The sequence below is a fragment of the Myotis myotis genome, unplaced genomic scaffold (assembly GCF_014108235.1).
Source record: "Myotis myotis isolate mMyoMyo1 unplaced genomic scaffold, mMyoMyo1.p scaffold_m19_p_18, whole genome shotgun sequence".
In the NCBI taxonomy this organism is placed as follows: Eukaryota; Metazoa; Chordata; class Mammalia; order Chiroptera; family Vespertilionidae; genus Myotis; species Myotis myotis.
The window spans coordinates 37,553,963-37,623,435 of record NW_023416322.1 but is presented as its reverse complement, the minus strand read 5'-3'; the positions used below and the strand labels follow the sequence as shown (position 1 = coordinate 37,623,435).

General features: G+C 56.8%; 1 protein-coding gene across 2 annotated transcripts; it reads left to right on the top strand.

The window, feature by feature from the left end:
• The first annotated feature begins 24,358 nt into the window (after positions 1-24,358).
• SLC6A17 (solute carrier family 6 member 17) lies at positions 24,359-61,038 on the top strand. 2 transcript variants are annotated; one of them, XM_036344130.1, is made up of 12 exons: positions 24,359-24,760; positions 38,710-39,080; positions 42,244-42,401; positions 44,001-44,127; positions 44,803-44,984; positions 46,312-46,422; positions 55,162-55,403; positions 55,664-55,856; positions 56,593-56,785; positions 57,004-57,163; positions 58,898-59,060; positions 59,500-61,038. In XM_036344130.1, the coding sequence occupies exons 2-12, from the start codon at positions 38,795-38,797 to the stop codon at positions 59,866-59,868; spliced, it is 2,184 nt and encodes a 727-aa protein (XP_036200023.1). In that variant the 5' UTR covers positions 24,359-24,760; positions 38,710-38,794; the 3' UTR covers positions 59,869-61,038. The 2 variants fall into 2 exon arrangements, with proteins under 2 accessions (XP_036200023.1, XP_036200024.1); XM_036344131.1 differs by lacking the exon at positions 24,359-24,760 and adding an exon at positions 24,994-25,313.
• Positions 61,039-69,473: the final 8,435 nt, after the last annotated feature.

Sequence of the window (69,473 nt, the reverse complement as noted above, 5' to 3'; positions counted from 1 at the left end):
CCCAAATCCTTACAAGTCTTTTGGGCTAAACCAGATGGTAAAGATCCATGTCAGTCCCAGTCTGGACAGCTCGCCTGCCTGGCCACCTCCCGAATGGGCGAGTCCCTCTCAGGGCAAGACCCTCGCTGCCCTTCAAGGCTGTTGGCTGGCCCCTTCCAGGACTGATCTGCAGTTACTGCGGCCACAAATCGGTCAACCTTACTGCCCGCCCTCGCTGAGCGGCAGAGGGCCAGCTGGGGACCCAGCAGCCTGCCTGGCCACAGGGGGTGGGTGTGAGGCTGGCCTGGCCTTGCCAAGGTTCAGGGGTCTCTTACCCACTTCCCTGCCCCATGGCACTGGGCTTGGGCTGTGACAACCCCCCACACCACAGCTAGAAGCCAAGCCCATCAGCGGGTCATGGGAAGGGGACTGGAAATGGCCCATAAACATCCCCGCTCCCGTAAATGCAGAGTGGGCCTTTGAAAGCCAGAGCACTTTTATGTGCCAGTTAAAGGGCCTTCCTGTTGTGTCCCGGGATTTACAGGGAGGCTGTGGGGGGACAGGGTGAGGTGAGGCCAAGTGCAGCCCCCACCTCCTCCCACCCCCCAGAGGAGGAGGCGGGGGTGGGGGTGGGGGCGCCTGGCAGCTTCTTGGCTGTGGCTGTCCCCTCTCCAGGCAGGGACTGGGAGGCTCCCGCTTGGTGCTTTGAGATGCTGAACCAGCGCCCTGGGGCAGGGGTGACCAAGGCAGTGACATAATCCAGGCCAGGCGTGCCCATAGCCAGGGGGCAGGAGCCCCTGGAGACAGAGGCAGAGACAGAGGCAGGCTACCGTGTACTTGTTTTTTGTTTTCTGTGTGTTTTTTTAAAAAATATTTTTATTGGTTTCAGAGAGGAAGGGAGAGGGAGAGAGAAAATCAATGGTGAGAATGATTGATCAGCTGCCTCTTGCACGCCCGCTACTGGGAATTGAGCCTGCAACCCAGGCACGTGCCCTGACCAGGAATTGAACCGTGACCTCTAGTTCATAGGTCGATGCTCAACCACTGAAGCCACAGTGGCTGGGCCACCGTTCCGTTTTTAAGAGAGTAGGGACTAGGACGATCCGAGTGGCTTCATCTGGAGAGGATGTCCCATGGCAGTCTGTCCACACCCGGGTCTAAGCCCAACACCATCTGCCCCATCTCCACCCCATGAGTTAGGAAGGCCCGCCCATGAGCCTGCCTCCACGGGGCACCCAGGAATGTGATGTCCGTGAATTTAAATGCAAAAACGTCCCCCCACGTTAGTGTGTTGTTGAGTTTACTTTTCTCTCTGGGAGAGCTGAGAAGGACACTCCCTGGCCCTTGCAGGGGGATAGTGGCCTTCCCTGACCTTCCACAGTATCCTGACCCCCACAGGGCCTGTCCTGTCTGTCTGGCTCCCAGGTGTGCGGCCCTGGGACCTGCACCCGGGCAGGGGGACTTCTGCATTGACCTCCCCATGACCCCTGTCCCCAGCCTGCTGGCCCAGGTGCCACCGTGGCCTCGGGCCTCTGGCATTCCTTCCTGACTCCGCAACTCCCTTCTGTTCCTCTGTGACCCTATTGAGTTTCCCCAGGTCTGGTCCACCAAATACTGCCGGACGGGAGTCACATTTCCCGTACGTGTGTCAAAATATCGGAGCGGATGTGAAATAGATCAGACATGAATAAAAATAAACTTTCACTGAGTGACTGACTGGCCTCCTCCAGGGGGAACCAGTGATTCGCTCTTCATCTGGGGCCCAGAAACTTGGCCGGGGCCTGGGGGACCACTCCCCACGCTCAGCCCCCATGCTGTCTTGCCTCGCCTCCTTGGGCTTGGCGCCAGCTCCTCTCCCAGAAGGCATGCTCCCCACGGACATGGATACCCCTCCGAAATAGGGCTGAAGTGAGCAAGTCACCTCTCGGGACCCCAGTTTCTTGGTGGGGTATCAGGACTTTCTTTTTCAGCCCCCTCCCCCTCTGATAAGCTATGATTTTACAACGCAGGGGCCTCCAGCTGGGCTACCGACCGCAGGGCCATCTGGTCACCTTGTCTGCTGGGCAGAACATGATTACATCTCAGTTGGCCTGTTCCCGTTGCGTTAGGGTGAGGCCTGGTGGACAAGAGTTCAGGGGTCTTTCTCTCTGGGCACCCCTGTCTGAGTTCACCATGAAGGCTTGTCAAGGTCATCTGCAGGTCAGGATCACCTTGCCCATCCCCCTGCTTCCGGCTAACGGGTTCAGTTAAACAGGGCTCGTTATCTTTATTGCTAAAAGTTTACGGGAAGCAGCATCCCAGCCTCACATCAGAAATGTCTCCCTAAATGTTATCCTGAATCCTTCTGCACTTGTATTCTCCTCTCACCCGTCTCCCCTGCCTCGCCCTTGCAGGGAGGTGGGAGGGTCAGGTATCCGTGAGAGCTTGAGAGGGTGCACTGTGGTTTTGGACAGCTCAGGGGGTTCCTGCACCAACCACCTTGTGACCCTGAAACAGCCGGGAGAGAAGAGCCTGTCTGCCAACCCAGGGAATTCTCGCCCGACCCCATGTGGGAGCCATTGGTTCCTGTCTGGCAAAGAACCCAGCCTGGTCTCATCCAAGGACTGGCCTTAGCACCCGAGGCCAACAGCCAGGCGGAAAGCTGGCACAGCTGCCCTGTTGAAGGACCAGCCCTGGCATCTCTCCGGGAGCAATGAGGAGCCCCTCTGGAATCAGTGTGGCAGCACCTTTCCAGGGGCCACAGGTTTCTCCATCAGACCTGGCTGTGGACGTGCAGGACCAGTGAGAGCAGGAGGAGTTCCGGGCGGGCTCTGCGGCACCTCCTCGGTCCTCACTGTTCATGCGTCATGGTGGATCTTCGCTGTGCGGTGGAGGTTCCTGCCACTCTGATTGATGACTCGAATCTTCAAAGGAGCAGCCACCCCTGGAGGGAGAAGAGCATTCATCAAAGCCATTCCTGGAGGTACCCGTCAATGTCAGGCCTCCAGGGCCCCCCCTGCCCTCAGCTGCGTCTCTGTAGCTGCCAGCATTCTGCGTGACCCAGGAGCCCCTTTGCTTCTCCACTTGATCTGGCCGAGGTGAGACTAAATCTATTTTTCTTATTGTTGCAACCAAGACAAGATGATAGGTTTTTCGGGAAGCACTTTATAAGGGGAAACAGTACTCAGGGACTGGAGGACAGGTGGTGAGGCAGGCCAGCCCTTGGCTCTGCCGGTCCATGGCCCCAAATGAGGCCCCACAGATCCCCCCTTACCCCTGCTCTCTGACACTGAGTGGGTGCTGCCCACAAGGGGGCTTTCTTCAGCTGGCCTGGAAGAAGGCTCTCCATAATCCGTCCCTCTGTCCTCCTGAGGGCCACTGATGCGCTGGCAAAGGCTGCTCCTGCCTCCGTGTCCCCCTAGAGCTTCTCAGGCCTGTCCCTCTTGCTAGGACTGAAGAAGCCTGTGTCATCCCCTCTCAGGGCCCCACCCGCCGTGTCAAGTTCAGTCTGAGCACCACCTATTGCTCCTGGTTGACTTGCAGAGCAGAGGTTACCCCTGCAGTTCAGTGCAAACGCCGGTACATACTCAGTGAGCGAAGCATGTCTGTGGGGCATAATCAGGGACGTGTGGGTGAGTAACCAGCCCTGTGCCGGGTGCATCCGAGCCTTCCCGGGCTCCCAGGGCTCGCTGGTGCTGGCGGCACCTTCTCCCAGTCCTTTTGCTGAGTGCCAGCCCCTGGGGGTTATAATACACTCCCCGAAGCTCAGAGTGCATTTAGTTAGTTTCAATGAATGTCCCAGCCCTGTGGCTACAGCCTGAAGCAAAGTCTTTTCTGTCAGCTGGGATCACAGCCCAGAGTGCAGACGGCCAAGGGGGTGCACTTGTGGGCCTTGGTGGGAGCACCCCTCGGAGATGATGGGCCAGGCGGCCTGAGGGCGGAGGGAATGGACCGTGGTAGCTTAGCGCTGGGCAGGGCTCCTGTGTCCCTACAGCCCTGCAGAGCTCAGAGGGAGTGCGGGGAGCAAGTCTCCTCACTGGCCCCGGCTTAGGTGGGCAGAGTGTGCACGTGCATGTGTACCTGTGTGTATGCATGTACGTGCGTGCCCGTGCATATGCCTTTGTATGTGCATGCGTGCACACGTGATCTATAACTGAGTGCCGGTGAGTGTGCGTGTGTCTGTGTGAGTGCGTGACTACGTCGTGCATGATTGTGTGCGTGCATGATTACGTGATGCGTGATTACGTCGTACGTGGTTACGTTGTGCGTCATGTGCGTGAGTGATTACGTTATGCGTGCGTGTGCCTAGCTGTGGGCTGCGCCGTGGGCACTCCCGTGGCACCCGGGGGTTTAGGGTGTGACGTGTTTGGCGCCAGAACAGACACTTCTCTGCAGGTGACTGGCCCTGCCTGTTCCTGCCCGGTCCCCGCCCATCCCGCCCCACGCGCTTCCTCACGGCCTTGCGTGCCCGGCCCCGCAGCGCTGCCCTTCGCGGGGACCGCTCCTCCTTGGCCACTCAGCGTCCCCCCTTGGTGAAGCCTCCCGTCCGGGCCCCACCTCCTCTTGGGTCAGGGGTCCCTCCCCCTCCGTGGGCAAGTGTCTGCACAGGCCCAGGGGCGGGGCGTATGTGCATGTGCCCCCCCACCCGACAGGGACCAGGGACGTGCCTCACGATTCTCTCCTCCTGCCTCAGCCCCCGGCACAGCGCCCGCTCAGAGTGGGCACTGCTGCCTATGCCCGGACCATGATCTGGGAAGGCCGGCAGGGCGACTGGCATCAGCTGCAGGAGGGGCTCTCTCTGAATGAGGCTCTGGGCCCATCCAGTCCGGGTGCCAGGCCCCACGGGGCAGGAGCCCCCGGCTGCGGGTGGGCCTCGGAGGCTGGAGCTGGCCTGGGAGGTCACCAGTGACATCTAGCGGTCGCAGCAGGACGCAGCCCCCCGGGTTTTCAGAAGGTGAGTGAGTCCCACGTGGTCCCTGGGCGGGCTTCGGAGCTGCCCCAGCCAGTGTCTGCCCTCTCCGGGCTGCAGGGCCCCAGTGCAGGGCAGGACCTGGGCTGGTCCGCCCCAGCCTCAGCTCCCCAAGACCGGGGGCAGGCTTTGGGGTCCTCACTGGAGCAGCCACAGACCCACCTGGGCCATCTGCTGAGGCTGCTGACAGCCAGTGCCAGCCAGTGGGCCTCATTTACCTACATAGCACCTACTGTGTGCCAGCACCGCAGAGGACGGCCTGGGGGGGACAGCCTGGGGCGGCGGCTGCCTGTCCTGTCCTGGCCAGGCCTGAATGGGCACAGAGCAGCCCTAGGATGTGCCTCAGAGGAGCAGGGGTCCCTGGTGACAGCCGCGGGAGGGGCACAGCTGAATGGGGTCTTGAGTGGCGCGGTGGTGGGCAGCCTTTGCCACCGGACATTTCCAGGCTCCAAAAATGATTTGGGGGGCGGGTGGGTGCCCCCACTGTCCCCTTGGGGAGAGGGAACCTGAGTTGTGCTTCTACGAGCCCAGTCCAGGGGCCCCAGGGTCCTGGGCAGACGCGCCTGCGGAGAGGCCGGCTCCCGGCTTCCTGCAGGCCCAGAGCTCTGGCTCCTGTCCCTTCCTCGGAAGTCCCAGAGCAGGGGAGAGACCAGGCCACCTTCCTTTCACCTTCCTTTCCTCTCCTTGAGATTAACAAACCTCCGTCCTCCAGGAAACCTTCCTGGATTTGCTCTGCTCCTGGCGTCCCCAATCCTGTCCCTCCCCCTGTTTGTCCACCACAGGGTCCCCCTCCCCCCAGAGTCTGGGAGCTCCCAGATGCTTGCGGGGAGCCTCGTTCGCCCTCTGCTCCCTCTGCCATCACGGAGGCCCAGGGTCCGGTATTCACATTTGCGAATTCTATCCTATTTCAGTGCACCAGGGGAGTTGTTGGCTGTTTAAAGAATACTATAGCGGATCCTTTGGTAAAGACTGGGATCACTTTGATTTGTTTTTAATGTAATTTTGGATTTTCATCTCTCAGAGAGAAGTGGGGGCGGGGGAGGGGGGAGGAGGGAGAGGCTGTGGGCAGGTTTGTATCTTCCTCAGCCTGCATCCTCCTGCATGGCTCAATTTTATTCTTCACTTAACAGACATGCCTGTGAGTCCTCTGTGAGCCAGGCTCTGGGTGCTGGAGGCGGGGATACAGAGACGGAGGACACCCCCTCCCTGCCTTCTAGAGTCAGTGAGGGAGACAGATGCGTGCTGGGTGCACCCACACAGGGATGTTCAAGGGGGCTTACGGTGGGAGGTGAATTACCTCCGTCCTGGACTGGGGAAAGCCAGGAAGGCTTTATGGAGGAAGCAGTTTTTAACCAGTGTTTAGCAGGAAGTTGGAAGAGTTCAAATGGACAAGCAGATAGAAGAAATGGCAGGTGGGTGTGGCTGGAGTGAAGGTTGGGGAAAGCAGGGCCAGGCCAGGATGCCTTTGGAGGCCAGACTGAGGAGCTGGTTTTGACTCCCAAAGCAGAGGATGAAAGCACACGGTGTTCACTCAGGGGAGTGACCGCCCTCACTGATGGAGGAAGCCCCCTTGGCTGTGGCAGGAATGGACCCACGGGGGTGGGACGGGACGGAGGAGCTGATCTGTAAGTTCCGAGCCACAGGTAGCAGGCTGTGGACTTGGGCTTTGGAGGAAGAAGGGAAATAAGAAGGGGGCTCGCTTGGCAGGGGAGAGAGGAGCAGGAGGTGGGAGGTGGGGCTGCATTGGGCGGCACACGGTAGGCGAGGAAGGGGGCAAGATGGCAGGGCATTCCTGATTTGAGAGCTTCGTTTCTCTGCACTGGGATTTGGGTCACCTGCCGAGAGTGAGACCATGGCGGTAGGGGAGACAGAGGGCCAGCTGAGTCTGTGGTGTCCATGGGGGTCTCAGGTTGCCAGGCCAGAAGAGAGGGCTGCAGGTTGAAGCGACTCTGGCTGTGGGGAGGGGACGTCAGGGCTGGGAGCTGTGGACGGCAAGGTCTGGAGAGCCTAGGGATGTTGGCAGCAGTCATTCAAGTGCAGTCCAAGCTGGAGGGAAAGAAAGAGCAGGGAGAGGAGGAGGGGAGAGAGGAGAGGGGGGTGCTGGCCCAGTACATCAGCAGAGCCAGAGAGTGGGGGAGAGAGGAGGGGATCCCTGGCAAAATCATGCCACCCACCCAGGATGCCCGCCAGGTCCTCTCCATGCTCGCTCCTTCCTAAAATGAGATTACACCTTCCTCAGGGGCGTACCTGTGCCAGACTATCTATGGAAGACTCGACCTGGGAGACAGTCAAGTTGAACTGGAAACTGCTGATGCAGCGGAGGTTGCTGACCCAGTGGGGTCCCCAGAAGTGTTCCCTTCTTCCCTCACCTTGGGCCCCGAGCGGGAGACACCCTCATGCAGCTGACGACCATCTCCTGTCCCCATCAGCCAAGAGGAGAGGACGGTCAGGCCTCTGAGGACATAAATGACCTCTCCCGGGGCACAGAGGACTCAGTGCTGGGCGGCTGCAGCCAGCACCTGCAGGTCGGGCTGTGGGAGCGCAGCCTGTCCCTGCTCCCGCTCCTCCCCCTCCCAATCCCGCTCCCGCTCCTCCCGCTCCCCCTCCTGCTCCTCCCGCTCCCGCTCCCGCTCCTCCCCCTCCCGCTTCTCCTCCCGCTCCCCCTCCCGCTCCTCCCCCTCCCGCTTCTCCTCCCGCTCCCCCTCCCCCTCCCGCTCCCGCTCCCGCTCCTCCCCCTCCCGCTTCTCCTCCCGCTCCCCCTCCCGCTCCTCCCCCTCCCGCTTCTCCTCCCGCTCCCCCTCCCCCTCCCGCTCCCGCTCCTCCCCCTCCCGCTTCTCCTCCCGCTCCCCCTCCCCCTCCCGCTCCCCTCCCGCTCCCCCTCCCGCTTCTCCTCCCGCTTCTCCTCCTGCTCCCGCTTCTCCTCCCGCTCCCCCTCCCCCTCCCGCTCCCCCTCCCGCTCCCCCTCCCGCTTCTCCTCCCGCTTCTCCTCCTGCTCCCGCTTCTCCTCCCGCTCCCGCTCCCGCTCCGGCTCCCGCTCCGGCTCCCAGGCCCTCACCCTCGGCAGGAGCCTCCTGCCGGCCCTGGGAGCCTAGGTGCTGGGCTGTGCCCTTTGCAGGGGGATGAGCCTGTTATCTTTACATTAAGGGAACTAATAGCTCATTTCCCAGGAAATCTGTGAGCGATAAAAAAAAGTGGGCCGTTTTATTTCTTTTGCTGAGAGAAGCTGGCAGGAAGGACCGGACCGCATGTGTGGGTGGTGGCCTTTCTTTTCTCTCCAGTTAGTGGGAGTGGCAGTGCTGGCTGAGAGCAGCCACCTCCCCTCAGTCCCCAGAGCTTCAGGGGAGGAGGACCCCAGGCCCAAGCGAGGAGGACGGAGAGCTGTCCTGTCGTCTGTGCCTTGGCTGCCTCCCACCACAGACCCAGCCCTTTCAGCTCCCCGCCCCCACCTCCTGTCCACAAAGCCAAGCACAGGAGAGGACGCACTGCACTTGGCACTTAATGAGAACGTGTCTGTCACCTCCCCCAAGGACAGTTTCATTCAGTGCTGCCCCTCCCCCTGGGGGGTGACAGGCTTTGTCCCCTAGCAGCTGAACTTGGAGGTCAGGCTCTATTGGGGGGCTGGAGGCAGAGCCACCCCTCATGCCCCAGCATGCCCCTATTGTGTGGAGAACCCCAGCTCATGGCTGCCTGCCCTGGAGACCCCTCTGTGGCCAACTCACCTGTTCCAAAGTGAATTTACACCTGCACCGGCAGAGCCGCTGAAGGCTCCCTGCTCCCTTTTCTGGTGTCACCACCTGAGGGACAGTGGGAGTGGGGATGACACTCTCTAGACTGCAGGCCACAGTGCCTCTCTCCTACAGGAAAGGACACACACCTCCCCACAGCAAACTTTGGCTCAAGCAGGAGGCACCTCAGGACAGCCACACCCCAGGTTTCCAGGTTTGTGCTCCTATCCGCAGAGGAATGGGCTTCTCCTAGCTCCGTCCTGTGTCACCTCAAGGCCAGCACCCTCTGTCCTCTGGTTCCTGGCAAAATAGTCCTTCTGGTTCGTGTGCTATTTCATCAGTCCTTTATTCTCCCATCAATGAACATGGGTGGTGGTCCTACTGTGTGCTAGGGACTCAGGTAGGTAGCTGAGCAGCCAGCTAGAGAGAAGTGCGCCCCCTGCTGTCCCTGGCTGCACGGTGCAGCGGAGGGGCTGGGAAAGCCCTTAGTGTCTGCCAGAGCCTAGGCTTGACATAGGTGATGTGTTACCTAGCAACGTCACTTTGGCCCACGGTCCTGAATGATGGACTGGGAATTGTTGGTTAGAATGACAGTTCTTGCAGATTTTGGAGAAGGAAGGGGCTCACAATGTCCCGGGAGCTCGGGAGAGCCATAGGTCCTTCCCACATTCAGAGTGAGGTCTGTCCATCATAGCAAGAAGCGTTTGTCACACGTATGTTGTACGTATGAATGACATCATTGATAATGAGCCAGCTAGAGCGTTGGGGTCAGTCCAGGAGCTGTGGGAACACAGATGGGGAGTGGTCTCTCCAGCTGAGTCCCAGGGAGGCTTCAAGGAGGTGGCATTCGAGCCAGTGAAGGATGGGAAAGGGACTTCCCTTGAGACTCAGAGGTTCCCCTGTCACAACTGCGGACTGTGGCTTGGCTCAGCACCCAGCCTCTGAACTTGCTGGGTGCCTCATGACACCCAGAGACACACCTGGTGCCCGGCCACTAACACACAGGCACCTGGCTTGCAGAAGGGAGCTTTAGGCTCTGCTCTTCTTGCAGCGTCTGGTCCAGGCCGGGCTTTGTGGGGTTCAGACTGTGTAGGTGAGCCCTGCCTGGTAGAAAGGAAGCTGCAGGGTGAGCCCAGGAACCTGGGGGCCCGGCCAGACCACTGCTGTGTGCAAGTGATGCCGCATGGCGTCAGGACCGGTGTCTGTGGGAGATGTAGGGGCAGGGAAGGCACACATCTGTGTACTGGTGGCGTTGGGCTTCGCGAGGTGCATGCGTGTGGAGCCAGCCCGCATCTATCTGAGGACAGAGTTCCCTCCCGTCTCTGTGTGAACTCTCCAAGGTGGCGTGCTGGCCTTGCCGGTCCCTGTCCCAGCCTGGGTCTCACCACCTGTGCCCTGCGCTGGGCCTGGGTGGCTGCCAGCCTGTGGCAGGGCAGTGACTGGAGGGCCAGCTGCCCTGGGGGAGCGTCCTGCACCACCAGCTGCTGCTCAGGGACGCGACTGAGGCTGGAACAGCTGCAGAACCCGCCTGGCACAGATGGTGGTCCCGCCGCTGCCTTGTCCCTCCTCCCCTCTAGGGTCACCTTCTCCTCTTCCTTCTTTTCTGCTTTGCTTCCTGTACCTCTTCTCTACCCTGTCCCTCCGGTCCTCTCTGGCCGCGTTTGGGGCCTAGTTGGTTGCGCTTTGGACATCCGGGTGCTTCCTTCCAGCTCTTTCTCTGTTCCTGTCCCTTTCCTTCCAGCCTGCGCCCTCCCTCCCCTCCCATCCCTTCAGCAGTAGCTGCCCTTGGATGACACGCCACCAGCTCTTCTCCTGTTTCTCTGTGCCCTTTTCTCTTGCTTTTACCCAGGCTCACTGCATGGACAGGAGGGACCCCGGTCCCACTACCTTTGGGTATGTCCCCACCTCTCCCCCCTGCCACATGTGCGATGCTGATCCTTAGGTGCCTCGTCCAGCCCCGGGCTCGGGTATGATGGGAAATGGCCTCACCGCACACATGCATTCCTGCTGACGTAACCCCGGAACCGCCCACACCCCGAGGAGGGCCCGCCCTCTGCACGCACAGGTGCCTCAGCGGCCTTGCTCACAGGTGGGCATGCTGCCGGGAAGGTAGACGGCCAGTCAGGGTCAGGGTGGCAGCCAGCTGCCTCTCACAGCGCTGGGTCCCTGTCACCTCCTGTCAGGGCTCTGTCCAGGCCGGGCCAGCTGGCTCCGGGTGCCCTCATTCTCTGGCTCAGCTCCCGCAGTCCTCCTGGCTCTCTGGGAAGGACTGTAACCCAGGAGCCTGCAGGAAGCCCCAGCCCCAGCCCCAGGATGGCTCCCATCTAGCGCCTGCGCCCCCAGCAGCAGCCTCTCCCATCCCGGTGATTTAAGGGCTCCCTGGAAGCCTTTAGCAGCTCCCTCTGCCCTCGCGGAAGGGTGATAAATCTGCAGGGACTACTGTCTGCTGGCCGCCGTTAAACTGTCAGGGCTGCTGCAGAGGGCCGGATCTGCCCCCTGAGCCTGCTGAGTCGGCCTTGGAGGAGTCCCAGGGCACCCGCGCCTGGGCCTTATTTATGAGCCAGAGACCCCAGGATCAAAGCCACTGTCCATCAGAGAGGGCAAGGGAGCCCTGGGAGATGCCCGTTGGTCCCTCCTCTAGTTCTGACGGCTCAGGTGCTGCTGCTTACGCTTGAATGATGGTGCCTCATCCTGCAGGCTCCCCAGCTCCCTCCCGCTTCTTTCCCTGACCAACTCCAAGTGCACTTCGCCCCTACACACACACACACGCACACACATACACACGCACACACACACGCACGCACACACACTAGAACAGGGGCTCTGTGGGGGGGGGCTTTGGTGACAGAGTTGGGGTACCAGAGAGGGCTCACAGCTGTGTGTCAGGTGCTTCCCCTGGGCCAGGGACCTGAGAGGGCAATCAGATCCTCCCGGGCCCTGGGAGTTCAAGTCCATGGTGGGGTGTAGGGCAGGGGGCGGGCTAATGCAGGACCTCCGGAAGCTATGCTGGAACGGGCTTTCCTGACCTGGGTGTCCTGAGCAATACTCAGCTCCCAGGCTCCCAGCTGCTGCTCCGGTAGGAAGAGGGGTGCTCTCGGCGCCAGCAGGCACCGTGGAGGTCCCCGGGAACCTTGTTCAGTTGGATGCCATGAACAGGAGCCAAGCCCCGCTTCGTGCTGAGTGGGGCCGAGCCTGATGGCTGCAGACGGGACCGAGGCCTCTCTGCCTGGAAATAGCGCTGGTAGGAGGCAGACAGTGGTGACACCCCAGGGGCAGCGTGAGGAGGCCGCCGATGGGGAAGCTCGGAGGAGAGAGCAGTTTATGGTGGTGAGGTCCCGGTGCTGGGGGTGGGGAGGGAAGTGGGGATTCGGACAGTGGACAGCTCGGAGTGGGAGGTTATAAAGGGGCCAATCGGAAACTGCACAGTGATGTGAGGAGTGGAGGATAAGAATCTCAGTCCAACTCAGGTGAGAATGATCACGTTTTCATTTTTTAGAACAGCTTAAATTCTCTTGTCTTTATTGCTACAGCCACTTTGAGGGAAACCCCATCACTTTCCCTGGGACTGTTTTCCTTCTTGGGAGTTTATGGAGCGCCCAGAAGTGGGGTGGGGGCTGGGGATAGGGGGTGGGGGGAAGGTTGGGTGGGGGGGGTGGTAAGGGCAGGAATGGGGGCGGGGCTATCTGGCCCTGCAGGTTGTCAGAAAGCCCTAATCCATGGCTGCCCTCACGGCCTGGGGTCCTCTGCCCCTTTCACACCAGTCCAAGGGGGACACTTAGACCTCTGAGAGTGGCAGGAAGTCTGGTCTCTGAGACCCACGTGCCCCAGGGGTGAGGAGGGAGGGGCGTGGGACCACCGCCAGAACAAACCCCTGTGCCCCTCAGGCCTCGGGGCGCTGGCTGCTCTCTGGAGTGGGGGTGTTGCAGGTGCCCAGGCCCATGAATGGGGGGGTGGCCCTGAGGCCTCTCAGCAGGCACTCTAGGGGCTCTCGGGGGCAGCTCTGATGGCCGGAGACTCCCAGGCAGAGCCAGATTATGTCTCTTCCCCACTCTCCACGCTGCTGGCAGAGAGCGGCTCATTTTTCACGGTGCCGCGTGACTTTCCAGACTGTATTTTCAGCCTCAGTTTGACGTCACATGCTCCCTTGGCCCCCAGGGATCAGCTCTGTACATTTCCAGGCCATCAGGGCTGAGCCTCCCATCCCCTTGGGCCTCTCCTGTCATCCCTACTGCCACCTCTGGTGGTTCCCGGGGCAACAGTGGGCAGGGCTCCCTGAGTGGGGATGTGGAGGGAGGTGACCCCATGAGTGGTCACCAGGAGAGGAGGCAGGCCAGCTCATCCTAGGTGGTGGCTGTCCTGTGTGCATGGGGGTGGGTCTGGGGATGGGAGGAGCCCGGCAGGTGGGACGGAGGCCACAGGCTGGCTCTAGGCTGCTGCTCTGCAGACACTCCTGGACCAGGCTCTGTCTGGCGCCTGCAAAGAGGGAGGGAGGATGAGGACATGGGCAGGTGGAGTTGGGGAGAGAGGAAGATGGAGGAGGATGGGAGGCTGCAGAGATTACCGAGGGGTGGCAGAGGCAGGAGAATGGAGTGATAGCACCATCACAAATTACATTCTCACGGGGGCATCGCTTTCCCATTTATTTCCGCCCTTTAAGCCTCATAATAATGTTTTTTTTTTTTTTTTTTTTTTTTTTCTCATAATAATGTTGCTGTGGCTATTGTTCCCTTTTTACAGATGGAGAGAAACTGTTGCAAAAAGACTGGCCTTGGCCACAGAGCCTAAAACTCAGCCCTGCCGGCCCCCCCGGCTTGCGCAGCGAGTGTCAGAGCTGAAGGGGTAAGATCTCTCAGAGTTGAGTGCGCAGGCGCATCTGAGCCTGCATCCCTCAGTGGCCCCCAAATGCTGACCACCACTGTGTTCTCCATTCTCTCCCATTTTCAAACCTAGATGAGGGCCCTGTTGGTGCCAGGCATCCCAGATAGAGTCAAGGGACTCCAGTGCCAGTGTCAGCCCTAACATCTACCCTCTGTGTGACTTCAGGGTAGTCGCTTAACCTCTCTGGGCCTCGGTGGCCTCATGGTCTTGGACCCTATAAATTTAGCATGTCCTGTACTGAGCTCATCTTCTCTCTACCCCCACCCCCACTTGGGGCCCAGACCCTCATGCTCATCATCGCAAATGCTGTCTGTGGTTGCTGTTACCTCAGCCCTCCCAAACCAAAACCCTGGATCCTCCTTCACGCCTCTCCCCCACCCCACGCTGACTGTGCCTCCTCCATACCTGGTGGATTGCTGCACCCCTGCCTGGGGTTTGGTAGGTGTACAGCAAAGGTTCTTTTTCTTACCCACCCCTCTTCCTGCTTGAAACATATCAAGTGATCTGAACATGTGATCTGAATACATCCACATTCCTGAGCCTCCCTTCTCTTTTCTCTGCTAGTCACAGTATCCTCACCCCCACCCCAGGGACTGGGGCTTCAAAACCCTTCTGTCACCCAGTCCCCACTGCATGGCCTGGGGTCAGGTTCTCATGGCCCCTAGGGGTGGCAATATCTCAGTGGTTAAGCATGTGGGCTTGGGACTTCCATCCCAGTTCTGCCTCCAACTAGCTGTGTGATCTGGGCAAGTTACTTAACCTCTCTGTGCTGCAGTCTCGTCACCCGTAAAATGGAAATGATACTAGAGTCTTCACCTTGTTATGAGAATTAAATGAATTTATACACACAAAATACTTAGCATTAGTGCCTGGCGAAAAGCAAGCATTCAACAAATATTAACTCTGTAACTATTGCCTGGCATATGATAATAACCCTCTAAATGGCCTCTCTGTTCCCAGTTTTATCCCCTCCAATACATTTTCCACTCAGTGGCCAGAAGGCTTTCTCTATTGGTACCATGCAGGTTTCCAAATAAAATACCGGATGCCCAGTTCAAATCTGGCTAGATGTCTGGCATTTTTTATTTGCTAAATCTGGCAACTCTGATCCCATGCTTAAAATGTTTCCCTGGTTCTCCGTTAGTTTTAAAATAAAACCTAAGCTTTTAAGCATGACATTCAAGTTCTCTGTGATTCAGACCCCTGCCCTCTGTTTAATCTCTCCCCTCCCTACTTCTTACCACCCCAGCCCCCTCATCTTATGCCAACTGTCTCCTACTGCCTTCTTAGAAACCCAGAAGATGAATCTTAGCATTTTGGACCTAGGAAGAACCATTGGCCACATTTTCAGATGAGGAAATCGGGGCCCAGAGAGGTTAAAGACCTTCCCAAAGTCACACAGCAGTATGTGAAGTGCATACCAGGGTCCTTGCTAGGACCTCAAACCTTGGTTCCGAAACACTGAACACCACAGGAAGACATTCTTGGAGCAACAAGGGTATTAGGTTTGAAATGTCTGGCCTCGGAGGACTAGTGTGTGCTTCACTGAGGGTTTGGGGGGTGAGGGAAGGCCGGGTCACTGGCTCAGAGCCGTTCCAGGGGTCAGCCTCAGCACGCTGCGATGCCAGAGAGGCTTGGGGGTGGCGGGGGAGCGGCAGGGTGAAGACCGTACGTGTTCAGGGTTCAGGGACGGAGCTCCCCAGGGTACAGGGGAAGTGCTTCTGAGACTCAGGGCCAGGAAACAAGGCCCTGTTTGCAGCTCTTTTCTCCAGGTTTGGCCTGGAATGGGAGCTCATTTCCCCAAACCCAGGCAGCTGAGAGTGAGGGCACGCTAGACTGGTGATTCTAACATGGGCAGACTAATCCTGCCTGGCCCAGTGGCCTCTGATGGCTCCAGGGGCAAACACGGAGTGGTAGCCATCATGATGGGACCGGGGCACACTTCCCTGTGGGGCTCCTGGGCAGGTCTCACCACTGTGCAGTCACCCGCTCCAAACTCCAAGTGGACTCGCTTCCCAGCTGGATCCCGGGGAAGCTCTGGCTCCGTTACAGCCACTCGATGAATACATCTCTGCTCAGTGCTGAGAGCCTGGTCCCAGTAATTGACTTGTAGCACATCCAGAGACTGTGCACATAACCAGCCCAGTGGATGCATCGTCGTTAGAAAAAGATTTATCACCAAGTCGTGGCAGCTTCCCATTTCTGGAGCAGAAATAAGGATGCTCCTTGCCAGGAGTCAGTCATCCTTTGTCTTCAAAGCAAATTCCTCCATGGTTGGAGGCTTCCTGGGTCCAGGCCGAGGCCTCTGGCCAACTTGCTGGCCCAGGTCCCAGAGTCTCGGTGTCTCCACCTTGAGAATCTCAGCAGGAGCAGCAGGGAGCAAGGGAGAAAGGGCAGCGCTGAGTGTAGGCACCCTGAGTTCAGACCTGACTCTGCCACCAGCTGGCTTGAGACCTTGGGCAAGTCACGTAACGCCCTCAGGCTTTCACTTCCCCATCCGTGCAATGGGGTCTGTGACTCCTGCGTGAACTGTCTCTGAGCAGAAGTAGAAGAGGCGTCCACCATCACTTACCTTGTGGAGAGGCCGCGTGGAATCATGGTCGGCTGGATCTGGGTCAAGTTTATTTTTTTTTAAATATATTTTGTATTGATTTTCAGAGAGGGAGAAGGAGGGAGAGGTAGAAACATCAATGGTGAGAGAGAATCATTGATGGATTGCCTTCTGCACTCTCCACATTGGGGATCGAGCTGGCAACCCAGACATGTGCCCTGACCAGAAATTGAACCATGATCTCCTGGTTCATAGGTCAATGCTCAACCTCTGACCCATACCGGCTGGGCTAGTTTCTAAATTCTGGAAGCTTTGGTTTGTGCAGTAGGGGTACTCAAAGTGTCTGCTTTGTGGTGGTGGTGTCGGGAAGACAAGGGAAGGATGTGCAGGAGCCATTGGAAGGGTGCAGGTGTGGGTCTGCACTCCAGTCCAATCCAGCAGCACTTTGATTAGCAACCCGCCCCCTGGGGGTATGTGGGTGGCAATGTTGGTTGTTGTAAGATTGGCCCATCAGTGTATGTATCATCCAACTGAATGGCTCTCAACTCTAGATAAACAGATCTGCAGAGGTTAAGGACTTGTACAAGGTCACTCATTCATCTGGTCAGTGGCAAAGGTGAGCTTTGAGCCCATTCCTAGCTGACTCCAGGATCTGTGTTTTTTCTGCCACCCCACACTGGCTTATAAACTCACTAGTGGCCCGGTGCACAGATTTGTGCACATTGAAAGGAAATTAATTAGAAGGTGGCCATGAGGGCGGGACTGGGTGAGACGGGCTGCACACGCCCTGAGCCATCCTCCCACAGTCCCTCCCCCGCCAGCCACACTGGGGCAGCTCCTCTGCTCCAAGGGCATCTTCGGAGTGAGCAGGGTCCCTCACTCCAGCAGGCAGGCCCCTTGGTCTGGCCTGCGGGGATCAGGCCAAACTGGCTCTCTGACATCCCCTGAGGGGGCCTGAAGTGGGAGAGGGCACTCTGCAAAGTTGCTGTTGCTCAACAGCTCCTGCATTGAGCATCTGCCCCCTGTGGTCAGTGTGCATCATACCTACCACCCGGTCAGCCGGTCGGCTAGTTGCTTAGTCTTTTATATATACATACATTCATATATATATCCAACCTCCTCCCAGAAGCCTTTCCCGACTTCCATGACCCACCATATATATATATATTAGACAGAGTGAAGGTGGTCAAGTAAGAGTGTCATTAATGGTGAGGACACAGAAGCAGTGGAACCAGGTGGACTTGGGTAATCCCGCCCTTGCCACCTTTTAGCTGTGTGACCACAGACAAGTTACTCACCCTCTCTGAGCCTCATGCATGTTAGGTTCTTAGTGCAGTAACTGGTGTTCCAATCGAGAGTTCTTGTTATCACTGCTGTTAAAGGCAGGGTGTGCTCTGTGCTGAAGGGTGGCACTATGGCCAGCAATAAGTGCTGGCAGAGTCACCCCAGGACATCCTGTGGGCTGGAGGGGACCAGGCAAGACAGCAGGAGACAGTGGCATTGACATGGGGCTTTGAAGGACAGAAAGGCTTCTGATCAGTGAAGCCAAGTGGGAGACACTTCTAGGCAGACTGGCTAGTGCACAGGGAGGTGCCAGGTGGGAAGGCCCAGGAGAATTCTGGGGCGAGTGAGCATGGACGCTGGGAACCCCCATGGGGAAGTGCACCCATTCATTCATCCACCCGCTGGGACAGGTGACTGATTTTACAGTCACTCTGTGTGCTGGACACTTCGAAATCACAGTCTCACATTCACCAACCAGCCATGAATGAGTCTGTGTCTGCGTTCCCCGCCTGCCGTGAGCCAGGGGAGGGTGACAGAAGCCGATTGGGCACTGTCTCTGACTCCGGCAGCAGCGGAGTTCATGGGTAACACACATGCTGCTCAGCTGGCTGTGCCTGCATATGGGTGGCACACCTCCCTCCTCAGACTAGCCGCTCTCACCTCTGAGGTTGGGACAGTCCACTGTCCGGCCGGCTAACACTCGGTGGGCAGGGGCCGGTGGGCTATGTCCTCAGCTCCGTGGAGATGGCGTAGGTGACAAACAAGGGGGACCAAGCCTGGCTCTTGGTCACTCCGGCTGCTACCAGCCTCCACTGGGTTTTAATCTCCGTGGGGACATCTTTCCCAAGGCCAGGTGGTGACAGAGTCCATAGCTGATGTCTGCTTTTATTCTCTGTCTCTTTCAGGAATATTCCAAGGCCAGTGTTTTTTTGTCAGTCCGAGTCCTTCTCCTCCTGGACCCTTCACGGCTGGCTGCTCGAGCCTATGTGATTGGATCACCTGAATCAGCCCTGAGGTCGGCAGCATCCTATCCCAGGACTTGGCCCACCTCAGAGCACTGTCCCCTGCCCGAATACCCAGGTCCCGTGCCACCACCAGGTACCTCTGAGAATGCTTCCCATCGCCTGCCTTCCCACCTCCTCCCGGAAGCCTTCCTTGACTTCCACGACCCACCTTATATCCAGCCCGAACATCCTGTTGCTTTATAAGATTCTCTTCTAGTTGCTTATCTATATGCACCTAAGCAGGGCAGCTTTTCCTGCCTTTCCATCTCATCCCCAGCACCAAGCAAGGAAGGACAAAGAACAGGCGATGTTTGAAGGATTTGGCTAGATGGGGGCACATCTGGGATGTTCTGATTGGAAAGATGCCTGTAGGTTACCGGGGATGACACCTGCCTTTGTCCAGCCCTGTGGGACTTCTCAAGGTTTATTACCCTCTCTCCTCATTTGTCAAGGAGATGGGGGAAGGGCTGAGTCCTGGTACAAACTAAATGGGCTGTTTCCACCCTGACCGGTTTGGCTCAGTGGATAGAGCGTTGGCCTGTGGACTGAAGGGTCCCAGGTTCGATTTCAGTCAAGGGCATGTACCTTGGTTGCGGGCACATCCCTGGTAGGGAGTGTGCAGGAGGCAGCTGATCGATGTTTCTCTCTCATTGATGTTTCTAACTCTCTCCCTCTCCCTTCCTCTCTGTTAAAAAAAATCAATAAATATACTTTAAAATAATAATTAATAAATGGGCTGTTTCCACCTGTCTAGCAGGCCATGTGAGTCCAGCCAGGTGGGGTATACCTGGGAGCAAAGGTACATGAACAGCTTGTTGTGTGACCTTGGGCAAGTCACTCCTCCTTGCTGGGCCTGGCTTTCTTCATCTGATAACAGTAGTGGCCTGGAGGATTGTTAAGGTGCCTTCCAGCCCTGAGCCTTTGCTCAACTGACTCAAAGGCAGTGTTTATAGCGGCACAAATAAAATGTCCCTCCCTGACATGCAGCTAGGGGATCAATAATTCTGTGCGAGCACCCTTGCAGTAGAGCCAGAATCCTGCCATGTTCCCTCAAGACTGGACACGATCTTTATTCGTTGCTCATCCATTCTCCCTCTGCTCGGCCCTCCCTCCAACCCCCTTTACCACCCCACCCCCAATCCAGGATGCGGCAACTTGCCATGAATGAAGAGCGGCTGGTCACGTGGCCTGGTCGCCATGGCAACGGGTCCCTGCAGGCGAGGTAGGCATCAAAGTCACATGAGAACCCCAGAAAATTGGCTGAGGTATTTATAGAAGCAGGCTGGTGCTTTTATGGAAATGGGTCTATATTTGACTCAGGTACAGAAAGCTCTGTGCTGGCCCTAGGAAGAGGCAGGTCTTACATCTAATTCTCCCTTCCCAAGCCTGGAGTGGGGGCACCCAGTCCCCGCCCTTCCTCTGTGTACCGGCACATTCCCTTCCCCACACCAGTCCCTGCTGCTGCCCCTCCTACTACAGCAGACCCCCTTCTGTTTACACACAAAGCCTTCTTCCTGGTTGGGAGTTTGGGGGCCCAGGATGCTGGCCGGTGGGCAATTGAGGACACCCTCCTGCACCACTCCCTCAAGTACCACCAAGAGGCATGTCCCTGCAGCGCTCAGTAAATATTAGAAGTTACTGTGATGACTCAAAGCCTCGGCCACTCCTTCCTTCTGTGTTGGGAGAAGCTGCTAAATGGAGAAGGAATACATTGTAGATAGAGCAAGCCTTGGAAGGGTCGGATGTCCCAGAAAAGCAAGGAAATGTTCATGGTAACTATTGTTTATTGAGCACTCACTGGGTATGTGTTCTCTCATTTAACACTCACCCATCCAGTGCTGTGGAAACTGCTGTTATCCCCATTTCACAGATGAAATGTAATCTCCGTCATCTTCTAAATGACTGGATGGGGTTCACTTCTGGACTCAGGGTTCTGCTTCGTATTTCTCAGGACTAGGACTGCACTAACTTAAACTTATAGCTTCCTAATGTGCCTTACCGACTGGTGGGCGATTCCCATCACACCCATTACTTCCCCTGCTAATTTCCTGGCTAATTGCTTGTTTCTTTTTCCTAATGAATCTTAGAAGCAGCTTGTCTGATTACAAAGAAAAAAGTAACCCTTTTGTTATTTTCATCGAGTCTTTTTTAAAGTATAAATTAATTTACATGTTTTCTCTCCCAATCTAAGAATATCATTTATTTTCTTATGTTCAAATGCCCTTTTATGAACTCTCAGTAGCATGCAGATGCTTTCTTCATGTAAGATATCCTACACAGCTTTTATTTATTTATTTTTTTTAATATATTTTATTGATTTTTTTACAGAGAGGAAGGGCGAGAGATAGTTAGAACATCAATGAGAGAGAAACATCGATCAGCTGCCTCCTGCACATCTCCTACTGGGGATGTGCCCGCAACCCAGGTACATGCCCTTGACCGGAATCGAACCTGGGACCTTTCAGTCCGCAGGTCGACGCTCTATCCACTGAGCCAAACCGGTTTCAGCCTACACAGCTTTTAAAGTTTATTCCAAGTGTTCTTCTTTTCTGGTTATTGCTCTTGTAACTAAAGCATTTCTTATATTTCCTCACTGGTTGGTATATTGGAAGGTTATGATATTCTACATATTAATTTTGCATATATCACATTCCTGAATCCTTTTTTGTTTTTTTAGTTGTGAATTATATTTTAAAAATGTATTTTTATTGATTTCAGAGAGAAAGGGAGAGGGAAGGAAAAATAGAAATATCAATGATGAGGATCATTGATTGGCTACCTCCTGCACACCCTCCTACTGGGAATGAGCCCGCATCCTGGGCCTGTATCCTGACTGGGAATTGAACTGTGACCTCCTGGTTCATAGGTCGACACTCAACCACTGAGTCTTGCCATCCGGGCTTGAATTATTTTTTAAATGAAGCTTTCAGCCTTTAAGAGGAGGATGCACACACACACACACACACACACACACACAACCCTGGGGTAAGTGGCTATTTCATAATTCAGTGAGTTCCTAAGTGTAGGATATTTAGAGTAGTGCCTGGCCCATCTTACGAGTTACTGGTAATAGCAACAGTCATAATATGGCCTTGAGTTTACACAGGGTCTAATTTCATTTAATCCTTACAATGACCCCATGAGGTTAGAGAACAGATAAAGAATCTGAAGGTCAGAGATATGAAGTAGTTGGTCAAAGGTCACCTGGGAAGGTAGAGCTGGATTAGAACCCGTGTTCATCTGACTGTACATCATGCTGTCTGAGAGAGAGACCAGGCCAGTCCTTTTGCGAAGTGGAGGGTCCCTGTCATCACTCCTTTTGATTTGTGTTCTGTGTGCTCATGCAAGGGTGTGCTTAGTTGGGCCACCCCACCCTGCTCAATAAGGACTCTGGATTCAGTTTCCGGGGCAGCTTTCTAACCACTGAGTCCCAGTAAAGGAAAAGACTGGGGCTGGCCTGCCTTTGTGCGGCTCCCTTATATCCTCCCAACAGAAGTGGCAGCTCCAGGCTGACAGGCCAGGCTTCCACAGTAGAGAATTCAACTCACCTTCCAGCCTTCTCTCCCACTTGTCCCCTGAGTCCACAGCTTCCCTCCAGGCGTGCGAGGTCAGGGACCTGGGGAGTCCCATCACCTGCTCCTTCCTCCTTGCTCTTTATTCCTCTGCATGTCTGTCCTCTCGCTCCAGACAGGAAGCGGGAGGACTTGTTAACGCAACCCTGTACTTCAAACCGTAATTTCACACATGTAGCTCAGACTGCAGCTACTTCTGCAACGTGTTACTTCTGTTTTTTTACAAAATATTTTTATTGATTTCAGAGAGGAAGGGAGAGGAAGAGAGATATAGAAACATCAGTGATGAAAGAGAATCATTGATTGGCTGCCTCCTGCATGCTCCCTCCGGGCTTCGAGCTCGCAACCTGGGCATGTGCCCTGACTGGGAATTGAACCGTGACCTCCTGGTTCATAGATCTATGCTCAACCACTGAGTCACACCGGCCAGGCAATACCCATATTTCTAACCACACGTTCTGGATTCTTTCAGCAAATCTGTATGGAGAGTTCATTCTGTGTTCAAGACGGGCATGGTCTCTGCCCTGTGGAATGTCCACAGCAGCCAAGGTGACCATCAGCAGCAGCCGATCACACCATAAGCACTTAACTACATTGTGACGAAGGCTACGAAGGAGAAGAAATGTCCAGCTGGGAGGCTGACCGAATTCTCCATGGCCAGGAGGGGCATGAAGAGTTGGGGTCCGAGGTGAACTCTGGTGAGTGGGCAGGGAGTGAGGAGAGAGGAAAAGGGGGGACCTAGCGGCTTCCTAGCAGAGAGGGCACATGCGCTGAAGGCTGAGTCAGGAAGGACTGGGCGAGTCGAGCTGAGAGAAGGTTGGGGTAGGGAGTGGGCTGCAGGAAAGGCCGTGGGAGAGGGGTGTGAAATGAGCCGGGGATGCGGAGGGCCTTGAAGGACCTGCTGAAGATGGGGCGAAACTGTGAGCTTGAGAAGGCTCCACTCATCTTCGTGCGTCTAAAAGGGGAGGCATTGGTGGCTCTTTGTTCCAGGCTGTCTTGCTGAGGATGTTTGCATAGCAGACACCTCTGGGAGTTGGAGATAGTGTCTCCCAGTGGAGGACAGGTTTGTTTGCTGTCCGGGATAATAACAATCCTAAGTAGAATAACATCTGGGGCCAAGGTTGGGCAGGTTTGCCGGCAGCCCACTATAAAAGATTGGGGTTCCCTAAGCTGGGGTTCCCCAGCTGGTGCAGTATTATCTGAGCACAGCCCCACTTCCCTCCTTTGGACTAGAGTGAAGGTAAACTGAGTTGACTGAAGCTCAAGCTTCCTGTTGAGCCTTGAGGAATAAGATCCTTTGTCTCTGGCCCAAGAGTCTCATGTCTCCTGCCAGCATCCATGAAACTGTCAGGCTCATTTGTTAGACAGCATGGGTAGAATCTCAGAGCCTCCGGAGTACATGACCACAGTCCTGTTGCCTTTCACAGGACCACTGAGACAGCTGCCACCTCCAATCCTTCCCAAACACCTGTGTCTAATGCCAAGGTCCCCTGAATGTCCTCTAGAGCAGCGGTCGCCAACCTTTCGGATCTCATGGACCACTGGTTGGCAACCGCTGCTCTAGAGCAGAAGTAATTCATTCCAGACTCTGCAAACAGCCCTCCCAGGCTCTGGAGCATGGCTCCTGCCTGCCTACCCACTCCTGCTCCAGCTCAGGCATTCACCACCCCCTCCCCCAACCTCCACTCTCTTGTATCTTTGTCTTGTCATGCTGTCCCCTCCACAAGGGTCATCCTTCTCCCCTTCCACCCTCTGAGGCCAGGATCCTGCCGCACCTCCTCCATAAGGTCTGCCCAGAGCCCAGGCAGAACCTCCCTCTCCCTTCACTGACCCTCACTTTCCTTATCTTCTAGGGTCTTCGGTCCTTCTGCCTCGTACTGTGGCTGTCTGTGCAAACCTCTCCCAGAGGCCCCCTACCACCATTCCTGTTATCTCAACCCCTGCAGCCTCTGCCTAGGTGGGAGCTCAAGAGATGAGTGATGTAGTAGGAGCTGAGCTGCACAGGGAATGATCCTCCTGGGAGATGGGATGGGAGGGCTGTGGGGGCAGAGAAGGCATTCCAAGTGAGGAGTAGAGAGGGAACAAAGGCATGGAGGTGCAAACTGCTAGGGCAGGGAGAAAAACCGCTTTGGGTGGGGCTGAGTTCATGAAGGGGCCAAAGGAGATGGGCCTGAAAAGATGGAGGCCCAGGACTCAGGAGGGCCTTGGCCATGGGGTCCCGTTCCGCTCTGAGGGCAGGAGCCCCAGTGACTCCTCTCCAGCGTCTGGACCCCTCCGTGAGGGGCCTCAAGAGGCTGCTGCCAGGGCAGCCCCTGCCCACCCCCTCCACCAGAGCCTCGCTCGTGGCCCCAAAGCCTCGCATTGACGCGGGCCCGCGCGTGAGTCAAGCCTGCGTCACGGCACCCCGCCGCCAGGGTGGCCTTTCGCAAAGCGAGGGAACAGCGAGCACGCCGCGCTCCGCCCAGCTCGTTCCGCTCTGCAGAGCCGGCGTGACCAGAGCGCAGGGCGGGCGGCACTCGGTCCCGGCTTCCGCAGCCCCACGGGCTCCCTCTGCCGCGGGACCTGAGTCCCCGGGCCGCTCCCCAGAGGGCTGAGCGCGCCACGGGCGGGAGCTGGGCCGGGACTGGCGGCGAGGGAGGGAGCGAGAAGCCAGCAGAGTCGGTGGCGCGCGGCTCCGCGTCCCCTCCCAGCCCCGGCCGGTGCCGCTGCCGCCGGACTCGGGCTGCCCGAGGAGGGGGCTGTGCGCCCGCCGCCCGTCGGGGACGCAGCTGCTCCGAGGGAGTGCAGGGGCAGAGTGCGCGGCGGTCCGCAAGGCACAGGTGAGTCGCAGCCGGAGCCTGGCTTTACAGGGTCAGCCGCTGCACCTTCAGCTGTGCCGGCCCCGCCCAGCCAGGAAGGCCTAAGAACCGGGATGCGAGGCGGCGCTGCCCGGGTATCCTCGGGCTCTGCGTGGCCCGGGCTCCTCCCCCCTCTCCAGCCTCCGTTGCCTGGTGACGGAGCCCGAGAGTCGCGCTCCTCGGACGCATCGGGGGTGTCTAGCGCCGAGCTCAGGGGTTGGACACCTGACGCTGGCTTCCGGGGCTTAGATGGGCCTCAGAACTCCGGAGGTGTTGAGGCGGAGCTGCAAGGCTGGCGCCTGCGAACCCGGGAGGAGGCCACTGGTTCCACCGCCTGGAGCTGCGCTGGCTCAGGGCGCAGTTCCTGTGCGGCTGGAGACCCCAGCCCCTGCCGCTCTGCTTCAGGCCCGTGACCTTGACGGTATCATTGGCTGGAGAAGCAAAGTGCTCATGACCGAGATGAGTATTTAATTCCCACCCCTAGGGCTGGTCCTCGCTGAGTTCCGAGCTAGCGGGAAGCCCATACTCCCTCCAGGTAAGCGCATCGGAGCGGAATGGCGGAGATGGGGGACGTGCGCGGGGTGGGGTCTCCAGGGCGCCCCCTCCGGAGAGTGGCCTCCGCCCCGTTTATACCTGTGCGTCAGAGGCTCGGATGCTCGCTGCACTCCAGGGGCGCTCAGTGGAAGGAAGCCTTGTGTTTCCTCTTAAAGCCCAAACAGCCCTGTTAGGCCTCCCAGTTCAGAAATCCCGAGGCCACTCACCTTACAGGACCAAGTGGCTGTCAAGAGAAATTTTTTAAAACCAATTTGATCCTACTCCTCTTTCCTTTGAGAAGTGTTTTATCTAGTTCTTTGGATTAGAAATTTCTAACCAGGCCTGTCTTTGGAGCAGTTCAGCTGTGAACATGAAGCTGGTGGGGTTGGATTGGAGAGAGAGAAGATTCATTGGAGGGCACTGCCCTTGTTAGCAGGAATCTCCAGAAACTAAGAAGATCCTTAACGACTCAAAAAAAAAAAAAATCAAAACTTTAGTTAGATCCTTTTAGGCTGGTGTCTGGAGAACAAGGTCAGAGTGTGTGGAGGGTAACCGTGGGGGCTTGTCTACCTGATGCTGCGCTTACGTTGTCCCAGGGCCTGGTGAGGTGGGCCCATCACCTGGCAGGAAGGGCTTGGAGGTCACACCTGATTGTCCTTGGCCGTGGCCCAGCCATGGAGACCATCAGAGCCTCCAGCTCCTCTGCTGGCTCTTTCTCAGATGGAGCAGCTGTGGCTAAGTAGGTGGTGAGTTTCAGCGAATCCCTACAGCTCAGCCTGGAGGTGACTCAGTGCAGGAGGCACGTCGTGCCCACTCGCTCTGACTGGAGTGAGTTTGTTAGGCCTGAGTCACAGGCAGCGCGGTGTCAGCTGCTCGTGAGTTGAATGGAGTTCGGTACCGGGACTTGTGAGCAGGAACAGCCACAGCGCCCGCCCGGTGTTGGGGGGCCACCAACCAGAAGTGGGCAAGTCCTCAGAGGGAGCTAAGCAGACTCAGGCTGCCTGGCTCCTGGGCCAGGGTTCTGGAGCTCTGACCCCTGGGAAAGGCAAGCAGGGTCAGGTTGGGGTGGGGAGGTGGAGGAGAGCTGCAGGGGAGGCGCTGGGATTGTGGTCAGAAAGGCCCAGTGCTCTTCATGTGCCAGCGCGGGGTGACCTTGGGCAAGTCAGTTTACCTCTGGAGCCTTGGTTTCCTCAGTTGAAAAACAGGGACACCTATGGTGCCTTTGCCACATGCTCATTAAGTGTGAGTTCCCCGCCTCTTGCTTTATGGACCTTAACCAGGAGAGGTTTTTTCCCTCCCTGCCCTTGCTCCTTGGGGTGGAGACAAAGGAAGGTGACAGGGTTTCACACGTGAGAGAAGCACCTGCAACTCAGCTGCAAACTGACCTACTTCCACCCCTCAGTTCTTCCAGGAGACCCTGAACGGGGAAGCCCGAGTGAGCACAGGGCTGGTGGGGAGCCTGGGCTGGGTCTGCAAGGTGCCCTGGGCTGGCTGAGACTCCAGCACAGACCTTGACTCCTTAAGATTGTCCCTGACTGTGGCCTGGTCCCAAGTTACATGCCTGCTGGGTGGACTGCAGGGGTCCTTGCCCTTGGAGCAGGTCTTGCCACCCTCCTCCTCACCTGCCCCCTCTGTAGGGGAGTTGGAAGCTGCAAGACCACGGAGTGTGTTCCCTGCCTTCTCTGAAGGACTCGGGCTCTGGCTCCCCTCCTCTGTAATGTGTGTAGACTTGGTGCTGAGCTGAGATGTGTTTGCCTCAAGAGTGGAGGCAATGCTCAGTGGTTGACCATTGACCTATGAACCTGGAGGTCATGGTTTGATTCCCAGTTGGGGCACATGCCCAGGTTGTAGGCTCGATCCCTAGTGAGGGGGCATGCAGGAGGCAGCCAATTGATGATTCTCTCTCATCACTGATGTTTCTATCTCTCTCCCTCTCCCTTCCTCTCCAAAATCAATCAGTCTATCTATCTATCTATCTATCTATCTATCTATCTATCTATCTATCAATCAATCATCTATCTATCTATCTAAAGAGTGGAGGCAATAGGGGGATCCCCAGTGCAGCAAAAAGGCCAGCTGGCCCAGGGGTCTCTAGCTTGCTCCTGGAAATATGTGTGTGTGGGAGGGCACATGCACCCTGGAAATCCATGCCCTTCCCATTGGATCTGGCAAATTCCAAGGTATTAGAGACAGAGGTGAGAGGACTCCTGAGAAGCAGGTGCCTTCTGTCTGGGCACCTTCCCTTCCCTCATGCCTGTCGGATTTGCTGCAGGAGGACAATTCATCATTAATCCCTTCAAAGCTGCTAAGAGAAGCAGCAGAATATTTAAAGGGAGGATGAATTGGGGCTTTTTCCCCCAGAAGCAGGTCTGACTTATCACCCCCTCCCAGGCTGGGCTCAGGAAGTCCTCACAGCCACACATCTGGAGCCTGGATCTCCGGGGTGGGAAATAAACCGTTACTCGGCCCTGCAAAGCCCTCCTACATCAGCCTTCTTCCCTCCCCCCTCCCCCCCGCCTGCTGCTACTGTCCCAGGCTCTCAAAGGTCAGAAGCACAGTACCATGGGTAGAGCTGTTAGTACACGCCCCCAACTCAGGTGGGATGGGGATCTGTGGGGAAATGCCTACAGTGAGCTTTTAGGAGGGGCGGGTGCAGGCCTGTACTCCAGAAGCTCACCCCGGTCTTGGCATCCAGCGATAATATCCTGATTTTTACGGAGGCTTCCGCGCTGTGCTAAGTGCTTTATTCATACACCATCCTGTCTAATCTTTGCTACCATCCCAGGAGACCGATCTTACTCTTGGCGGTTGTACAGATGTGGGACTTGAGGCTCAGAGAGGTTAAATAACTTGGTCAAGGTCACCCGAGTCGTGCGTGGCAACCTGAGAATTAGAACTCAGGTCTGTCGGGTTCCAGACTTCCTGCCCTTGACCACGATGTGATATGTCGCATTATTAGTTCTTTATAAATGTTTGCTGACCACCCAGGCATTTATCCAAACGAGATTGTCTGAATGCGTGTCCAGTTCTTTGAGCTCATGCCCTGAGAAAGGGGGCAGTGAGCCTCCGCCAATGGGAAGTTGGTAGAGAATGGACAGCCCTAAACTGGCAAGGTTGGGGAATGCGGTACGTGCTTGCACGAGGGTGGGAATCCAGAAGAAGGTCACGTCTGGCCTTCTCTTCCAGACTTCTGGCTCCCTGGCCTCATTTCCTCATAGGTTGTCAGGCCCGGGGCTAGTGCTGGGGCAGTGAGGGGAGAGCGAGAGCAGACTGGATCCCTCCATTTGTCCAGGCCAGGGCTGGTGCTGGGGCAGTGAGGGGAGAGCGGAAGCAGACTGCATGGTGCCCGGAGGAGGCCTTTTGCATCTGCAGAGTCAGGACCCCGGTGGGAACTGGGTGGGTCAGGTTTCTCTGCTGGAGAGTGTGAGCCAGGGCCTTGCAGAAGCGTCTGGTGAGACCCAGGGCAGCACTGCTAACACTCCAGGGCTGTTCGCAGCAGCTGCCCGCATGGGCTGCTCAGAGGGATGCTGCTGCTCCCTGGTCTTGTCCCCTGGACAGCCCACCCTCCTCACCTCGGGGGCTCTGCCCCTTGTGTCCTTGGCATTCTGGGAAGCTTGGCATCTGCTTCCTCCTGCTTCTCCATCTCTTCTCTCTCTGAGAAATCACCCTGAGACACAGGCCTACACTATCCTAGCCCGCCTGGCACCCCTAAACCACCCATGATCTTGGTGGGAAGGTCCTGTAAGTGAGGGTGGATCATTGGAGCGTAGGCATTAATGCTCCCCCCCCCCACTCCCAGTGGATACCAAGGACCTTTCCAGACACCCCTGCTTCATGGGCATCCATTCTGTGCAGATGCCTTTGATAACCACCCCTCCCCACCCAGCATGAATAATTTAAGAAATAAAAACATTGTTCATCTATGGGTATATTCAGGTATTCAAAAACATAGATATTTACTGTGCAGGAAACTCACATGTGAGAACAGGAGCTCAGGTACAAGGGGACCAGGTGAATTACTGGACTGCATTATTCTCACGTTCAGAACCAGGTATATCCATTAGAGAACAATTCTGGGTCAGGTGAGTTCCGGGCAGCCTGAGTCCCCAACTTGGGAGGTGGGACTTAAGGCCCTCATGTGGCCTCATGGGGCAAGCGTGGGGCCAGAGGAAAACACGCCCCAGCTCCCATGCCCGGGGGCATCTCCCCGGCCACACTGGTCCCACCGAGCTGCCACTCTGCCTTCCAGAGCCAGCCGAGGGCTCGGCCCGGTTAAGGTAAGAAGTTGCCGCTCACTGTGGCCCATCATTTCTAATTGCTGGTTTAATTAGAATTTCTGCTGAGTTCCTTGCACTGCTAATTTGCCACCTATTTCAGTTGCAAATAGAATTCATTGGTCCACACCCCAAATTCCTGCTGGTTGCATCTTGCCTTTAATTATAAGAGGCCTGAGCTCCAGTGGTTTTAAATCCCACTGCAGGTGGGGGTGCTGTGTGATAAAGCTACCTTTCAAGAGATGTGGACAGTCACCTGGTGGTGTGGCTTCATCAGGTGTTTCCAGGTGAGCATTCAGAGAGGACACAGACCTCCTCCCCCCGGGTGTGTCTGAGGGACAGAAAGTGGATTCTCTGTGCTGGGCAGCCCCTCACTGACTCCCAGGAGGGCCTGGTGGGCGCTGTCCACGGTCCTGGCACACCGCAGAGCCAGCCTGTCTGCTGGTGCTGTGCGGAGTTCTTTAGAATGACTGGAAGAAATCCCCGAAAACTGCTCCCCAAACTACATTATGTCATTGGTTTGGGAAAGGACCTGGCCAGGTATGGAGGTCCTGCCTCAGGGGGAAATGGTGCTAGCTGGACTGTCCCGCTGTTGACTTGCTGAATAAGACTCGGGTGTATCGCTTTGCAGGGCAGCATGGTACGCTGGGGAACTTCCTAACCAGCGCCACAGATGGGTGGTGTGTGGCCATAATCAGGATGCCTTCATCCTTTGGAGTAGCCTGGAGCAGCCTCGGTGGAGGGTCCCCTCCATGGACCCCAGTGTGCCATACCCGTTGGCTCTTCTCTGTGGTCAGACATGCAAAAGATCGGAAAGCACTAGTGCATTGGAAAGAACATGGGCTGCAGAGTTTGGGAGACCATGGTTCAAATCCCCATTCTCCCACTTCATGGCTGGGTCCTCTTGTCCCTGGTATTTGTCTTGCCTTAGCTAAGGCTTCTCTGTTTGTAAAATGAGGATTACATTGTTCAATACATCTATTGGATGCCAAGTTGTTGAGGGGGGAGGATACATAACATACGTAAGCATAGTAGGTCTTCAAAGATGCTTGCTCCCTCCACTGTGTCCTGCGACCTGTTCCTGATAGGAGGGCTTTTCTGCCCAGCCCTCCGCAATGCAGCTCTGAAGGCTGGTGAGGAAACAGACAGACGTTTCCGGTTCTCGGGAGAGAGACATCCTGTTGGGACTGTAATTAAGGGTTCCTGATCCTATTCCTTCAAGTGCTCTTCAGCAGTCTGCTGGGGAGCTCAGGTAATTGGACACCCTGGGCTCCCTCCGCCTCTCTCTCTGAGACAAGAGAAAATAGTGGCTTTAAGAAAATCCAGGTCAGAGGATTTGGGCAGAGGCTGTGGGGACCCATCTGTCACCACCAAGGGCCTCCCGGAAGGAGGGAAGAAGGGAGTGACTCCTGGACTTTAATTTTCACATCTGACTTTTAAAAATATTTGGCTTTCCAAATCGGGACAGGCTACTTGTGTGTGCCCTTCCTCACCTGGGAATCATCTGTTTATCTCTCTATTTAAAGCCTAAACCTCATCTACCACCCTGGCCAGGTCACCATCATCTCTTACCTACCCTCCTTGTTTCTTTACTTGTGCTAGAGTGATCCCCCCCCCCCTTAATTTATTTATTTATTTATTTATTTATTTATTTATTTATTTATTTTGTTAATCCTCACCAAGGATATTTTTTCACTGTAGAGTGATCCCTTTTAAAGCAGGTGGGTAACATTTTTCGCCGCCTCAAACTGCCAGCAGCTTCCTGTTGGCCTTGAAAGGAAACCCAAAGTCCTGTCCATGGCCTCCGAGTCCTGCCTGCTCAGGGTTCTAGCTTCATCCAGTCCCAGCATGTCCACCTTTCCCTTGCTCTGGCTGCTCTAGGCATGAGGTCCTTTCTTCTGGTCCTTGCGCTCATCCAGCGTGCCTGGTCCTGCCTCAGGGCCTTTGCATTTCCTGCTCTAGAATACACATCCTACAGGGCAGGAACATTGTTTGCTCTGTTCCCTGCTCTACTAGGGCCTGGTCCGTAGTTAGTGTTCAGTAAATATTTACTGAAGGAAGTAAGGGAAGGGAAGGAGGGAGAGAGGGATTTTTAGAATCCCATATTTATTCTCAGCAGAAGCTCTAGTTCACAGAAGTCTCTGGGCTCCAGTCTCCTCCAGCTGGAGAGGGAAGCGGGAGGTCGGTTAGAGCGCCAAGCCCCTGTATCCCGCCGCCAGCCCTCGCGTCCTCAGGCGCCTGCGTGTTGTTCAGGTCAGTTCCAGGTCACTGCGGGGCAGTGGGTGGATGCGCCTCTGTTCCTGGAGCCCATTTCCCTGTGTTCTCACAGGAACCTGGCGCTGGTCTGTGGGTGCCCCTGCATTATCTCATTTTATCCTCATGCAACCCTGTGAGGTCGGAGCCTCAACCCCATCATTTCAGATCCAGAAGCTGGAACAAAGAGGGGCTGTGTCCTTTTCCAAAGACTCACAGCTAGTATTGTGAGAGGCCAGACTCAAACCCAGGTTCCCCCAGATCCCAAACCCATGACCTTTCTGTGACGGTGTTGTGGTTCTGGGGTCAGATGGTGGTGGGGACCCAGGGCCTCCACTTTCTGACTGTGTGCCTTATTTTATCAGTTCCAAGATGCATAGTTTCGCACATTGTCACACCTTAGAATCAGGACATGATGTGCAATCAATGACGTCTCAAATCAGCTGTGGGTCAGGAGGTGGTGGTGCGTAAAATCCTTCCGTTAGCCTTTCTGGTAAGTTCAAGCAAGTAGCAGCATCAAAGGGCCTTAAGTTCAGTGAACTGGAGGTCATTCATCCCTCTAGACCTGGACTTCTTCATTTGTAAAATGGTTATCACAGTGGTACCAGCCTCGCACACTTACTGGCGGGTTAAAGTACGTAACGGCTGCTCCATGCAGTGGCTGCTACAGAGTCAGTCTTCAAGAAGTATTGCCTGCGTGTTGCTCTTGTCCTTGTCATTATTGCTCCGCCCACTCTACCTGAATTCTAGCGCAGGGTCAGGTGTCTGTGGGCGGCCACGGTGCTGGTCTTGCTACATCCCCACCGGCACGTATTCCCCCACGTGAAATGGGAAATCTAAACCACAAGCTTTGGTTTGCACTGGCCCCGCCCACGTTTTCCAGTGCCAGCTCCTGCCCCAAACCCCTCCCGACCATCTGCCCGTTTTTTTGCTTCCCTTCCTCCTTGACTAAGAAAACAAAATATTGACTGCAGAGACCGCGCCTGGAGAGCATGACAGGATGGCTGCAGAAGGCTCACTGTGCCCGAGCCAGTGTTAGGAAGGGGCCCAGCGGCCCGCTGGCACGCTCTGTGCCAAGACTGTGCCTATCTGGTGTTTATTTCCCGGAGGTGAGGATGGGTGCTGTCTACCGGGTGGAGAAAGTGGGTGGCTCCTTTATAAGAAGCAAAAGTCAATGAGCAATGGCCAGACTTCTTTCTCCTTAGCTTTGAACTTCCTCTTGGGCCATACATGGGCATACGATGGTCTTGGGATCAGAATATCGCAGCAGAATGAGGGGGGATTAAAGCTGGAAATTACATCAGACTAGAAAATTTGGGGGGGGGGCTCAAGCATCAGTTCATCTATTCACTCATTCAGTTCATTCATATCATATTTATTAGCATGTGTAATAGTAAGACGCCAGGATTTGGCCTGGTAGAAGCAAGGATGGGGTCAAACCCCGCAAGCTGGTGAAATGGAGTTAGAGATGATCGCTCTGTCTGGCTTCTCGATCAGCTTTTCATTCTCTTTCCCCTCCTGTCCATGTGGAAACCAGGCCTAGTGGGTAGGTAAGCACTGTTCCCTCTTTTCCAGATGAATAAGGAACAGAAAGTTGGTGCCCCAGCCCCAGGGTCCCCCACACATGTGCTGCAGGCTGCGCTCCACCAGGGCCCCCTAGCTGGGCGCGCAGACCTCCTGGGAGGCTTAACCATCTCCCCAGGCAGATCTGTTGGCTCCCAGGTCTGCCCCTATGTTTCAAAGGCGAAGGCAGTGGGTAGGATGTCAACCTAGGAAGCAGGTTGTTCCTGGAGGGTGGGAAGGCGGGGACTCTGGGACATCCATAAGGATCATGTTTTGCCCCGCATGTGCCAGGCAGGACACTTAGAAAAGGAATCAGCCGTGTAAACAAGCAGCTCTACTAGAAAGGCAGATGGTAAAAAACGTAAAAGAGTGTTGCCAGGAGCCGGCTGCGAAGGGGAAAGAAAGGACATTCATTCTCACTTAGAGAATCACAGTGTCATGGAGGCCAGACAGTGGGCCTTGAGCTAGCTGCACCCTCAGGGACTTCAGTACGGAGGGACTGGGAGGGGTTCATGCAGCGGGAGAGGTGGGTGGGCGGGGGACGCGAGGTGGAGGGGCCTAGTGGAGGAGCCGTAAATGTCACAGGGAGCCGGAGCCAGGCAGTGTGGGATTTCGTGAAGCTGCCTCTGAAGGCCTAGAAGGAAAGCGAGCCGGGAGCCTGCTGGGAGGTCTGGACCAGAGCCTGCAGGGTGGGAAGGAGGACGGATCCAAACACACTGACAGGTGACTTTGGATGGAGGAAGCGGGATGCGAGGTCCAGAATGGTGCTGGGCTCCCTGCCTGTGTGTCCCGGGTGAGAAACCCAAGGAGGGCGGCCACCTAGCCAAGGCCAGGGCCTGTCAGGAGCAGTTGCTCCAGGTGGTTCCAGTAAAACAAAGATAATTTGGAGGACATTGTGAGCCTGTGACAGGAGTCACCTGTTTGGGCTCAGTGGCAGTCCAGAGGGTCTGAGACAATTAGGAGAGCTGCTGGGGCCAAAACCCGCTGCCACATGGAAACTGGGAAGCCATCAAGTTCTCAGAGAGAACAGGACTCAACTTGCTTCCTTCCCAAGCGATTCCTCTTGAATGGGACCTTGGCTTTAGGGCCTGCGGACCTGGGGGCTCTCCCTGCTTTGGCTTGGGAAGGTGTAGCACTCTTTCCAGAGCTACAAGACCCAAGGGCTCAGAGAAGCAGGGCATTGTGGGATCTGTAGTCTCCTCGCTGCTGCTTTCCCCAGGATGGTGGCTTCTCCACTCAGCTCCCCTAAGGTTCCAACTTGGAAAATAAGTGATTCCCTTGAATTACGTGGTACAACCTTCCCAAGGAAGAGACGCCCCGACCCCAGGAGGCAGATGCTCAGAGGGCGGACCTCAGCCTTGCAGCAGGGCCTGTGGGCTGGAGGGACTCCCGCTTGGCCCTGACCTGGGCTGAGCAGCCATCCTGCACCCCTGAGGTCACTGCTGAGTACTGTTATTGCAAAGTGGTGGAGCCCTCCCCCGGGCAGGAGATATTTTTACCTGTCTGCTTCCTAGTCGGTGTTTTTATCTCTTTAGGAAGATGCACAATTCAGTGGCACAGGCCTGCCGCTCTCACGTGCTGTTCTGAGCTGCGAGCTGCACGGTTGCTAGGTGACAGACGTGGCACGCGGCTTCCTGGGCCTTGGAGCCCATCTGCGTTGTGCTTTAAGTCATGGAGCCTTTCCTTTCAGAGAACACCACGGAACCTCGTCTCCCGTGCTGCTCGAGAAAGCAACTTTAACAGCCCACCCAGCTACTCTGGGGGACGATTGCAGTCCGGCTAGGCTGGCTGTCAGAGTGTCCACAGGGCGCCCCACGAAACTCAAGGGAATCATTTCTTTTCCAAGTCGGGACCCTAAGGGAGCTGAGTGGAGAAGCCAGCATCCTGGGGAAAGCAGACAGCGAGCTCTCAACTGACAGGGTGGCATGACACAGGCCCAAGCAGGCGCGGCGGCGGCTAGAGCCTGGGGCTCGCAGGCCTCACTCTCACCCACGTGCACGAGGGGCGCTCCTGGGATGTATGCAGAGCTGACGGCCTCAGAGATCATCCAGACCAACCCATTTCACACACAGGGAGCGCGAGGCCCTGGGAGGTCAGGGCGATGGTGCCGTGTGCTCAGTTGGTGGCGAGGTGCCCTGCACCTTGCCGGCCTTCTGATACCTAGATGGGGGCTGTCTCCCCAACCTGCAAAGGAAGGACAGAGAGGAATTCTGGGTCCTTCTCTACTTGGGCGCTTGTCCCAGCCTGTGCTTTGGGCTCATTGGCTGGGTCCACGTTGGATTCCCATGCACTGGTCTGCAAGCTGACCTTCCTTAGCATAGGGACCCCAGGAGGGATGGGGGGGGAGGGTTGTTTCAAGTCACTGCTGGCCCCACCTCCCCTTTAAAAAGCACAGAGAGAGCACAGGCATGAGGAGGCCTGGGTGCTGACATCTGTGCCACCTGGGCAACGTCCTATGTTCCCTCCGTTCTAGGTGCGAGGGATCCAGCAGCGAACAAATAAGCCAAATATTTCTTCTTGTGGCAGTTACCCATTTCTCCTAGAAGGGCCAGGTACTAAAGAAAGAAACAGACATATCAGGGCCAGGGGTGGTCCTTGCTCTAGAGAGAAATAACAAGGGGTGACTGCGGGGGTGGCAACCTGGAGGGCTGCTATTTTAGGCTCCAGAAAGGCATCCCTGAGGAGGACACATTTGAGCAGAGGCACTCAGAAAATGTATGTCAAGTGAGCAATGGCGCGATGAATGAATGAATGAATGGATGCAATGGGAGCCCTCAAACCCAGGTCTGTCTGACTTCCAGGCCCCTGATCTTCACCACCACCACCTTCTTGCTGTGCCCATCCCCGAGGAGTCTGGCCCAGTGGCTTTGGGCCGTTCAGTCGCTCTCTCTGGGCCTCAGTGTCCCCATTCATAAAATGAGGATGGTGCTAGGGTCCCTCAAGCTTTCATATTTTTAGTACCAGACTTGGGCATTGTCATCTGAGCACATTCACTGGGCTCGGGAGGTTCAGTCGTGGCTGCAGCCCAGCCCGGAGCCTCAGCTTGCGCATACACCAGCACTTTGCATCCTGCAGACCTGACGGCATGGGAGGCCCCTGGGCCCCATCCTGCAGTGCAGGGTGCTGAGCACAGCAGGGATGTCTTGAGAAGAAGGGAGAAGCTCAGCTCGCATTGAGCTGTTTCTTGTGGTTTCCCTGATGCTGCTCTGGTACCTCTCTCTGGCTTTACCACAACGTGCTGATTTTGTCCTTGAGCCCTCCTCGTCTAAAATGATGCGCCCTCCCCGCCCCCAGCCCTTTTTCATGTTGGTGACCAGAGCTGCCAGTCACTAGGCTATTTATGGGGAAGCACGCTCTCCAATGGGTCAGCATCAAGATAAATTCTGCAGACTTGCGGAATCCCCCTTGCTTTGCTTCAGTTGTGGCAGGATGTGCAGTAAATCAAACCTAATGCATTGCAGATCGCCCTGATCAGATCCTGCTGCAGGCGGCCCTGGAGGCAGGCTCGGGGCTGAGGCACCCTGCCGACTGCAGTCTCCAGCAGGACCTGGCCCTTCTCTCAGCTCCAGTTTTAATCAAAATTCTCGGTGTCAGCTGTAGGGAAGGTGGGACAGCTAGACAAGCAGCCATGGCGGGTGCCTCAGGTTCACTCCATTTAAGTGACCTGGGGACCGGGACCTGCTGTCAGGGATGGGGGAGGGCCTCACCTGGAAGCCCAGGTGAGATCACAGGCCTCCCTGGCACAGTGCCCTTGGGCAGCATTTGCTTGTGTAGCATGGGCAGGACAGCAGCCCAGGGAGGCTGAGGACTGAAGGGTCCGTGGACACACACTCCCACCTGGGGCATCTCCAGGACGTACTGGGATATTTGGCTGACCCGCTGCAGAGTCCCAACAGAGAGCCATGTGTATTCTAGGGAATTCTGGGGTCTCCTAGGCAAGCTGGCTCTGTCCCAGTCTCCCCAAAGCCCAAGACCCTGACTATTCCTGGGCTGGCAGTCACTAAAGACTCACTGTCCTCACTGATGTGGTCCAAGGCCTGGCCTGTGCGGGTTGGCTAACCCCGCAGACCAGCGTGGACAGTTGTCCCCATCGGCCAGGCCTCCTAGCCTCATTAGCAGGATTCGGCTGGCCAGGTCCCCTTGAAGTTCAATCTTTGCTGGAGTCAGAAGGTGTGGGCCGAGGCCAGCAGGGAGGGCAGCTGGGCACGCTTCTGCTGTGCAGTGACCTTGCCCGGCCGCTTAGGTGGCATATCTGAGGGGAACAGACAGGAGCCGGCTTCCGGAGGCAGCTCCTCCAGTAGTTCAGCAATTACAGAGCCGGGCAGTTTACATCTCTGGGAAGATGCAGGGCAACTGCAGGCCAGGTGTACATGTGTTTAATTTTACATCCTCTGACTTCCGCTTGATGAGGAAGTGCTTTGAAATGAAGCAGAATGCGGGATCCTTCAAAGGATTCACTTCCTTGGTGCTTTATTTTCTTAAGGGGAAGCATGAAAGACAGATGAGGATTGGCAGGGGAGCGCGTTGCTTCCCCCGCCCCCTTGTGGAGACATTATCTGCTGTAAAACTCGCTGAAGGATGGAGAACCAGCTCTTGGCTCCAGTGGCCCTCAGATAATGTCATTGGTGAGCGATGACCCAGGGTTTGTTGGCACCTCCAGGGCTCTGGTGCCAGAATCCTAGCCGAGCCTGGTCAGCGCTCCTGCCTGGGGAACGAAGGAGCAGGGCCTGGTGTCCGGGGGAGACACCAGGCCCTGGTGTGAGAACTCTAACCCTTTCCCCACCAAATATTCATATCCCTTTGAATGCCCTGGAGATCCTATAAAAATACAGAGGAAGATTGAATAGGTGTGGAATGGGCCTGACACTGCATTGCTAACCAGCCCCTGGATGCCGCTGGCCCACGACGTTTTGAATAGAAAGACCCTTCCTAGAGAAGGTAGCCACTGGCTTCCCGGGTCCCTGCAGGGGTTCAGGCTCCACAGAACAGAGAGCGTGGACTTGGCTGAGCCCCGGGAGCAACGGCTGTGGGACCCAGCGGGGCTTGAGCACTTGGATCTGCATGTGGGAAAGGGAGCGGTGCTGCCATGGGCAACCCTTGCTTGGGACTTGGTGTCTGGTCTGGCCTCTTTTGCCTGTTAGATTTGCCCTTCTGAGGGTGCTCAGATAAGCCCTGTGGGAAACTGAGTCCCGACGGGAGGAGGGCCAGCTCAATAGCTCATGCCACGGACCAGCTCCGCGTGTGTGACAAGGAGTTGATTTAGTTGGTCAGGCCAGCTAACCCTCCCCTGCTCCCCTGGCTTCACAGGTCCCGGATGAGAAGGTGCTGACAGCAGTCGAGTCCCACCTTCTCTGTGTGCTGGGGAGCAGGGCCCGTGGCCCCAGTGTCACCGATGCCGAAGAACAGCAAGGTGACCCAGCGTGAGCACAGCAGCGAGCATGTCACGGAGTCGGTGGCCGACCTGCTGGCCCTCGAGGAGCCGGTGGACTACAAGCAGAGCGTCCTGAACGTGGCGGGCGGGCCAGGTGGCAAGCAGGCGGCGGCGGAGGAGGAGCTGGACACCGAGGACCGGCCGGCCTGGAACAGCAAGCTGCAGTACATCCTGGCCCAGATCGGCTTCTCCGTGGGCCTCGGCAACATCTGGAGGTTCCCCTACCTGTGCCAGAAAAACGGAGGCGGTAAGAAGCAGGCCTGCTGGCCCTGGAGTGCCCTGCACATGGGCTGGGCTGAGGGGTGAAAAGGACCCCCGCTCCCCCGTCCTGGGCAGAATGGGAACCCTTGTAGGTTGGAGCTTAGTGTTGCGGAGTAAGACCCCCAGGAACTGCTAAGCACTAAGAGCTATCAAGAACCCGGACAGCCAGGGTTCAAGTCCCTGCCAAGCCAGTCAGCTCTTTGCATGCAGCCTCAGTTCTTTGTTCCTCATCTGTAAAATGGGAATAATAGTTATTCCTGCTGACAGGAGAGTTGGGAAGATGAAAAGAGCTTTGCATGTAGAGTGCTTATAACATGGTGTCTTACACATTGTAAAGAGCAGCTTCTGGCCATTATATTAAATGCTTACTAGGTGCCTAAGTACTTACTGGATATTAGTCTGAAATAGATGACACTGCTGATATTTGAGCATCTTGGAATAATCAAAGCATCAGTTTCATGTGGTTCAACCATTGAATCCCCTCAACAACCCCATGTTGTTATCATCCTCATTTAAGAGACTGCAAAACTGAAGCACAGAGAGGTTAGGTAGCTTGCTCAAGGTCACACAGCTACTGATAAAGTCAGAATTCAAGCCTGGACAGCTTGGCCCCAGGGCCTGTGCACGCAATCACCACACCTAGGAGGGGTCCTCATGCCGCTCGCTGAGTTTGAATCCCCTAGAGCAGCGGTTCTCAACCTGTGGGTCGCGAACAATGAAAATACATCCTGCATATCAGATATTTACATGACGATTCATAACAGTAGCAAAATTACAGTTATGAAGTAGCAACGAAAATAATTTTATGGTTGGGGGTCACCACAACATGAGGAACTGTATTAAAGGGCCGCGGCATTAGGAAGGTTGAGAACCACTGGCCTAGAGGATCTTACTCTGGTATCAAACCTCTTCTCCCCAGAGTCTGAGTCTCAACACCTACTGGGTCTCAACACCCCGAGGCAGTCTTTCAAATCCCAGGAATAACCCTGGGGTGGGCCAGAATGAGACTCAAAACTACACTGAGACATAGACTGTTAGCGACCCAGGAGACCTCAGAGACCCTGGGACCCAGTCCCTACCGCCTGAGTGGTGCTCCCTGCTGCTCAGGCTGATGGCCTGAGGCTCTCGCAGGCCCGGGACATCAAAGGAAATCCAGGTGTGTCCCTAAGTGTATTTGCTAAGGTAGAAGAGGGTGCATTTCCAAGTGATTTCAACAAGGGTTAATGTGGAAAAGCACCTCTGATGGCCCCGAAGTGCTGCCCCAGCTCACATCCCCCGAACACTGTGCTTACTAGCGCGGCCTCGGCTGATGGGGAGCCCAGCAGGCAAGGCAGCGCCTGGGCCTGCTGAAGGGGACGGGGCTGAGTGAAGGGTGCTAGGTGGCGGGTGGCCAGTCTGCTGAGGACCCCTCTTTGGGCAGCGTTCCCTTGAGGCTTCCCTGGTTCTTCGGGGAGAGGAGAAAAGCAGCCACAGGAGATGCCAACCTACTTCTCTGACACCCCGAAACCCATCTCCCTGCACATCTTGCCACCCAAGGACATGGGGGTGAAATACACAGCCAGTTGGCTGTGTCCCTTTGCTGTCCTGCAGGTCATGTCACTCCTCTCCTGTTTCCTGAGCCCAGGATCAAGACAGAATAGGTTATAAGCCTGACCCGCCCTCCTGTTAGGGCCGTGATGGGGCTGCTGGTCAGTGACGAGTGGCATTGATGTGTGCATGTGTGAGTTAGCGAGCTGGCTGCTATGTGTGAGGCTCAGTGGGTTGCCTGCCCTGGAAGCCTTTCCCAGTTAGCTCTGTGGTCAGCTGGTTTTGTGTGTGGGGGGTGTGTATGTCTGTGTGTGTGGGGTGTGTGTGTGTGTGTGTGTGGTGTGTGTGTGTGTGTGTGGTGTGTGTGTGTGTGTGTGTGTGTGCGGTGTGTGTGTGGGTGTGGTGTGTATGTGTGTGTATGGTGTGTGTGGGTGTGTGTGTGTGTGGTGTGTGTGTGTGTGTGTGTGTGTGTGTGTGTGCGTGTGCGTGTGCTGACATTGCTCGTGTGAACCTGGAGGTTCTGCCCTGGCTCCCTGGATAGCGTCTGACCCTCTGTTGTCCTGACGTTCCCTCATTGCCTATGCCTGGTACAGATTAGATAACAGCTGACTGTTGCCCAGTGCCAGGTCTCGTGCCCAGGAGATGCCCATCCCTCAGGTTGGTAGATTGAGCACATACTGGGGAGTATGTGGGATGCTCCCCAATCATGGGATAGGGGGCAGAGCGGTGAGGCTGGAGGGTCTATTGGAGACTCCCAGCTTACTGGGCTTGGTCTGGGGGTGCTGGGTGACCATCAGGGCACTGGTGACTGGTGCTGGTCTCGTCCCGTTAGGCGGACAGGCAGGGCTGTGCCAACAGCATTGCTAACAGGACTAGGTCATTGGCACAGCTCTCGACGGGATCGCTCGTCTGTGTCCAGACAAGATTTTAATTTTCCTGCTAAATGCCCTGTCACTGGAAACGAGATTGTCTGCTGCGAAGCCCAGGACAGAGTTTAATTTATCATCTGGAATCTTCAGCGATTCCATTCTCTCCTAATGATCTTCCCAGCTCCACTGTCCTGAGCTGCTCATTTCTCCCGCTCCTCCTACTTAGCTATGGACTCACGGCCACGCTGGTCGGACCTATCTCCCTGCGGAGCCTCCGCTTCCCCAGTCCGCCCTGTCTGGCCCAGGGCGGTGTCTGTGCCCCGGGGCCACTCCACCTGGGCTGCTGCTCTGTAGGAGGGGGGTGAACAGTTGTCCCCAGAGTACATCGCTGGTAAGTGTGTCTGCTGGCGTGTGACTGGATATGTGGATTCTGAGAGGCAGTACAGTGTCTGTCTGCCCGCCTGCCTGCCTGTCTCTCTGTCTGTCTTTGGGTCTAGCCTTGTAAGCGGGAGGCATTGATGTACCGTGGACCCTCCCTTCGTGTTTCAGGTGAGGGGAATCCCGGGAAGGGGGAGGGTTTGGGTGACCCTCCAATTGGCCACACCAATGAGCCAGACCATCCCTGGAGGAGCACAAGGACCAGGGGTGGTTTGAGATGATCAGAGATGTGGGCCGGACGGTAGGACTGGCTGCCAGCCCTCCTTACCCTGGTGCCAGCCTCAGACACCTTTCCACATCCTCCTCTCCTCCCAGGTGCCTACCTGGTGCCCTACCTGGTGCTGCTGATCATCATCGGGATCCCGCTCTTCTTCCTGGAGCTGGCCGTGGGCCAGCGCATCCGCCGGGGCAGCATCGGCGTGTGGCACTACGTGTGTCCCCGCCTGGGCGGCATCGGCTTCTCCAGCTGCATCGTGAGTCGGGGGCTGGCCCCGGGCCCTTCCTGGGAGGCAGAGGGGCTGCTCTTGGGTCTCCAGACAGGAGTCCTGGGCCAGGTCCAGGACAGGGAAGGAGCCCCTCAATGTGGGAATTGCTCCCAGCTGGTCTCGGGACCGTTATTTCCGAGACTGGAAGTTGTTGCCACTGCCTGAAGCAGGGTATAAACTTGGGAATGTTATGAAGGAGGAAAGGCCAGGACATGTCACAGGGGGTGCGGGGACATCTCTGCTGGAGTTCAGGCACATGTAAGCCGCCCCGGTACTCCGCCCTGCTTACCAGCCCGTAGCTCCCTGCGAGGGAGGCCCTTCCTCTTTCCTTGGGTAAAGAGGTTGTTAACTGGGCAAGTGGGTGGCAGGAAAAGGCAGCCCTGGGCACGGGCATCCTTGTCCTGTTGTTGTGCTCATGGGCAGAGCTGGAGGAGGGTCAGACAGGAGCGCCCGGGGGGGCGAGGCTTTGGCACAGCGTGAGGCAGGAGACCCCTGGACGGGGAGCTTTGTGAGGCTCTTGGCTCATCCACAGGCCTGAGTAGTGCTCTGGGGAGGACAGCAAGCCTCCCTTAGGGATACAGCCCAGGTGCCCACGCTCACCTGGGACAAAACGGGGATCTGCTTCTGGAAGGGACCGAGGATGCAGAGCCCGGGGGAGGGTCAGTGCAGCTGCCTCGCATGCTGGGCATCGCTCCTGCACAGGTGCACACGGCTGCACACAGCCCACTCCGCTGGGGCTGCCGTGAGTGGGAGGGGGGTCCTCTTGGACTGAAAGCACACAAGTAAAGGAGTGGGTGCCCCTCTATATCCCCTAACTTGTGCTATGGGAGCGTCCGCTCCTGCACACCAGTGCTCGGGTGAAATCAGGTGAAGTCAGTGAAGCGAGGGGCCCTCGGCTGTCTCACAGGCCAGCAGGTCACTGGTGCATAGTCATATCGCTGCCCCGGGAGGTGCCGGGCCTGTTACGGTCCATGCAGCGCGAGAAAGCACTGCTTTCAAAGAAGCACCTGGGAGCCCCAGTCAGTTCTACCAAAGGTAATTCTGTCGCTTCCAAGAAATGAGAGGTGACATTCTCCTGGAGATGAGAAACGAGAACTGACGTCTTTGTAGAGGCGGCTGCAGACCGTACCAAGGGAGAGGAGTGTCCCAAGAGAAAGGTGGGCACAGGAAACCAATAAGAAGCATCCAGAAAATCCCAAAAGGCACCCCAGTCTGGGCATAGTGACTATGGGGGCAGAGCTGTGCGGGTCCCACGCCGGGGCAGCTCTGACACTGTGCAGCCGAGGCATCGGGAAAGGGTAGGTAGTGCTCTCAGCCTCCTAGAAGAACGAGAAACTGGAAAGGATTAACATGTTATGCGTTTATTGCTTAAAGGAGAGACTTTAATATGGGAAGCATTCCTCGGTGGATTCTTTGAATACCAGATGAATGGAGGGTTAGGGGGCGCCTTGGCTGCTCCATCTCCTCCCCGCTCCTCCTCCTCCAAGGCTGTGCTCTGCCCAGCCTCCAGTGGGGGTGGGGGTGGGGGGGTAGGGAGGGGTCTTCCTGCCGCCCCCATGACCCCTGCCCTTGGGCCCTCGTCCTCAGGTCTGCCTCTTTGTTGGGCTGTATTATAATGTGATTATCGGCTGGAGCATCTTCTACTTCTTCAAGTCCTTCCAGTACCCACTGCCCTGGAGTGAATGTCCTGTTGTCAGGAATGGGACCGCGGCAGGCAAGTTCGGGGGCCCATGAATGTGACCAGCCGGGGACCCCAGCCAGCCCTGTCCCAGGAAGGAGTCAAATGAGCCAAAGAGGCTTAGGCACAGATTTGGGATTGCATTGACCTGCTGTGTTACCTTGAAGAAGACACCTGCCCTCTCTGATCCTCCTTTCCCCTTCCGATGCCCTCTCACCAGCCTGTAGTTCTTAATGGGATTGAATGAACTAGTGAGTGCAGGTAGAACTCTGCAAATGGGGACTCTTCTTTAGTTGTTATCCATTACCCTGTGCTACTCAAATACCATCCTCTCCTGACACAGTTTTAATTTGTATGTGCTTTCCATCAAAGCCTGGATGATTATCCCACCTCACAGATGGGCAAACTGAGGCCCAGAACAACTTTCCCATGGTCACACCACTGATTTAACCAAGGGAGGGAATCCAGATCTTCTTCTCCCAGCTCAGGACCTTCCCAAGTTCTGCCTTACCCTTCCTGCCCTCCACAGATGGGCGTGGGCAGGGGGTGGCATGAGCGGGAATATAGATTAATGAGTCCTGAGGCCTCCCAGGCCCTGTCGGGAGCCCAGGAGTCCTCGGGGTCTTTGATCCTGGCTAACCCAGAACAGGCACAGCCCGCTGCCTGGGTGGGGGTCCAGGCCCCGCCACTGAGGCTCTGCTGCCGTTGCAGTGGTGGAGGCGGAGTGTGAAAAGAGCTCGGCCACCACCTACTTCTGGTACCGAGAGGCCTTGGACATCTCCAACTCCATCTCGGAGAGTGGGGGCCTCAACTGGAAGATGACGCTGTGCCTCCTTGTGGCCTGGACCATCGTGGGCATGGCCGTCATCAAGGGCATCCAGTCCTCGGGGAAGGTGAGTTGGGAGGGGCACTCAGACCCACAGCCTGAGAAAAGGGTGGAGGGCAGGGGGCCAAGAGATCCGGGTCGCCCCACGCAGGGTCCTGTCGGTGGGCTTGGCCTCCGGGGGACTCGGGATGAGGTCACAGGCTCCCGAGGAGGCTATGGAGTGTCATTGCTACAGCATCGTTCCTGGTGGACAGATCCTCAGAGGGCTGCACACAGGTCTCTGCAGTGCAGACCAGCAGAGCCCCATACACCTTCTCCCCCGTTCATCCCCCTCCAAATATGCTCATGCTTCTTTGTCACCTGTCACTATTCATGCACTGCCAGGGCTGGAGAGGACGTTAGGGATCCTGCAGCCCAATCCACTCATTTTTCAGGTGAGGAAACTGAGGCCGAGGGAGGAGAAAGCACCTCCCTGAGATCATACAGTCAGTCTGTCCGTCCTGGAGCTGGAATTAGAGCCCTGGATGGCTGGCTGGGGCCTCGGGTTCTTTACCAGAGTTGATGAGCAAGGACTCCAAGCCTTTGGAACAGTAGCGTGGTCTCAGCCACCTCCTCGTCCCTCTCTAGAGTTTAAAATTGTAGCTGACACCTTGTGGCGCTTGGTGTATGAATGCCTGTGATCCACAGCCACCTTATGGGTTAGGAGCTACTGTGCCCATTTTATAGGTGAGGCGATGGAGGCACGCCGAGGCTAAGTACATAGCCCAAGGTCACGTGCCTCCTAAGTGTCTAGGGGCGGACACGCACACTCCTGACGGCCATACCGCCTGCTCGGCGGTCCTCCTGATCTGTTTCAGTGCAGCGAACATGGCGTGAGCCTCTTCACGTGAGGCTCGGTGCCAGGCACATGGGGATGTGGAAACACGCAAGAAACACACATGCTAGAAAATAGGACATGATTTATAATCACAAGAGGCAGGACCTTCTTCTGATGTTTTTGCTTGGGAGCCGTGACTGTAACCTCCTGGAGGCCTTCTGTCAAAGGCCTCTAAGGACAGGGGAGACCCTCAGGGGGTCCGCTGGAGCCAGGGACAGAAACGCAGGCTCCAGACATGAAAAAACTGAGGAAGGGAGAGCAAAGGGTTCCTCGCCCCCTGGGCGCCCCGGGGGGTTGGGGGGGCTGCAGGCCCAGCCATGCTGACTCCAGCTTTCTGGGCTCCTGTTTCTGCCTTGGCTCCAGGCCAGACATGCGGTGGGGTTGGCCCCGTGCCCAGGGTCCCGGGCTCTGCTTTCTGCAGCTATCAGCGGGGCTCATGTGCCCCAGCTGTGAGGGGGAGGGAGGTGCCAGCTGCAGGAGGGCCCTGTCCCACGGTGGGTCCCTGTCTTCCCTGCAGGTGATGTATTTCAGCTCCCTCTTCCCCTACGTGGTGCTGGCCTGCTTCCTGGTCCGGGGGCTGCTGCTGCGAGGGGCCGTCGATGGCATCCTGCACATGTTCACACCCAAGGTAGGCATCCGGGCACCCCAGCTGCACCGGTCCATCAGCCTTGTGGGGCATAACACTCCGGGGGACGTGCTGGGTGTCAGGCCCTGGAGGGATGCCCTGGGGACGGAGCATGGGCCCTGCCCTCAGGGTCCCCAGGAAAGGGACAGCGAATTTATTTGGGTGGAATCAGAAACAGCTTCAGGGAGGAGGTGACACGGGAACTGAGCCTTCGGGAACTGAGCCTTCGGGAGCACGTAGGATTTCATGAGTGGCAGGAGGACGTTGCAGTCAAAGGAACCACGTGAGCATGAGTGTGAGAAGCACCGGGCGTGCTTGAGGGAAGTCAGGCTTGGCTGGAGCACGGGGACAGGGAGGGGGGATTCATGGGTGCATCTGTGACAGCAGAAACCAAGAAGGTGCCTCAGAGAAGTTCGCTCCCCCAGGAACCACGGCTTGTACCCAGGTCAGGAGAACAGTGTGACTATTTTATCAGAGACAATGGACCACATGGATAGTGACTGCCCTCAGCGACTCCATCCTCATCTCTCCTCCCCATGGCCCTGGCAGGGGCCAGGCCGGACCACTGTGCCCGTTGCACACGCCCGCGCAGGCGTCCTGAACATGGTCACCCAGGCTTCCTCCTCTGCCCACCATGTGTCCCTGCCTCTCTTCCCTTTTAGACCACTGGGCACAGCTGGTCCACTGAGGAGCAAGAGAATGTCAAATGCAGGTTGCGATGTCCTTCAAGGTACCCCAAGCAATGGAATTAGTAACCCCGTGGGCGGGCTGAAAAGCCCACCCCCAAATGCCAGCTGACCAGCCACCAGCAGGGGCCGGTGAGACCCCAGCCCATGGGCCTGGGTCAGAGCCCCCCCAAGTTCAGGTCTTAGCATTGGCCCTCAATAGTGCCATGTCACACGTGTGTCACACACACGCACACAGTTACACAGAAAGTTCGTGCAGATCACACAGAGAGAAGAGCCCTGATTCAGTGGGTTTGAAACCCCATCCCCTCCCCACGCCCCCATGCGCGCAGCTGTGCACAGCTCCCGGTGTCTGGGGTGGCAATGTGCAGGACACCCGGCTCCATCACCGCCAGACCGCAGGAGCCGGCCCTCGGCATGCTGGGAAGTGACTTCTAAGGTTTCCATGGGAACCACCGCGGAGGTCCACTTTACGAAGCACTTAGTGAATCTCCGGAGGCATGAGTGTGACTCGGGCCACGTGGCTGGCGCGGGTGGTTGTGAACACGTGGTGTCTGACAAAGGAGAAAAATGCAAACCTGCTTTCTTTGGGGGGAACCAGCCTTAAGAAGAAAGCCGACTGTTTTATGAATGACTTCAACTCTGTTTCTAGAAGCTGCCTGATGTGAACAGTGAGTCTTTCAGTTTTACTTTACTGAGCTTTGTGAGCAAAGGACAGACTCCAGAGATGGTGGTAAATGTGGAGATGCACCAGGTCTCCAGATGGGCCCCTGTTGGTGGTGGGAAAGCGGGGGTTTAATTCCAGGAGCAAGGGAACTGGACTGTGACGCCGGCTGCCGGGCCGAGCACAGACAACGCTGCTCCCATTTGATTCAGACGCTCTTTAAAACATCTTGTTGTTTTATCTCAGGCATATAAACACACATACTTAATATCAATGAACATTCTTAGGAAATAAAATATTACAGATGCCGTATCGTCACAGCGCACTCTGATCCCACACCCTTCCTCCCCAAGGGTAACCACTATCCTGAATTGGGGTTTATCCTGCTACTACATTAAAATTTTTTTTTGTAAAACATATATGCATGTCCATAAACAACACATAGCCATTTTGCGTACTTCTAAACTTTACATGAAGAGCATCATATTATATAAACCTTGTTTTTATTTTTGCTCAACACTTTTGAGATGTAGCTATAATGGTATTTGTAGCTCTAGTACATCCGTTTTCGCCGCAATATAGTATTCCACTGTAGCACTAAACTCAAATGGATTTATTCATTCTCTGGTTGACCATCGTTTAGGTTTTCCCCAGTGTTCACCGTTGCTGGTAACGCTACAATAAACATTATTACACGGTCTTCATGTGCACAGGCCCTCTGGGTGTGTGTGTTGGGGAGTGGAATTGCTATCCCAAAAGGTATGCATAGCTTCAGTGTTCCTAGATGTTGGCCAAATTGCTCCAAAGAGGTTGCGTCTGTTAACACTCCCACCAGCTGTGTGTGTGAGTCCCAGTGGCTCCACATTTGTTAGCCTTCAGTTATCATCAATCATATGGGTGCAGAATGGTTGATGTGCGTTTTGAACAGCAGCGGCGGGGCGCTCCTTTCCTGCACCCTTTCCTGGAGTTCAGGAAACCGTGTAATCCCACTTTAGCAGAGGCCAGAGTCTTCATGAGGCGAAGTATAAAGAAATAAATCCAGAAGGCTCTGGAGGATCCAGGTCCCCAAGAACCAGCAGGCGTGGCCCTTGGCCCACTGAACCTGGTGACTTTCGGTCCCGATGAAATCTGTGGGGTCCATCTTGAGACCTTGCCCACTGAGCAGTTATGGGGCAGCTCCTGCCTTTGACCCTGGAGAGATGTGTTCAACAGAAAAAGGGGGCCTGAAGGTCAGCCGCGTCCAAAGCTGCCCAGAGATCCGGTCATGAGGACTGAGAAACGGCCGAAGCACTTGGTCACAGAGGGGTCACGTGACCTCAACAAGAACAATTGAGGTGGTGGCGTGCTGGGGACAGTCTCGTAGTAATGGGTTCACGGGAACATTGAAGGTGAGAAATTGGAGACAAGGGATAGAAACCATTATTTTCAGTTTTGCTGTAACAGGGCACAGACATGAGAAGTGGGGTGCTAACTGGATAGGGCCAGGGGATCAAAGGTGTTATTTCAGAATTTTATATAAAAATAAGCCATCAGACCCTGCTGGTGGGGATGGAAACGGTGCAGCTGCTCTGGAAGAACAATCTGGCAGTTCCTCAAAAGGTTAGGCAGCGTTAGCATGTGACCCAGCAGCTCTCCTCCTGGGCACACATCCAAGAGAGCTGAAAACATGTGTCCACACGAAGACTTGTACACCAGTCTTCATGCACCATTGTTCGCAATAGCCAAACAGCAGAAGCAGCTCAAGTACCCATCAGTGGACGAATGGAAAAGTGAAGCACGGCCTATCCATACAATGGTCTCCTTACCCAGCCATCAGAAGGGGTGAAGTTCCCATCCATGTGTGGGTGAGCCTTGAAGACATTATGCTAAATGAAGGAAGCCATTCACAAAGACCACATGTCGTATGATTCCATTTACACGAAACATCCAGAACAGGCAAATGTGTACAGACAGAAAGCAGATCAGGGCTGGGTTTGTGGGCAGGTTGGGGGAGAAATGGGGAGTGAGCATTCCTGGGTACAGGCTTTCTTTTTGGGGTGTGAAGATGCTCTAACATTGGTGATGGTCATGGCTGCTCCATGTTCTAAAACCTAGTGTGGTAATGGCTGTTAAGTTGTGTTCCGAGACTCTGTTTCCAATATAGGGGGAGGTGCTCCCCACGCCTCCAACAAGTGCTTCTCGGAAACCAGCTGGGAGTCTGAGAATTCAGCTCAATTCCACTCCATTCTGAAACGACCCAGGGGTAGCATGGCATCTCCCAGGTTAGGAGTTCAGTCCTCAAGGCCGCCTCCCAGACGCCCGTCACAAGCCTGGGATGTCACCTGGACTTCTGACCTGCTGGCCAGAAATAAGAGGTTCCCACGACCCCCTCCTGGGGTTCCATTAATTTGCTAGAAAGGCTCACGGAACTCAGAGAGACGTGGTACTGCATCACCGGTTTATAATTAAGGATATAACTCAGGAAAAGGCAGATGGAAGAGCTGCTTGGGGCAAGGAACAGGGGCTGGGTGGGAGCTCCCGTGCCCTGCAGGTGAGCTACTCTCCCCTCATCTCCACATCTCCACATCTCCACCTTCTCACCAGCCTGGAAGCTCTGGGGCCCAGTCCTCTTTGGTTTCTATGGAGACTTCGTTACGTAGACATGATTGATGGAATCATTGGCCACTGAGGACAGATTCAACCTCTAGTCCCTCTCCCCTCCCTGATGCTGGGGTGGGGGTGGAAGTTCCAACCTTCTAATCACTGGTGGGTTCTCCTGGCAACCAGCCCCCCTGCCCTTAGTTAGGTCCTCACTCACCTAACACAAGGCACCTTTATCACTCCACACTTAGGACATGCGAGGGTTTCAGGAGCTGGGAGGGGACTGTGGATGGAGACCAAGTGTCTCATCGTCACAGTACCGCAGCGCACAGCTCTGAGATGTGCTAGAAACCACTGGATCCCACACCAAACAAATCCAGGAAAGGGCGAGTCCATGCCGTCAGAGAGAAGGCGACCAGTGTCCTTGAATAAGCAGGGGCGATGGGACCCCGTGCCCCGGGGGGGAATTGGTCTTAGTGGGGAGCACAGCCTGTCCCCGCAGGAGCAGGAGGGGCGGGCCAGCCTGCGGGCACAGACACTGGCAGCTGAGGGGCTGTGGTGAGGAGCTGCGCGTTTTCTCTGAGAAGTAGCAGCAAGGTCACCAGCTGAGTTAGAAGGAGGGAGGAGGGCTGGAGCCTCGGGAGTGAGTGTGAGTAACTGCATGTGGGGGGGCGGGGGGAATGTGTGCAGCAGGCAGGGCTCCCAGAGGTCAGGGGAGGGGAGCGTGCGGTGGGCTGGGCCAGCGTGTGCTTAGATCGATCGCGTGTTTCGCAATGCGTGGTGCTTCCTGTGCCCACGCTGTGGCACACACCTCCCACGCATCCGCTCTTTAAGCTCATACCAGCCCTAGAGGTAGGCACTGCTGTTACCACGTGGACATCTCCGGTGTGGACAGTACGGGAGAAAGGGGAGGAATACACACACACAGGCGTGTGCACATATGTGTGTATAAATACACTGACATTAAACATCACCGGGAGGGTATGCAAGAGACTGACGTCATGGTTGCCTCTAGGGAGGGAGCAGGGCGCCTGGGACACTGAGGTGAGGAGAGGGAGAGCTTACTGTGGACCCGTCCCGCCTGTTGGTTTTGAACCGCGTGACTGTGTGACCTGTAAGCAGTCACCGTGGAGGGAGCCGAGCCAGCCTCGGGGTTGGGGTCAGCACCAGCTGAGCTCCCGGCATCGCCACCTCTGGGTCTGGGCAGTGGGTGGTCCTGACAGTGAGCCGGACTGGCCACAGGGCCAGGGTGTGCAGGGATCGCTAGAGAAGAGGGCGGCTCCCTGCGAGGCCCAGAGGCCCAGAGGGAGTTCGTGGTGGGACTTGCAGGCTCCCACAGCTAGAGCGGCTCTGAGCAGGACCAGGCAGCCCAGCCTCGCCACCAGAGGGCAGGCTCAGAGCCAGGCGATGGGGCCAGATCCCAGCTCATCACTTGGCAGCCGGAGGGCAGAGTCCTTGGCCCCCAGGGCCTCCGTTTCCTCGGCTGCTAGATGGGGTGAGCCCTGGCGGCCCTGGCACAGTTGTCGGGAGAGTGCAGGACCGCCGCTGCTTGCAGAGCGCGCCGTGAGCATCAGCGAGTATGGCTCTGTCCCTCTGAAGGTGACTCTGCCCGTAGGCAGTGGGAGCCCAGTGCTCCGGTGCCACCTGGTGTCCCGCAGTCTGTCTGGCTCTCGCACTGGCAGGGGCCTGGCGGGGCCAGGGAACAAGGACGTGGGCTCCCGTCACGAGCTGCTCGGGCTGGGCGCTCGGCAGCTGCTTGTGGATTCAAAAAGCATCTTCGTGCCACTGAGCCAAATGCCACGGACACCTTGTTCCCTGCGCGAGGCAGTGACTCAGCCATTGTGCCAAGGAAGTGACGGGAAGCTGTTGCTCTGGGGGAGGCACCCCGAAGAGGGTGCGAGCCTCGTCTTCAGTGGGGAAGCCCGGTTCCCACCTCCCCTCCTGCAGTCACACTCTGACGTCCCGAAAGGACCCTGAGCTTCCTAAGGCCGGGCCTTGGGTTCACTCTCTGTGGACTGTGATCAGGACCGTGTTGAAATCATGTGCCATCACCCAGCAATCCTGAAAGAGCCCCTTCAGGTTCAAGGAACAGCAAGCCTCCAGCTCAGGTCACCTTAGGACACAGGTCAGCTTTGCCTGTCTGTCTGCCCGGCCCCTTCCATAGGCATTGCTCATGCAAAGACAGCAAGTGGGCTCCATCCCTCAGAAGCACAAAGTGTAGAAAGGAAGATCACGCACACACCAATAATTCCGGTGTTACTGCGGGCTGTGAGAGCCGAGGACCATGACTAGCTCTGCTAGAGGCTGGCAGGGAAAGCTTCAGAGCGGAGGTGATATTTGTGCTGGGTTTTGAGATATAAATAGGAGTTCACCAAACAATGAGTAGGAGGAAGGAAATTCCAGGCAGAGAGAACAGCCTGGGCAAAGACCACAGGTAGGAGATCATGGTGCTTTTGAAGAATGGCGCACAATTTACTTTTCTTATTTATTATTATTATTTTAAAATATATTTTTATTGATTTCAGAGAGGAAGGAAGAGGAGATAGAAACATCAATGATGAGAGAGAATCATTGATCTGTTTGGAGCCCACAGCCCGGGCATGTGCCCTGACTGGAAGTTGAACCGTGACCTCTTGGTTCATAGGTTGCCGCTCAATCTCTGAGCCATACTGGCCGGGTTGGCACACAATTTAAAACTTATGAATCGTTTATTTCTGGAATTTTCCATTTAATATTTTCGAACTGCAGTTGACCATAGGCAGCTAAAACCATGGACAGCAAAACCACAGATAAGGGAGGATGACTATGTTTTTCTTTTTTCTGATCTTCACATTTCTATTAGGAGCATGGCTAGGCCCCAGTTCCTTATTCACAATGCCCGAACCCAAATAGCCCTGGAAAACAGAAGTGATTTTCTTTCTCTGGGAGGGAACTCATCTTGTGGCAAAATGACCTGCACAGCTGGGAGGCTATTTATAGTCCTCACTGATGCGCTGGTGTGAACTGCCATCTTCTGCGGCAGAAACACGAATGCATTTGATTACAGGTTTGTCCCAGGCCCGCTCAGGGTAGCATGTAGCTCTGTGGCATATGCACCGTATTGCCTTTTGACACTAGAATTAGAAACGAAACCCTGATTTCCCAAACCAGGCTGGCCCCGGGTGTGTCGGTAAGGAAGCGTGGGCCTGGATCACTGTTGGAATGCAGGCGACCTGCTCCATTTCTCCGGTGGTCTCGCTCTCTGTTCTGGGACCAACGGAAACCGCGTCCACCTGTCTGCACGTTCAGCCCTCCCTCCCAGCCCATCTGGCCCCAGCAGGTGATCTCGCCTCCTGCTTTACAGCCGCCTTAGTCAGAGTCAGGAGGCGGTGGGAGGAGGGCACCATGGCCTGGCGGGCGGTGGTCTATATGTTAGAAACTCCTCCGCCCCGGACGAGTGAGCTCCATTACGGTGAGCAACTCATTGCACCTTGGGCCTCAGTTTACTCTCTCAGTAATCCCTGCCCCCGCCCCCCAGACTTCTCTGTCTCTACCAGGTCGGAGGCATTTGCTGGATCAAATGCTACTGCGTGCCAGGCATGACTGCTGGCTGTACATTTGATTCTCACAGCCACTCTGGGAGGGAGACTCTACTATTATTCCCACTTTTTAGATAAGAAAACTGAGGCTCAAGAAACAGGCACTACCACTTGCCAAGTCCTCTCGGCCAGTGAAGGTGGGAGTCAGAGTTAGAGCTGTGTCTGTCTGACTCTAAAGCCCTGTGCTGGGTCCAGCTGGGTCCCTGCTTTGCGTAACAGAGGAGACGGGATGTGAAAAGGCGTGGGAAATTGCCCCAGGCCGTCTACATGCTGTGTGGCTCAGCCTCCGACAAGCTTGAGAGCAGACTGTGTGGCTCAGCCTCCTGACCGGCCTGAGAGCAGATGGGGTCAGGCAGGGGCTACCCCTCTCTGGAAGGGTCTTAGATCTGTGCCTCAGGTTGGGTGAGCGGGGTGGGTTCCTCTGTGACCTGGGGCATGTAGGTGTGTATGAGTGAACCTTTTCTTTCTGGGACCAGGGAGAGCAGGTGGGCAGGAGGAAGACGGTGGTGTCTTTGTTTATGGTTTGAGGTGGAGGTGGTCTCAGGGAGACCTTGATGTTCGCAGTTCTCAGGCTGCACACTGGACAACTCTAGGAGGCACCATTCACACTCTAGTCTAAGTGAGTGGCACTCCCTAGAGCAGCCGTGGGCAAACTACGGCCCGCGGGCCGGATCTGGCCCGTTTGAAATGAATAAAACAACAAAAAAAAGGACCGTACCCTTTTATGTAATGATGTTTACTTTGAATTTATATTAGTTCACACAAACACTCCATCCATGCTTTTGTTCCGGCCCTCCGGTCCAGTTTAAGAACCCATTGTGGCCCTCGGGTCAAAAAGTTTGCCCACCCCTGCCCTAGAGTCATGCACTGCACACCATGTCTGATGGCCCTGGAGATGCTCCTTCGCGAGATAGCCCTGTGGTAAGCCGTGATCGCAGTTAAAATGAGCAGGGAACCGACTGTGCAAGTGTGTGCGTCTGTTCTGTCCTGCCTCAGCCCGACAGTGAGCCTTTACCAACATGCGCCTGGATCTGCGTTTCACCGGCGACACCGTTCCAGGGGGTGAGGGGACATGCCCAAGGTCACACAGCTCCCCTCTTCCCCACTGCGCCTCAGGGCCTCTGCACTCCGCCGAGGCTGCGGAAAGGGGGGTTGGTGGGAACTCCCTTGCACTTGAATGAAACCGTTACTGTGTGTCTCCTTTCTTCCCGTGCCACGGTCCCCTCCCGCATAGCTGGACAAGATGCTGGACCCGCAGGTGTGGCGGGAGGCGGCCACGCAGGTCTTCTTCGCCCTGGGGCTGGGTTTCGGGGGCGTCATCGCCTTCTCCAGCTACAACAAGCAGGACAACAACTGCCACTTCGACGCCGCCCTGGTGGCCTTGATCAACTTCTTCACCTCGGTGCTGGCCACCCTCGTGGTGTTCGCTGTGCTGGGCTTCAAGGCCAACATCATGAATGAGAAATGCGTGGTTGAGTAGGTGGCGCCTCCTCCTGCCCTTTCCCCTCTCTGTCCACCGTCCCCAGGAGGGGCAGGCGGGCCATGGGTGGGGAGTCCCTGTCCCTGGGCTGAGGATGGAGATCAGGGGAGCTCTCCATCCCAGCCCTGGACCACAGGGGCAGATTCACAGATGCCTCTGCTGATGGCCAGCAGGTCCCACCTGGGTGCCAGGAGGTGCCCCCAGGTTCGTGCTCACCGCTGCCTTTTTACCTCGTCTCCTCCCCTTTGTGCTGCAGGAATGCTGAGAAAATCCTGGGGTACCTCCACACCAACGTCCTCAGCCAGGACCTCATCCCTCCCCACGTCAATTTCTCCCACCTGACCACCAAGGACTACTCGGAGATGTACAAGGTCATCATGACAGTGAAGGAGGACCATTTCTCAGCCCTGGGCCTGGACCCCTGCGTGCTGGAGGACGAGCTGGACAAGGTGTGGGACGGGCTGGGAGGCAGACAGGCCAGGGGCGGCTGGGGCTTGGGTGCGGGCTCCAGAAAGCCACCAGGGACCCATTCATTTACTTGATAAGCAAGGACCTTCTTTTCATGTGTCCAGAGAAGGAGAGAGGAAAGGTATCAGCTCAAACCCCTGCCCTGAGGTCAGTTGAGCCCTGGTGAGCAGGGGCCCAGCATTACTGCAGTTGTCCTCTACCTCTCCTGCCCATCAGCGTCACCTGGGGTTTTATAAAACCCTGATACCCAGCTTTACCTCCCGACCAATCAAATCATTGTCCCTGGGGTGAGCCAGGCATCGGTGTTTTTAAAGGCTCCACTGTGATCATGGGGCAGGCGGGCTGAGATCACGACATTCAGGTCTGGAGTTCAGAGCTGGGAGCAATCAGGGAAGGCTTCTTGGAGGAGGACAGTCTTGAGCTGGGTGTGTTGCTAAAAGGGAGCATCTTCATCTGAATTACCTGGGGTCCTTGTACACCTTGCAGATTCCAGACCCCACCGCTGAACTCCTGAACTGGTTGGTGTTTTACTGCCTTGGTGGGGGCAGGATTCTGATGCAAACTGAAACCCGAGCCCCGCTGGCCAAAGCAGCGGGATGTAGGTGGGGGTGGGGACCCCTGGGAAGAGGGAAGAGTCAATCCTAAAGCTCTGAGGGGCTCCCAGGGTGGGCGAGGGCCCTCACTGAGGCCTGGTCCTCCCTCCGCCCGCACCCGCAGTCCGTGCAGGGCACAGGCCTGGCCTTCATCGCCTTCACCGAGGCCATGACGCACTTCCCCGCCTCCCCGTTCTGGTCCGTCATGTTCTTCCTGATGCTCATCAACCTGGGCCTGGGCAGTATGATCGGGACCATGGCGGGCATCACCACGCCCATCATCGACACCTTCAAGGTGCCCAAGGAGATGTTCACAGGTACCTCCTGGCAGCCTCCCCCGCCTGCGGGCATGACGGGGTGTGGCTCTGACGGAGAAACCCGGGGTTCGGACTCATTCCTGACCCACAGGGCTGGGCCTGCTGCAGGGTGGGCTGGAGGCCTGGGGAGTGGGCGCTGGGGGGGCCTGGGTGCCCCCAAGAGCCCCGGGCCCGCCCACCGCACCCCTGCCCCCACACCGGCCTCCGGCTCTCTGTAGTGGGCTGCTGTGTCTTTGCATTCTTCGTGGGGCTGTTGTTCGTCCAGCGCTCGGGAAACTACTTTGTCACCATGTTTGACGACTACTCGGCCACCCTGCCGCTCACCGTCATCGTCATCCTCGAGAACATCGCTGTGGCCTGGATCTACGGGACCAAGAAGTAAGGGGCGTGGGGGCGGGGGCAGGAGTGGCTCCCCTGGGAGCGCTGTTTCCCATGGCCCCAAGGGGCCGGGGTCCCAGAGCCGGAGGTGCTCCTGCAGATCATGGAGAGACTGGGACGCAGAGAGGGCAGCGCTGCTCGGGCTGCGGGCGCGAGTCTCCTGGGTTCAGGTCCCATCGTCACCCTAAACTGCCTTGATGCTCACAGCACCTTTCCTGGGTACCAGCTCCTCAGAATTCAGTGCAGTGTAAGCACCTAGTGGGTGTACAGGGGCCCCTGCCCTCCACACTCATGGACTTCAGCAGCCCTACTCAGCGTTAAGGCTATTTACACAGGGTGTGAGGCAGGGCGTGGTTTGGGCCCTCTGTTTGGGTGAGAGAATTCAGCAATAAGAAGGGATTAGGTCTTGTGGCCTGAGCCAAGGACAGCCCCTGGCCTCATGGCTTATGAGAGCCAATCTGTACTCCCAGAAAGCCCTGCGACCAGGTCCCCCTCACTTGCTCAGCAAGGTCAGGGCTCCACTAACCTGCTCGGCCCTCCCCTCCCCTCCCCGATGTCTGGACCTGACCTTAGAATCGGGCTCTCTCACTGTCGCTGATCCAGCCACCCGCTTCCTGGGACAGGGCAGCGGGCGGTGACAAGGCAGGGCGCAGCCGTGAGCAGGGCTGGGACACGCTGCTCAGAGGTGCTGACCTCGGCAGCCTGGGGAAGCCCCCGTGCCCGTCTCGGAACGCTATTTTAAATGCACATAATAAAATAGAGAGCATTGTACAGGCAACTCGTTATATTGACAATTAGCAAAATACTGTTTCAAATCTGAGATGTGATACCTGTGATACCTGTGTATTTTTTAAAATATGTTTCTATTGATCTCAGAGAGGAAGGGAGAGGGAGAGAGAGAGAAACATCAATGATGAGAGAGAACCATTGATCGGCTGCCTCCTCAGGCCCGACACTGGGGATCAAGCCTACAACCTGGACATGTGCCCTGGCCAGGAATTGAACCGTGACCTCCTGGCTCCTACCAGGCGGGCTCTGACTTTATTTTTACTGCATTACATCGTAAGGTCTGGCTGTGGGTTTCGTGGCCATGGTAACTCCGGAGCAGCTGTGAGCAGAAGTGATCTTAGGAGGTCTCTTCAGTTGTAATGTGACAGGAGCATATCTGAGATTTAATCAGCTGCTGGCAGTCCCGGGAACGGTTAACACTGCTGTGCTTGTTTGCGTTTGTAATAGGAGGAAATGCAGGATTTCGGTTAGGTGTTATTGAGGTAGAGATGATTTTTAAATGCCATTCGTGGGCACAGTCTGCGAGCCCCCCCAGAATTCCACCCACAGGCACTGTAGTTAGAAACCCCTAGTCAGGGCAGCCTCTGGACACTAGGGAAGCGCACTTCCCCCTCTTTTCCAGCAGGGGGAGTCTAGAGCCAGGCCAGTGCGAGTTGGGGTGGGTGCTGCCCAGAGCACGAAGCCCTCTGGTGCCGCCTGCCAGGCAGAGTGTGTCCTGCGGGTTGTATTATATCCTGGGTGGGTGTGATTTGATGTAGTCAGAGGATCTTAGCGGAAGACGGCAGAGCCTGTCCCGAGGCCAGCGGCCACAGATGATATACCAGGAGCGCTGAATGTGAAGAATGGGTGGGATGGTCAGAGAAGGCTTCCTGGAGGAGGAGGCTGTGGAGGAAGACGCAGGCACAGTGGGGGTGCCAGCTTCCGGCCCTCTGCTGCCCCTGGCAGGTTCATGCAGGAGCTGACGGAGATGCTGGGCTTCCGGCCCTACCGCTTCTATTTCTACATGTGGAAGTTCGTGTCTCCCCTGTGCATGGCTGTGCTCACCACGGCCAGCATCATCCAGCTGGGGGTCACGCCCCCAGGTTACAGCGCCTGGATCAAAGAGGAGGTGAGGGGTGGCAGCCCGGGGCCCCGGGGACATGGGGGCCTTCCCAGGCCTTTAATGCAACAGGTGATAGAGACCAATCCTAGTGGGGCAATTGCTATGTGCCCGGCCCTGCTGGGACCGTTGCACACCTGACTGTAACCTTTCCAACAACCCAGGGCGAGGCGGTATCGTCCCTGTGGTACAGACAGGGACACGAGGGTCGAAAGGCTAACGCCCTTGTCCCTCTTTTTGACCCGTGCTTTCTCGCCCTGGTGTGGAGTGGACTCACCTACCTTTGTACAAGTGCAGAAACTGGGGTGCAGATGACCGGCTACCTCAAGTAGCAGTCCCTGCTGCCCCTCATCCCTGCTGGTGCCAGATGGAGAGGGCGGAAGAGGGGCCCTGCGCGGGTGAGGGGTGGCAGTGCCAGGCACCGGCGCTCACCTCCGCCCACCCCCAGGCTGCCGAGCGCTACCTGTACTTCCCTGACTGGGCCATGGCGCTCCTCATCATCCTCATCGTCGTGGCGACCCTGCCCATCCCCGTGGTGTTCGTCCTGAGGCACTTCCACCTGCTGTCCGACGGCTCCAACACCCTGTCCGTGTCCTACAAGAAGGGCCGCATGATGAAGGACATCTCCAACCTGGAGGAGAACGACGAGACCCGCTTCATCCTCAGCAAGGTGCCCAGCGAGGCGCCCTCCCCCATGCCCACCCACCGCTCCTACCTGGGGCCCGGCAGCACGTCGCCCCTGGAGCCCAGCGGCAACCCCAATGGACGCTATGGGAGCGGCTACCTCCTGGCCAGCACCCCGGAATCGGAGCTGTGACCACCGCCCCCCCACGCCCGCCCCTCGCCCCCTCCCAGCCAGCCCCGCCCTGCCTGGCCCTCCTCCAGGAGAGGGGCTGCCCTGCCTCATCCCCCAGCCCGTTCTGCACCCCAGGCCTGAGTGGGGGCTGCGCCATCTAACCCTCCGAGATCCCATCACCGCGTGGCAGCCGAGTAACTGGAACAGCCCAGAAGTTCTGACTCCCGCACAGGGGAGGCTCCCAGGGGCCACTTTCAGGGTCACCCCTCCCTTCTCTCCCCCTAACCTGCTGCCTGCAGATCCTGGTCTCAGAGCCCTCTGTGCTGCCAGGTGGTGGGGTGGTGACAGCCACCGGGGTTGGGCGGGGTATCCCAGAGGCTGCCTGGTTGAAGGCGGGGGATGGGACGGATGTGCCAGGACCCAGGGCTCAGCTTGGGGTGGGGCTCCTCCGTGTGAGGCAGATGGTGCCCGGGCAGCAGAGGGGTGGGGGCCCCTCCACCCGCAGCTCTAGGTGGGGTCTCCGATGTCCTAGGCCAGGCCTGGGTGGTGGGAGGTGCTCCTGCATCTTGCCTGGGAGGGCCATGCCTAGGTCTGAACCCTTCATGCCTCCACTGGGGCTTAGCATCGCCCTGTCCTCTCCCCTCCCCGCCCCATCCTGGAGCCGAGTGGTGGCCTCTGCCTTTTCCTCGAGTCCCAGAGCACACTTGTCCACAGCACAATTCGGGTGGTTTGGAGCACAATTGCAAAGCACATCCCCTCCTCTCACCTGGGACCCAACTTTCTCTCTAGTGGCAGCTTCTCCCTGGAACGGGGTTCCTGGAGTTCAGGGCCCTTGTCCAGGAAGCTTGGCACCTGGGAAAGGGATCATTCCACTGCCCTTTTGGGCTGCCACTCCCCCTCTGTAATGTAAGCACGGCTACCCAGTCCATGGCGGTCGGGGCCACAGACAGTGTTGTGGACGCTGAAGGCAGCCAAGGGGAGGGGCTAGGTGTCTGTGTCCCACCCCCACTCTTCCCTTCCGCCTACCCTGGAATAGAACCTGACCAGAGAACTGCCTGCAGAGTGATGGATGGGCCAATGGAAGGAAGGATGGATGGGTAGATGATGGATGGATGGATGGATGGATGGATGGACGGACGGACCAAGGGAAGGATGGATGGATAGATGATGGATGGATGGATAGATGATGGGTGGATGGATGATGGGTGGATGAGTGGATGAGTGGATGGATGGATAGGCCAATGGAAGGATGGATGGATGGATGGATGGGTGGATGGATGATGGGTGTGTAGATGAGTGCATGGATGGATGGGCCAATGGGAGGATGGATGGATGGATGGAAGATAGGAAGGAAGGGAAACTGGCTGGGACAGCAAACCTCTTTGAGAGCTGAGGTGGGCAGGGAGGGCCCAGGCCTGGGCGCCATGACAGAAGGTTCTGTGATTCTGACTGCTCTCAGCACTGGGGGACAAGGGGAGGACAGACTAGGCTCAGGTTCCCTCCTTGGCCCCTTAGTTTCTTGTGCCCCCCTCTTGCCTGGGGATCCATCCCCCCGACCCACAATCTCCATTACTCGCCCCGCCCTCCTCCCCTTTCTGGCCTCTCAGCCTCCCTGCCCTTCCAGTGAGGGGAGCAGGAGGCCCACGTCTCCCCAGAGACATGAGCCTTTGGGGCATAATGGGCCGCCTTAGGCCCCTCCCCTGACACCACCTCCTACCGGGCCCCATGCCTAGTCCCACCAGCTCAGCAGCAGGAAGAGCAAGGCCCGGGGGAGACATGCTATATATACTCCTCTGTGTATTCTATTTCTATTGTATATGCAATCTGTACATGTGGGTGTAAATGCTGTTAAAGGACAACCCAATATACTGTGGCTGCCGGACTATTTTCACCCTCAGTGCTTCACAGATCTATTTTCATTGTATATTTGATATATTTTTAATTTTGTAGCTTGTGGCGGGGCCAGGCCCCAGCCCGCCAGCCTGGGACAGGGGCGTGGTCCCTGCGGGCTGGCCTGTCCGGCTCTCTCTCTGCTGTGTTAGTCGTAGGGCGCAGAGCTTGGTGTGCGTGCGTGTATGTGTGTGATGTGTGCACATACGTGGGTGTGGGTGTGTGTGGGTGCTGATTTGTGAACCCCAGTGTCCCCCATGTCCTGAAGACCCGCTGCCCTCCCTGCTCCCCCTCCTCTCAGCCAGGCCCCTGGGGCTGCAGGAAGCCCCTGCTGTGGGGGAAGCGGGCAATCCTTGCTGGTGCCACCACTGGGCTCCCAGACACGGAAGGAAGGAGGGGCCTTGGGGATGGAGCCCCGATTCATTTTCCAGTCACCTTCTCGCTGTCTCCACGGGAGTCACAAGCTCTTTGTCCTGACAAAAGTCCAGGCTTCTTAAGCGGGTGAGACACCCCCCTCCCCAAGAGGGCCCCCCACAGCGCCCTGCCCTGCATTGGTCTCAGAGGTCCTGACCGTTCCGGCGGGACCTGCGGCCTGTCGCCTGCGCTGTTGACACACACACCTTGCTCGCTCCTCAGCGGGCGAGGCTGGGGCAGGTGGGGCCTCTGATGAGGAAGATCCAGCCTAGGCTTCCTGGGGGAGCAGGAAGGGGCTCCATCCCGGCACAGGGTCCCCAACCCCCACTAGCACCGCAGGGGATGGCCACTCCAGGGCGGGCGTGCCTGAGAGAGCCCCGGTCCCTGCCCCTCAGCCTGATCACCAGCTTCTTGCTCAGGGAGCCGACTCCGCTGAGGCAGCTTGAAGCCCCAGGCCCAGAGCGGGCGACGGTGGGGCACCAGCTGATCCCGCTGAGCTCGGCTTTGCCCTCCAGCAATAAATCTGCAGAGACTGTTGCTTTCCTGGTGCCGGGAGGCGCCTCCTGAGCCAGCGGCTGTGAGCTGGGGCCGGACGCTGTGTGTTCCCAGGCCGGCAGGGCTGCAGCGTTACAGGCAGGGGCCGCCCTCTGCCCGTCCACCAGCCGCACCCCTGTCACTGCCTCCCCACAGAGAAGAGACGGAACCTGTTGGAAGGCACCTGACGCCCTGAGCATCCATGAGGCCCCCCAAACTGGGGACCTACTGCCTCTTCCCTGAGGCCTAACGACTGGGAGCTGGGGCGGGGGCCCAGGGTCCCCCCTCACCCCGAGCGCTGCTTGGTACAGGCCCAGGTGCAGACAGGGAGCATCACTTTAGGTCCTGGCGCAAGTTCATGGCTGGCAGAGCCCTGGGTAGGTCAAGACCACTCAGCCCAGGGGAGGGGACGAGGCATTGTCACCCTGGAGCCCCCTTCCTCTCTACTCCCCCCATTGTGTGCAATAAAGTGTCTGTTCTTACCAACCCCCTCTTGCCTCTCTGACCTGCCAGGATCGGGGATGGGATGGGGCAGCGTTGGGGTAAAAGCTTGGGTGGGAGCTGTGGGTGTGACTGGCTGGCTGGGACTTGGGGAGGAGAAGGAGGGACATGTATTTATTCTCCAAGAATTGTCTAGGCGCCCTTGTAGCAGGCCTTATTGGGCTCCAAGGACTCTACACGTCCACTCTCATGGGATGTTCGCAACAGCTGTCTGAGGAAGACAGTTGACCTTTGAACAACACAGGTTTGAACTGACGGCACCACTTATACTTGGGTTTTTCCCAATAAATATACAGCTGGCCCTTCATACCCAAGGGTTTCCCATCTATGAATCCAACCAACAGAACACAGAATTTTTAAAAAATATATTTGTATTGATTTCAGAGAGGAAGGGAGAGGGAGAAACATCAGTGATGAGAGGGAAGCATTGATCGGCTGCCTCCTGCACACCCTACACTGGAGATCAAGCCCGCAATCCAGGCATGTGCCCTAACCGGGCATCGAACCGTGACCTCCCGGTTCCTAGGTCGACGTCTGCAGCTGGGAAGCCTGACGCACTGCTCTGTGTCCCTTTCTATAAGGGACCCGACTACTGGGGTTCTGACCGCCCTGTTCAAGGTCGGCTTGGTGGTTGTCCACTTGAGGAACATGAGGCTCCATCGACGTGAGGACGGTGTTTGGTGTCCACTTCCCAGGCTTTGAGGGGGAAATCCCTGCCCTGCCTTACTGCCAGGAAGAGCTCTGCCTGCCAGCTCTGCGAGGGGGATGGGGGGGGAGGGGGGTGACCCACCTCAGGGAGGGGCTGGGGCTGGGCAGGCCGGAGAGCCAGGGAAGGGGCATCAGGGTTCCTTGGAGCAAGCCACGTTCTAAGTCGTGAGAGAGCAGCCCCTCTCTTCAAACAGAAGGTAAAGATGAAATAGGGAATTTGTCATGAATTTAAGGCTTTAGTAAGCACCTACGGAGCTGCGGGTGGGGGAAGTGCTGCTTCGTGCCTCGCTCTCAAGGAGCACAGACTGGCTCCGGGGGAGGGGGGAGGCCCCCCCACCCCCCACCGCACCCCTCTCCAGCCTGGAATGAGCTGCCAGCCAAGGTCCCCCCGGGGTCTCTCCATTGCCTTCTCCTGCCGGAGGAGACGGTGTTGTTCCAGGAACGGCCAGCAGGTGGCAGGAAAACCTTTCTATCCAGATCTTGGTCCCCTCGTCCTCCGGCACTTACTCCTTTGTGGATTAGTCTATTCGTTGAACAAACACTTATTTTGATAACTGATTTTGTTTTTAGAGGAAGAAAGGGAGGGAGATAGAGAGAAACATCGATTTGTTGTTCCATTTATATGCATTTATTGGTTGATTCTTGGATGTGCCCTGGGGGGGCGGGGCGGAGGCAGGGATTGAACCCAGCAACCTTGGCCTCATGGGACGCGGCTCTAACCAACTGAGCTACCCAGCTAGGGGTGAACAAACACTTATTAGGCATCCACTGTAACAGGTTCTGTGCCAGCTATGGCTGCACAAGGATAAAGAAACCATTCCCATTGTCCTGAGTTGGGGAAAGGGAAGGGAACCCCTTCTCCCCCCACTCCCCCACACCGACCCCAAACCTCCCCATATGTCTCTCTAACCGGGGAATATCTTGGTGCTGGAAATGTCACGCCTTGAAAATTTATTCAACCCTGTGGTTGAAGGTAATGTTTTTGGTTGAAATATCAACCCTCCTATCAGGAGGGACACACCAACCCCCTAAGAAGCAGTCTAACATGGCTTGGTTTTGAGGGAGTACGGAGCCAGACTTCCCCTGTTCAAGTTCAAATGCTAGCTAGGCCCTCTGCCTCCTGGGAGACCGAGGCCTCGGCGCTTACATCTCCGAGTCTGTAAAACAAAATGAATGGATTGGAATGAGACTATGCATATTGCTGTGATTCAGGTTACCCCAAATCTTAGTGGCTTAAAACAACCATTTTATTATACCCATGGTGTTTTGAGGGAGGGATTCAGGCAGGGCTTGTCTGAGCGACTCTCCTGGTGTCAACTGAGGCCAGATGTGCCGGTGGGAGGGTCCACGGCAGCCTCGCTCGCGCTCATCCCGACAGCTGGCACCTGGGGACAACGGCTGCAGGGCTGGGCTCTGAGTGTCACCAGAGGAGCATCTGCACTGGCCTTGGGAGCGTCGCTCATCTACGGAGGGCAGACTCCTTCTGTGATGGCTCAGGGTGCCCGAGAGGCCATTTCAAGGGACAAGAGGTGAAGCTGTCCCCGCCCTCTGCCCCCGCATCCCACTGCCTCATCGGGTCCATGCAACGAGCGTTCTGAGTGCCCAGGATTGTGCTCAGCACTGAGAAGAATTACATACAAAGAAGGACCAGGCAGGGCCTGCCTTGCAGAGGCCTCATAACCTGGCATGGAACGTCCTGCCACACATACCCACGGTGACAGGCACACCATTGCGTCCTTTACTTAAACATCGTCTTCTGTAGGAAGAAACCTGGAGAATGAGGAGGAGACGACGTCTGTCCCTCAACAAAAAACACACCCTTGTTGGGGTTACTCTGTGCCTGGCACAGTGCCAGCCGCGGGGCAGGAAGACGGGGCTGAGCCACCCTGGGGCTCCCTGGGCTGGAGCCGGTTGGGTGCTGGGTGTTCGTTCTCCCCACGCTGCCCCTGGGCTTCGTGAGCATCTCCGAGGAGCCAGGGTTCGGCTGCCTGTCCAGTTGAGGCTTCCCTGTCCCCAGGACACTGCGGGAGGGGCCGGTCCATCAGGACTGATGAACTGTTCTAATGGAATGAACCAGTTAAGCTGGAATTTAGCCCAGGTGGGAGGAATGGAGATGGAGCCATGCTGAGTGCTGAGTCTCGCCAGCTGGGCCTGAGCTAAGGTACCTGTGTGCGCTCTGGACGTAGGCTGGGTCTCTACCCCGGCAGCCCTGAGCAAGGAGGGCTCTGGGGCCACCTAGCTGGCCCTGGCCCTGTGACTCCCATGAACCAGAGGCCACGGTCCCGTGTCACTCACTGCCCTTGGCCCGATCCCAGGCGCTCACTGCTGCTCCAGGGCCTGAAACCTCTCACGGAGAACGTGCCTGGGAGCAGGCACTCGGGCCCCTGACAGCCCTTGGTTCCAAGTCCACGCTTTACAAGGCTCTGAGTCCTGGCCAGGCCCGAGTGTGTGGCCTGCACCCTTCTGGTCCTTTCCCTTCAAGAGTTGGGCCATCAAGGCCATCTCTGGAGCTCCCCAGAGCCCCAAATGCACCTTCACTAGGGTTTTCACAGCCACCAAACCCTGCCTTCAGCCTGTGCAGAGCCGTTCAGCTGACCTCCACGGGGCCATGGGCTGTGCTCCACGCTGGTCCTCCCCAGACCCGGCCTGGGAAGGCTCTCAGCATTTGGGTTGGAGCCTGTGTGTCTCTGCGGGCTTTGGGGGGGGGGGGCAGGGGCGGGGTTAAATCAACCGATAAGCAATCTGGAGGCCTGCAGCCTCCTCTCACCCTTCCTTCCCTTCTCCTTCCACGAGGGGAAAGGCCCTATGCCCTCCCCTCAGTGCTGATGGCTGATAAAGTAACTCAATTAACTGGGCTGGGAGCAGGGCAGGCCGGGAAAGGACACTGGCTCCTTGACCCGGACCTGAGGGAGAAGGGGGTGGCTCCTGGCAGAGCTCCAATGCCAATGGGGGGCGGGGGGGGGCATGAGTACCAATGGACATGACCTTGCCTTGGCAGATGGGACCTGCTTCTCGGCCTGGAGCCCCTCGAAACAAGCAGAGCCCAAAGAAGAGATTGGATGGCTCCTGTCACCGGAAGCAGCCGAGCCCCACGCCGGCGGGATCCGCTCAGCTCTGAGAGCCAGGGCCTGGGCTGGTGGGTTCCAGAAACGCTGCAGGTGCTGACAAGCCCCATCAGTGTCACCCGGGAGCCAAACCCCGTTTCCCTAGTCGTTGGCCACGCTTTCACTCCTGGTGAGGGAGGCCCTGGCTGGCACTTCCGCCTGAACTGGCTCCTAGACAGACGTTCCTTCCTGACCGCCGAAGACAGCCAGCACCAGGGGGCAAGGGTGGAGGAACGGGGGTGATGGAGGGAGAGGAACACAGGTTTAGGAACGTCCAACTTGACTGCGTCGCAGGCTTGCTCACGCCTGTCAGTTACCAAGGTCTTGGAGGAATGGAAAGGGGAGGGAGCAGGGAGTTATGCTGCCAGAGCTGCATGAGGTGCTGGGATTGACAGGAAATCCAGAATCAGGGGTCACCCCGGGCCTTTTAGCCCCTTTTTCTCACCACCACAGCCCCCAGCTGCTGTGAGGTCTGGCGCAGGGTCTCCTAGCACCACGAGGGGGCAGCACCCACCCACCCACAGTAGACATGCAGGGCAGGCAGGCAGGGGGCTCTCCTCCCTCCCTGGGTTCTGGGCTTTGGGGAAATAGCATGACCTCATACACACACAACTGATGGGGGACAAGCCCTGTGATGCCAACTGCGGCACACTCAGTCCCCCAGAAAATTCCAGCAAGGCCCAGTAACAGGGTAGCCCAGAGCTGCAGCATAAAACCTTTAGCAAATGATGAGGCCTTCTCTGCAGGCCCGTGACGTGAGGCTGAGCTCCCCAGTCCAGCCAGAAGCTCATCAGTGCACCGAGTCAGGGGGCCTCCCACCCAGGGCACCTCTTCCCGCTGTGCCTCCCAGGCGGGGCCTTCGGATTTCCTTGGCTCTCCCAGGGTTCCCTTACCTCAACCCCAGCGTCTGACCTCCCCTCTTCCTCTCCTTCTCCCCGGGGGGCAGCTTTCTCCCTCCACCCGTCTCCCCACTTGCCACCGTCTCGGAGGAATGGAACACCATCTGCAAACACCGCAGAATGCACGCTCCAAGAGGCAGAGGTTTAGCAGGGCAAGTATTGGGGGACCTTTGTTTTATTGGAACAGCTTCGGGCACACAGTAGGCACTCAAGAAATGCTAATTGAATGAGCAAATGACACAGGAGTAGGATGGGCTTTCACCGCTCCTTCTGGGGTGACGGAGTTCAGGCAGCGTGAAGACAGGGCGTGGGGGAGAGGTGCCCAGCCAGATAGGACTTCACAGCCATGCATCGCGGTCGGTTCACTCCCTTCCTCGTTGACTCTTCCTTCCGCACTCCGGCTTCTGGCCAGGCCCGGGTCTTCTCTTCCCAGTCACATGTGGGGGTTTTCTTTTTTGCCGCAGCAAACTCAGAGGCAGCTGAGCTCTCAAATGCGGACATCACGCCCAAGGGGTGGGGGGACCAGATGTAAAAGGGGTGCCAGTGAATGTGTGTTTCTGACTACAGTCCAGATGGTACCCACCTCCTCTGCATATCAGTAGATCATCAAAGATCATTGTCATTTTGGTTTTCTGACTTCATTCTTTTGTTAAAAAATATATATATATATTTTTTATTGATTTCAGAAAGGAAGGGAGAGGGAGAGAAAGGGAGAAACATCAATGATGAGAATCATCGATCGGCTGCCTCCTGCACACCCCCCACTGGGGATTGAGCCCACAACCCGGGCATGTGCCCCGACTGGGAACCGAACCCTGACCTCCTGGTTCATAGGTTGATGTTCAACCCCTGAGCCACGCTGGCTGAGCTCTGCCTTCATTCTTTATTTTTCTTTCTTTCCTGATTTCATTCCTAATGAGACTTTTGCTTAGAAGAACCCCTTGAACTTGCACTGGGCTCTTGCCTTTTCCTCGGCCCTCGTCTTGGTTGTCCCAGGAGAGCCAGGCACTCCTGACCTGGAGATGGGACGGTGCACAGGTGTCTAGGGCAGGTGCGTCCGTCACTTGCATTTCTGCCTTAAGATCCTCCTTACGTCATCCAGGCGGATATAGAAAGGCTGCCTGAAACTGCTTTAAAAACAAAAAGAGGCTTAATTTCAAGATTAAGAAGTTCTGGACCTAAAAACAAATGAATCTGGGAATTGCTGTTGGGATGAGGCCAGTCAAAGCTGTTGGTGCCCAACGTTTTGGGCATGGCAGCTTCGCAGTCACTTAGCAAACAAGTTCTCAGGCGCGGGCGCTGGGGGAGCGCCCGCCTGGGGAGCTCAGGGTGGGGAGGGGAGAAGACATAACAAAGGGCGAAGTCACACTGCAAGGCTTGAAACCAGAGCAGAACCAGGAGGGGGTCCCAGGCAGGGCCGCACCTCCTGCGTGTCCCCAGGCAACGGTGAGCCAGGCTTAATCGTCGTTCAGGCCCACCCATGCCAGGAGCCCGAGGGGTCACCCGTACCACCAGGGCGGCTTTGGCGAGTGTGACAGGCCCCGTGAGCGTCAGGACCGCGGACATCTCGGGCCTG

Coding starts and splice junctions, on each gene's coding strand:
- SLC6A17 (XM_036344130.1), top strand. CDS start 38,795: ATGCCGAAGAACAGCAAGGTGACCCAGCGTGAGCACAGCAGCGAGCAT. Junction 39,081..42,243: donor GTGCCAGAAAAACGGAGGCG/GTAAGAAGCAGG, acceptor CTCTCCTCCCAG/GTGCCTACCTGGTGCCCTAC. Junction 56,786..57,003: donor GCCCAAGGAGATGTTCACAG/GTACCTCCTGGC, acceptor GGCTCTCTGTAG/TGGGCTGCTGTGTCTTTGCA.